This window comes from Elgaria multicarinata, chromosome 17, assembly GCF_023053635.1.
Source record: "Elgaria multicarinata webbii isolate HBS135686 ecotype San Diego chromosome 17, rElgMul1.1.pri, whole genome shotgun sequence".
Lineage (NCBI taxonomy): Eukaryota > Metazoa > Chordata > Lepidosauria > Squamata > Anguidae > Elgaria > Elgaria multicarinata.
In genome coordinates, this window is record NC_086187.1 from 12,295,243 (window position 1) to 12,356,190 (window position 60,948).

A 60,948-nucleotide genomic window follows, 5' to 3' on the forward strand; every position below is an offset into this window, starting at 1 on the left:
GAATTTGCTTTCTCATCCAAAGAAAAGGATGATCCAAATCATCCAAATTTGGAGTAGGTTTTGCATTCCTGCAATGTGCACACAGGTGGGGCTTTGGGGCGGGAGAGAGTGCGTGTGGGGAAAACCAGCACGCTGACGCATAATTACTCCAGGTGTGAGTCTCTTCTTGGTCCTGGAAATAGCAGGGAACACGTTTTGGTGCAAATGCACCTGCAGAATTAGACAGCAATTTAAAACAGAGCCGAGGTTTGCTGTCCTGAGAACTTCAGAAGCTTTTGCTGGAGGAGCGGTAAATGGGATCCTCCCAAATTTCTGGAGGTCATGAGTTCTCGCCCTTCCTTTAATGCCAAGGGGTCAGGAATCATCCCCATTCCTTGTCCGGGTTTGGAACCCGTGTACGGATTGACCCTGCCCTTGTGTTCAGAACCGCGGAGGTGGCAACGGGGAAACCGCATTGATGGGGATCTCGTCGCGGTAGTAGTGATTAGCTTTCGACTGTTCTGGGATTTCTTGGAGCCTAGAGCTACGGACCATCAGCTGTATGATTTCTGAAGTGTGTCACCGTTCAGCGTTTGCCCTGGGATTTCCTGCAATAAAGACGTCACAGTGATTTGGGTGTCCTGTGTCAGTTTGCCAGAACGTGTGCTGGCCTTGAGGGACCGGGAAACCTGACGCCTCCATGGCACCAGTGCTCCCACCTTCTTTGTGTCTTCCTAGGTTAGAACAGCTGGGATTCAATGCCCTCCTGCAGCTTATGATCGGGGTGCCCCTAGAGATGGTCCATGGCGTCCTTCGCATCAGCTTTCTCTACCTCGCAGGAGTTCTGGCAGGTGAGTGGACAAGCCTCTCGAACCAAGGTGACTTTTGCCGCTCTCCAGCCTCCATTGTTTAAACAGCTTATTACATTTCTCCAAGGAGCAAAGGCAGACTTGCAGAGTGCCTTTTCCAAACTGGTCCTCCGTTCCTCGAAGTCTGCTGACAGAGCTTTTCGACACAAGGCGGTATCTACTTTTGGCTTCGTTGCAGACTCGAGAGCCATGATCTACATGAAGCGTGTTTCTTTTCCTGCTTTCCTGCTACATAACCTCTAGGTGGCACTGTGGTATAGCAGAAGAGCACATTTACACATGTGGAAATAGTGTTTTCTATTGCTTTCACAAACAATACTGCATTTCAGCTGCTCTAAAAGAACTCGCAAAAGTGCTGTTTAAAAACAGAAGCGAAACGGGTGGGTCACGACATTGTCTAAAGAACCCTTAGACAACAATAAGGAATGCTGAGTGTACAAGAATGCCTCATATAGAAAAGGTGTGTGTGTGTGTGTGTGTGTGTGTGTGTGTGTGTGTGTGTGTGTGAGAGAGAGAGAGAGAGAGAGAGAGAGAGAGAGAGAGAGAGAGAGAGAGAACACGAACACCTGCCTTGGCTAGGGATTCTTCCAAAGACACCTCTTTTAGTGGTGCATTATAGTGCCCAATGGGGAGCACATGAAGCAGCTCCAGGATTTTTTACATATTCTCACTCTGGGCTAACTTAATCCAGAATAACGATTGGCCCTTCTGTTGTCCTTGTAAATACCTACTCCGGAACCTCTGCGATGTTTGCAAATTTCCTTCCACCTCTTAAGTCTGGATGAATGTGTCAAGAACATTGGAAGCTGCCTTTATGCTGAATCAGGACTAAACTCTGCGTTTTTACGTTATTTAAAACAGCCAGTGGAGGCTGGTGGCTCCGATGTCAGTGGGGCAGTGAATCTGCTCTGGATTGCAGTAAAAACTCTAGAGGAGCTATCCATGGTATAATGCATCTTGGATCGCTCCTTTAGAGTTCTGGAATGTGCTTCCAGTTTGTAACAGGACCCCACATCGCTTTCCTGCTGAAAATCCCACTTCTCCATCTCCCCTGCTATCTGCCCTCATGGGTGTACCTAGCTCAATCTTGTTTACTCTGTTAGTAGGTCTCCGAGGTCCCAGACTGAGCCTGGCCTTCCTCAGCCTTGCTGGCTGAGCTCTCCTTAATGGGAGGATGCTGGGAATTCAGTCTAAGACCTTTTGCATGCAAAGCATGCCCTTTCCCCTGAAGAACGTATTACACTCTATGCGGGACTTCTGCCAAAAATGGCATCCCCTTGTCAAATTCTTGCCCTGCAACATTTGGTGTGTTAAGTTGCGATGCCATCATGCTGTGTGTGTCATTGTCTCTGCCAGTGACAGCCCATGTATGAATTGGGAGGGGCTGGGAAGCACTTAGGTTAATGACATCAACCTATAGGTAAGTGTGCCCACATGTTAGGGAGATGTAGGCCTTAGCTAGACCTAAGGATTATCCAGGCAAATAGAGGGGTCATCCCTGCCTGCTCCTGGGATCCTCTGTGTGTCATTTGGCTGCACAGGGATGGTCCCGGGACGATCCAGGGATATAGGCCTGGTCTAGCCATCGCCGGAATGAAGAGAACTCAACACGGGGATGCCGTTTTTGATGGCAGCCTCGTGTTCAGTGAAACACTCTTCTTTCTTTCTTTCTTTCTTTCTTTCTTTCTTTCTTTCTTTCTTACTTACTTACATTTATATTTCATCTTTTCATCTAAGGAGCCCAAGGCAGGGCACATGATCCTTCTCCTCCTCTCCGTTTTACCCTCACAACAGCCCTGTGAGGTAGGTTCGGCTGAGACTTAATGACTTGTTCAAAGTCACCCAGTGAGCTTTAAGGCTGAGTGAGGACTTGAACTTGGATCTCTTCAGTCAGAGGGCTCATCTACACCAAGCAGGATATTCCACTATGAAAGCGGTATATATCCTGCTTGGTGTAGATGTGTCATGGGCCCCAGCAGTTGTCAGTGCACTTCCGCTATAAAACAGTAGCGTAGATCCTGCAGTGCACTTCAATACCTCTGTAAAGCCGTCGTGTGGCTCCTGCCTTTTATATACTTCTTTCATAGTGGAATATCCTGCTTGGTGTAGATGAGCCCTTAGTCTACAAATGTAAACCCCTGCTTTGGCCAGAAGGCTCATTTGCATGACAAATGTACCTTCTCCATTCTGGGCTTCCGCAAGAACAAAGATTAGACCATTTTAACAGCTATAGCTGCAGAGAGAGGGTCAAAGGCGATGTTTTAAACGATGGTGGACACGGTCAAAAACCAACGGTTTGGATCATCTGTGTGTGCACATGGCAGGAAGGCCACCCTTGCACACCAGGGGCAAAATGTTGTTCCTTTACGCCTTTGTATTTATCAGGCACCTTTCCTTTAAAAACTCAAGATGACCTGCAAGGTCATTGCAGAATTATTATTTTTTTTAATAAAGGGAATGGTATCATAAAAATAGATTGCAAGAAGGACACACACACACGATGGCATTCATTTTTCTTGGACACCCTGTCGCTGTTGGATTGGGGGTGGGCGGAACTGTTTAGCCCTGGCAAATGCATTCATTCCTCCCCCCCCCCCGCTGCTGCCCCTTGTGTGGTTAGCCAGGGATGCCCCCAGGTGATCTGAGCATTCCCCTGCTGCGCCTTTCTCCAAACCAAGAGTCTGTGTCATTAAGAGAGAGGGAGAGAAGAGAAAGAGAGATGCAGGCGTTTTATAAACTCACGTGCCTTTTTATGGTGCCTATTAAACATTACCGGTCTTGTCAATTTCATTTTTATTTTGGTCCATTTCCTCCGCCATCAAGAGCCCTCTCTGAACTGCGACCAGATCTTTGGGGGCTTCTAAATCCCTGCTTTCCTTTTGCCCCCTCCCTTCGAAATCTATGCTGCCTACACACATACACCCTCCTCACCCAGAAGCTTTCTGCTCTCTCTGCTGGAGAGCTCAGTGTGACCGTGGTGGAGTCCCACGTGGTCCCAAGCCAGGACTGCTGGGGGAAGGGGCAGCTTCAAAATAGGATGGTGCTTTGGAGAACGCTTGCTGGCGAGGGTATTTTTATTTTATTTTATTTTTTGCCAACCCCCCTCGGCAATTAGAGCAGCTGCTGGGATTACTCACCCATCAATGTTTTTGGAGAGGCAGAGAGAGAGAAAGAGATGGAGAGCAAATATTTTCTCGTCAAATCGTGTCTCTCCTCTTGGTAGCTGCTGTCTCAGCAAAGCAGAGAGAGAAAGAGAACAAAAATAGAAATCTACTGTCCCTCACTTGCTGGCATCTGGGCTGGTTTTCTAAGGCCCATTCAGGATCTGCCACTAACCCCAGCATCAACATTTTGAATTGATTACTGTGCATAACCATCTTGCCAGGACCAGAGTATCTTTCCAGGATCAGGGGCAGCAAGCCTATGCACACCAGTCGCTGGGGAACATGGGCAGGGGGGTGCTGTTGGACCCAGGTCCTGCTTGTGGGTCCCTGGCCAACAGCTGGCTGGCCATTGTGTGAACAGAATGCTGAATTAGATGGACCCTTGGTCTGATCCAGCATCAGGGCTCTTCTGATGTTCTTATATACGCCCACTTAATATTTATTTCTTATTAGGGCTGCAACATTTAGTTAACTAATAATTCAATTGATTTCCTGCCCCACAAGTTGGTTAAAAAGGTGCCCTCTGATGTTTTATATCGGGGAGAAAGATCTCCCCGATGAGGCTCGCCTGGCGCCAACAGGTCAAGACTTTTCTCTTCTCCCAGGCATTTAACACCATTCAACAACGCGAAGTTTGTTTTTTAACGGACCCCAGAACTGTTGTTTTTAAATGGATGCTGTTGTTTTTATACTGTTGTTTTTATGTTTTTAACTTTTGTAAACCGCCCAGAGAGCTTCGGCTATGGGGCGGTATATAAACGTAACAAATATATTGATTTTAAACATGCAAACGGTAACATATCCAACATCTGATCAGATGGGTACCACGTTCTGCCTCTGTTGCAAAGTGTACATCCTGTATCAGTTTAAAAACCTCTGGTCTCATCATGTTTCTATATTTCTTTCTGTCCCACCTGCCTTTCCATAAATGATGGTTGTTGTCAGGGCTTTCAGTCTGTCCTTATTTTCATCCACACATCGCAAAGAGGTGTTGTCTTTCCTGCCCCATTTTTGGATTGTCTGTTTTTCCATCGGACTAATCGCCTCTAACTTCTGCCACCATAGATCTATTGGTATTTCTGAGCTTTCCCTTCAGAATCTTGGTGTTTCCGCCGGTGAGGCCTGATAATTTAAAAAGAAAGTAACTATGAATTATCCTTTAAGTACATGGGAACATAGGTAGTTATACTAATGTTCTCCAAGGTTTCCGGCAGGCATTTTACCTGTCCTATGTGGGGATAGAACCTAGGATCTTCTGCAGGCAAAGGAGATGCTCTCAGCCACTGAACTGTAGCTCCTCCACGTTGCTTTATAGATCTGTGTTGGGCAGGCTCTTTCTTAGATGAGGCAGTCTGCCACCTCCCTCGCAGGGAAGACCTGCTCTGAGATTATGCCCACGGTGACATTTGCGTGCATCATTTAAAAATAAAAGATTCCCCCCCACACACACACTTTTGACATTGGTGTCATTCAGATGCAAATGTATGCAGATGATATAACCGATTACGACTCATGCAATTAGCTTGCGAAGATTTCACCGTTCGCGTGGCGGCAGGCCGGTTTATTATTTATAGCCTGGCTCTTTGGGACAAAGCACAGGTGAGGTTTAGTGCAAATTTTGGCATTGTATGAATCTTGGGGGGGGGGGGGGTTGGAGCAGGGGGGGGGGAGCCTGTAAATAGTAGCCACTAAAGCCTCGGATTGGTACTGTACTGAGCTTTTAAAGCTCAGCTAAAAACGTTTCTTTTTTCTAAAGCTTTTAAAACTTGATTTTGATCTGACTTTTATACTGTGAGTTTTACTCTACCCTGTGCCTGTTTGGTGCATTCTCTTCCCCTTCTTATTGTTTTATTATGATTCTATTAGAACGTAAGCCTATGCGGCAGGGTTTTGCTATTTTATTGTTTTACTCTGTACAGCACCATGTACACTGATGGTGCTATATAAATAAATAAATAAATAAATAAATAAATAAATAAATAATAATAATGTAGCTTGTTGAGAGGGGGGGTAAACAGTGTACCCCTGCGTGGTGCTCTTGGCAAAAATCCCTCCCGCCCGGAGAGTTTCGGTTTGGCACAGGAGAGAAATTTCCATTTCATGTCAAAGGGAGTGTCCTTCCCGTGCTAAATATCAGCTTCAGTGGGGCGTTTTTTTGTCAGGGTCAAGGTTTGGGAGGAAAAGATTGAACCATCCCATCCCTCCCCACTCCAAGTCCTCATTGGGGCCCCCTAGTACAGGGATATAGAATGTCAGGACCCATTTTGCCTTTGACACCGCCCTTTTGCCCTCTCTGCCTTCAGCTCCGCCCACCACTGGAATTACGCCCTCCTCTGATAGCTTCACCGAAATAGAATTTGACTCTTGGGCTCAAAGAGACTCGGCGGCTTTGCTCTAACGAGGGCTATTTGCAGTTGTGGGCGCTGGGGAGAAGATCCGTGCAACGCCAACCTGTAACGTGACAAATGTGTGGTTTGGCTCTTCCACGGAGCTCCTAATGGCTTCCAATTCAAGAAACTGTCCCAAGGACGAACCTGCTTAGCTTCAGCATTGCAGTCACTTCGGGGGCTACCAAACCATCCCAGGCAAATGCAGCTTGTCAGGTGGAGTAAGGTGGAGTAGTCCAGCATCCTCTTTTCCTGCAGTGGCCATCCGGATGCCCACTGGGAAGCTCACAGCCTAAAGAGAAAGTCTCCTTCATTCGGATCGCCATACATTTCTATGCACATCTAGCCAGTGCGTAGGCAATGCGGTGTAGTGGCTAGAGTGTTGGCCTGAGATTCGGGAGATCCGGGTTCAAATCTCCACTCGGCCTTGAAGCTCACTGGGGGATACAGGTTGCTGACTCTCAAGCCTTACCCTACCTCACAGGGTTGTTGTTGTGAGGGTAAAATGGAGAGAAGGAGGAGGAGGAGGAGGACCACGTGAGCCGACTTGGATTCCTTACAAGAGGAAAAGGCTAGAATATAAACGGCATAATAATATTTTTTTAAAAAAATGATGAATGCACTTCTACCCTGCCTTGTGGCCAAATAGGTCCTTGCAGGAACTCAGCAGCAAACAAGTTAGTGCAGCCTCAAATAAAACAAAGAACCCAAGAAAGAATTAGTTAAAATTTAGGACTAAAATCTACAATTAAAGAGCGAGGCCTCTTTTTTTGTCAGCCTTCTAGGAGTCATGTTCCACAATGCAGGGGCCATGAGTGAAAAGGCCCTGTTCTTTGGTCCTCTCCTGTTTCCTTGTTTTCTTTTCCTTCAGCAAGAGCAAATGCCTGGAGCAAGGCCTCCGAGGAGGATTTTAGGGATGGGGTGGGGTGGGGTGGGGTGGTCCATACAGAAGAAGGCCATCCTTCAAGAAGAAACGGAGACCCTCTTGGGGACATGGCAGGCAAGGGTGTGTGGGCATGTCAGAGGAAGAGGCTTACGCTTGTAATTCTTCTATGGAGGGTGATCCAAACAGCATGGCCCCGGCAGCATTCAAATGTAAGTGTTAAGTTGCTGAGAAGATGAAAATCCCTTGTGTTTGCTCTCTCTCTCTCTCTCTCTCTCTCTCTCTCTCTTTCTCTCCACTTCTATCTTGCAGGTTCTCTGACCGTCTCCATCACAGACATGAGGGCGCCTCTGGTTGGAGGTTCAGGAGGAGTCTATGCGCTCTGCTCGGCGCACCTGGCCAACGTAGTCATGGTGAGAGCTGCAGGAGAACCGCTCAGCGCGGAGCCGTGGAGGCTAGAAGCTCCGGTGTCAGTGGGGCAGTGAATCCGCTCCAGGTTTCAGCCAGAACTCTAAGGAATTTAAACCATTCAAAGTATAAAACAACAGTATAAAACCATAATATAAAATACAATATAAAATCAGCAGCAGTGCAGAAATACAATTTTAAAACAGCAAAGTTAAAATTAATTTATAGACTGTTAAAAGGCTGAGAGAATAAAAAGGTCTTCACCTGGCATCTAAAAGAATATAGTGTAAGGCGCCAAGCGAACCTCCTTAGGGAGCTCATTCCACCGCCGGGGTGCCACAGCAGAGAAGGCCCTCAGCCACCTGCCTCACTACCTTTGGCAGGGGCTCGCAGAGAAGGACCCCTGAGGATGACCTTAGGGTCCGGGCAGGTACATATGGGAGGAGGCGTTCCTTCAGATAGCCTGGCTCCAAGCCATTTAGGGCTTTAAATGTTAATACCAGCACTTTGAATCAGGCCCGGACCTGGACTGGCAGCCAATGAAGTTGTAGAAGGACTGGCATGATGTGGTCTCATCGGCCAGTCCCTGTTAGTAACCATGCTGCCCTGTTTTGTACCAGTTGAAGTTTCTTCACCGTTTTCAAAGGCAGCCCCACGTATAACGCGTTGCAGTAATCCATTTTATTTATTTATTGTACTTCTATTCATTTCTATACTGCCCAACAGCCAAATCTCTCTTTGATAAAAAATAACTCTTGTCTTGTCTCTCCATCTGTAGAACTGGGCAGGAATGCGTTGTCCGTATAAGCTGCTCCGTATGGTATTGGCGCTGGTGTGCAGTAAGTATATTTCTTCCTTCTTCTTTTTTTCTCCTTGACTTGCGAAGCGCGGCTCAGAATAGCCTTTGATCAAACTTTCTCAGAGACACATCATGCAAGCTTCCTCTAAGTGAAGAACTTACTAAGGGCTCACAGCCCGGCAGGGCCGCAGTGACCGGGGGTGGTGGCTGGAGTTATTCTTCCTCTTCACCCTGGCAGCCTGCTAATTCACCTGTCTCACTTGCCCAGTACTAGCTACTCTGACTGGCAGGCTCGCCTTCAGCCCCTTTACCCAGCACCCCGGCAGGACCACTGGTGTTGATGCCTGGCCTGGGTTTCCCACAGCAGGATGTGGGCACCTGCGGTTCCGTTTCTCATTTTTCCCCAATTGGGGCCGGCGTCATGACTAGGCATGGTTGGGCATTTGCCAAGGGCCCGCATCTAAATAGGGGCCCGCTGACAAAAGCCACCTGGACTTGCTTCTTCTCTTCACCCTTGCAACCTGCTTGTTCGCCTGCCTTTTGCTCCGGCCCAGGTGAAGGTGATGGTGAAAATACGGAGCAGGAGGTGCCGCGGCCTCCTTGCTCCCTGGCTCTCTGCCTGGCAAGCGAGTGGGAGCCATGATGAGGAAGAGGAGGGGGAGCACGAGCAGCCGGAGACAATGGCCGTGAGAAGGCAGGCTCACCGAGGGAGGGGGGCCATTGAGGGTGTCTTGACGATGGGCCCTCCGAAGCCTCAAGCCGGCCCTGGCCATGCAATAGGCTTATCCGCCCACCGGTTTGTCCAATCCTCTTTTTCAGTGGCATTGAGGGCCATTTTGGGGGTAGAAAGGCAAGATAAAAGAGCCAGTTTGGTGCAATGGTTCTGGTGTTGGACTGAGACCTGGGATATTATTATTATTATTATTAATAATAATAATAATAATAATAATAATAATAATAATAATAATAATAATAATAATATACCACCCCATAGCCAAAGCTCTCTGGGCGGTTTACAACAATTAAAAACAGTGAACATTAAAAACAAATATAAAAATTTTAAACCATCAAAAGCATAAAAACAACAATATCCATTTAAAACTATTCCGGGGTCAGTTAAAAGCTCAGCATCTGTTGTTAACTGCCTGGGAGAAGAGAAAAGTCTTGACCTGGTGCTGAAAAGATAACAATATTGGCGCCAGGTGAGCCTTTTCGGGCGAGCCTCGTCAGGGAGATCATTCCATAATTGAGGGGCCACCACCGAAAAGGCCCTCTCCCTTGTTGCCATCCTCCAAGCTTCCCTTGCAGTAGGCACTTGGAAGAGGACCTTAGATGTTGAGCGTAGTGTTCGGGTAGGTTATTATTATTATTATTATTATTATTATTATTATTATTATTATTTATTTATTTATTTATTTATATAGCACCATCAGTGTACATGGTGCTGTACAGAGTAAAACAGTAAATAGCAAGGCCCTGCCGCATAGGCTTACAATCTAATAAAATCATAGTAAAACAATAAGGAGGGGAAGAGAATGCCAACAGGCACAGGGTAGGGTAAGCAGGCACAGGGTAGGGTAAAACTAACAGTATAAAGTCTGCACAACATCAAGTTTTAAAAGCTTTAGGAAAAAGAAAAGTTTTTAGTTGAGCTTTAAAAGCTGCGATTGAACTTGTAGTTCTCAAATGTTCATGTCGGGAGAGGCGTCCTGTCAGGTATGGTGGTCCCAAGCCGTGTAAGTGTTCTGGTTCGGGTTCCCCTGAAGCCCATTGGGTGACCTTGGGCCAGCCACTGACTCTCAGCCTAACCTACTTCGCAGGGTCGTCGTGAGGATATAATGGAGAAGAGGAGGCTCATGTAAGCCTCCTTGGGTTACCTTGCAAGAGGATAAATAGGCCGGATACAAATGAAATAAATAATTAAATAAATAGAAAGTAATTAATTAAATAAATCACACACCTGATCCAGTGGCTATCACCACATCATGTGGCACCAGCTGCCTCAACAAATACTTTCATTTGTGTGTTCTGGAAAAAAAAAGTATGACGTGGATGGAGGGGTCCAACATTGGCCGAGGAAATGCGGGGTGTGTGTGTGTGTGCTTGGCCATTCACCTGTCTCCGCCAGTCCCCACTGGGACCTCTCCCCATCAGGCCATTCCTCCCAGTACCACCACCACCACCACTGGGCTTCCTTCCAGTCTCAACTTCCTTTGCTACCTTTGCTGTCAGTTGACCAGCCATAAGATGTGGTTCCCAGTTCCCCGGTCTTGGCTATTCGATCGTCCCACGTGCTCCGTTTCATAAGAAAACCTGGCCGATGGGGCGGGACGGGTTCCTGGCAGCACCAGAAAAAAAGAGGGAAGGAGCAGTCGCCGCCGAGGCTGGGTGGACTGAGGATCCTCCAGAGGACTAGAAGCTTGAGGTTCAGACCATTTCTCTGCCTTTTCCCCTTGCAGTGAGTTCTGAGGTGGGCCGGGCCGTTTGGCTACGCTTCTCTCCGCCCTTGCCTTCCTCGGGCCCCCAGCCCAGCTTCATGGCCCACCTGGCAGGGGCGATCGTGGGCATCAGCATGGGCCTTACTATTCTGCGCAGCTACGAAGAGAACCTCCAGGACCAGTGCGGCTGGTGGGTGGTGCTCCTCTCCTACGCCACCTTCTTGGTCTTCGCCGTCTTCTGGAACATCTTCGCCTACGACCTCCTGGGGGCTCAGATCCCGCCCCCCCCTTAGCCGCCCGCCCGGCCCCAGTTCTCTGCAATGCCAACCCTGGAAGTGCCAAAAATTGCAGGCGTCACTGGGGGGGCGGGGGCGGGCGGGGGAGGCGGGCCGGCCTGGCGCACGACGGGCGCAGAAGCCCCACGCCCCGTGCAGCGTCTCCCGGATGCCGTTTCAGCCGGATGCCAAAAGAACCCGAAACACCCCGGACCCGGACTAAGGCTCCTGCGGAGAGGCAGGACGCAACGGGGACAGCCGGTGACCTGGGAGCGAACGAACTGCCGCGCCTCGCCTTTCCCTGGAATCCTCCCTACGCCAGACACCCACCCCCCCACCTGCAGAACGGGTGCTCGGATCCTTTTTGAAACAAAGAAAGAAAGAAATCCTTAGCAAGTGTGTACTCCGCTATTCCCTTGTAGGCATGAGGGGGTTATGATTTTTGCGGGGAGGGTGGGTTGCTACCTCTTTGGCCTCTCCTGTCCTTTTCAGAGTTCTGTACCACAGTCTCCCAACCACCCCTGAGGGTCTCCCGTCCAAGCACTGGGCAGGTCCAGTGACTGAGGAGCTGCATCAGATGCCTTCAGGTTATTCCTTGCCCCCTCAGGCTGGGACGGTTGTGGTTTGTGTTCCTTTGGTACTTTTGTTGTCTTTTTGAAACCTCTTTGGTCCTTATGTCCCAACGTCGGCTCGGTTTCTGTGCACTCCCGGAGGCAGCTAACTAGGAGATGGTGGTGGCCGTGTCTTTTGACCTGGAAGTGTTTCTCCCTAATCCCTGACATGGGTTGAGGCCTGGTTGGGGTCCCTCTCTAGGGAAGGAAGGAGGAAAGCCGCCTGATCTTAGAGACATGATCTTTCCCTAGCGCCGTAGCAGAGCACATGCTATGGGTGCAAAGGGTCCCAGGTTCAAATCCCGGCACCTCCAGGGAAGGCTCAAAAAGACCCTGCTGCTGCTAGTCAGCATAGAGTCCATTACTGGGCTAGCTGGACCTACGGTCTGAGTCAGTATAAGGCAGCTCCCTGTGTTTGCTCAGGATCCCAGATGAAACTCCAGGTCCAAAGATCTTCACAACATCCGCGAGGTTCAGGTGCTTACTTTCCCTGCCTCTCCTTTCCACTGCCTTGCCGCTGTAGGAATCTCCCCACGGTGCCCATCAAAAGCCCCTTGTTTGCTCCCGATGGAACAGTGACTGAGCAATCAGTCCTGTGCGTGTTTGCGCTTCAGAAGCTGCTTTCTAGAGCAGAGTTTGGCCTGGTTCAGGGATAGTTGGCTTCTGGATTCTCAAGAGGGTTTTGCGTGGAGCGAGTTCTGTCCTGCAACTCATGGTCCGGAAGAGGTGGGGATTCAGAAGTGTATTTTGCCACGCAAACGGATCCCTTAACAGAGGGCTTGGCTCTAAAGCGACACCATGCACTTAGGAATGTGGGGGGGGAGCGTAGTGGAGGAGTTCCATTCAAGCGTGGCCCGTCTTGTACGACTCGGGGCCATCGTTTACGTTTCCTCGTAAGCGTGAACGTCCTGGATTTCAAAAACGCAGCGAGGCTCCCTGGGCATCCAGATAAATTGGAAAGAGGTGGCCAACTTCTCTCTGGTTAGCTCATCCTTGGCCTGGATCAGACATTTTGGCCAGTGACTCCTGTTCTCCCTCGCCGTCGGCTAGGGCTGGTGGGAACTGTAGGGCCGCAAATGACCCACCCTCGGCCTAGAAGAACTTCATCCCTCCCGTGAGGACTCCTGGCAGTGCTGGGTCTTGCTAGGGCACCTTTTCCCCAACCTCCAGGCAGGGCCGGCGTCAAGAGTAGGCATGATTGGGCTCCTGTCGAGGGCCCACACCCCAGCAGGGACTGACTGCTCCTCCACACTTTGCAGTCTGCTTGTTCACCTGCCTCTCGCTCCGGCCCAGGCATCAGAGGCAGTGAGGAGGAGGAGCAGCAGAAGATGTCACGTCCTACTTGCTCCCTGGGTCTCTGTGTGTCTAGCAAGCATGTGGTGGCAATGAGGAGAAAGAGGAGAAGGAGGAGATGGTGACCATTGCTGTGAGAAGGTAGACTCATTGGGCTTCTTGTCCAAGGGATCTCCAAAACTTGGGAGCCTGCACTGCCTGCAGAGATGTCAGGCTACAACTCCCAGAATCCCCCAGCCTACTGGCTGGGGGATTCTGGAAGTTATAGCCCGACACTTCTGGAGGCCATCATTTTGGAGAAGGCAGTGCTCCTAGGCTGCTGATAGCAAAGCTGTCTCCCTTCTGCCCAGATTGAGACAGAGCTGCCCCAGTTATGTGTGTCTGTGGAGAGGGAGGGTCATTTTGGAAGGACGAAGAATTCTGAGTCCATCGTGCACATCGGGACCCACGGGAGCTCAGCTCCTCGACATGCAGTCCATCAATCACCCTGGGATGTTGCCACGGCAGGCTGTCGGAAAGGTGCGTGGCCACTCCTCTCTCCGAACGGAGATCCTCCCTGTCTTTTGGGGAGGGGAGGCCTACTGGCCAAGAGGGTGAGCATGCCAGAGCCGGAAGTCCTGGGGAAAAGGGAGTGATGGCGCTCGCGAGGACTCAATGCACTACCTGGATCTGAAACGTGTTTACGGGGGTGGGGAGGAAGAGAAACAGGAATAAATATTTTGCACACCATCTGTCTGTCTGTTTTTCCTCGCTTGCTCTTTTCTTCCAAAACGGGCCCAGCCACGTCGGCTAGTCATCCGCCTGACGGGGCGGGATTCGAAAGGTGCCAAGCTGTTCTGGAAACTCCACAAGAGGGGACACACAAAATCCCTGCCCCGGGATTTGGGGACCACAGCGGGGTCTCACCACCAACACAAACTATTTTCCTGAGCAGTGGAATTTTCTCCTGCTTCTCTTCCTCCTCCCCAGTTTAACATCGCGTTACTATGCTCCCTCCTGTCCCATTCTGGATTCAAACTAGAGCGCTCTCATGTGCTTTCTGTCCTCAAGGAGTTCACAAATTCCTGCATCGAGCAGGGGGTTGGACTTGATGGCCTTAAAGGCCCCTTCCAACTCTACTATTCTATGATTCTATGAAATGAAAGAAATCAAAAAAGGTGGAGGTGGTAAAAGAGGCCAACTGAAATAATTATGACAATGTAAATATAACACCTATTTTAAAAACTTTTCTTTAAAGTCTGGCCCTCAGAGGGTTGAGTACCCCTCTCTGGGCCCTGCCCCGAAAGGGTAAATGATGCAAAAGGGAATCCCTCTCTAAGCTCAGTTTGGAGATTCCTTTGCACCACTTCGCACATGCTCTAACTGGGACACTAGCCGTACAGGAAGGAGCCCAACTTGGCCAGGGCTTACAAGAATTCGTTCCTGCAAAAAAACAGCAGAGTGCTGTTCTCCATGCAGGAGAGGCGTGAAGACTGAAGCAGATATAGTCTGTATTTTTAGGCTTTTCTCTGTGAGAAGCAATGAGGTCTAGAAACTTGTTCTTTCTTTAAAAGGGAAAGAATAGAAAAAGCTGGTATGCCTTGTAGACATCCCTAAAAAGGTGGGAAGTTCTAGATACATACTGAATCATTCCCCCACCCCAACCCTGCACTCCCGATAATTATGGCTTGTGTGTCTCCATAACCTTTCAAATATTTCCCCCAGAATTGAGAGTCGTGGCACGAGGACAGGATGATATTTGGAAGGGTCTGGAACGGAGGCATCTGGAGGCGTTTTCGTTGCAAATGCAAAACACAACGGATAAGAAGGCAAAAAAGCCACAGCGCCTTGATGCTCCTTGCAGGTGTTCCTCGGCTGATTTGCGTGGGCGTGTGGCCATACAGCGTGCATCTGCCCGTGTGCATTTTTAAAAGGATGGTTTGTTTTGCCTGTATGTGGGTGAATCCAGTAAGATAACAGGGTTTGTGAAGCGGGCTTTCGGAGACGCAGCCTGGCAGCTAATAATTCCGCCGAGCCAGAGATCCTGGGACTCCATCAGGCGCCCACCTCCCATCCCCGCAATGGGAGGGGGATCCCTTTTGAAACCTCCCCCGTGGCCTCTTAATAGGTAGAGTTCCTCCCCAGGGCCGTCAGCAAATGCTTCTCTTACTAACGCTCCCGGGCACAGGCAGAAGGAGCACGGTGAACGAGCAGACACAGCGCATGGGTGTTAAATGTGTTGGCTGGGAGACAGCATGAGGAGGATGGATCTAGCAGACCATAAGGGCAAAACCTGTTTGGGGCCGAAGACCAAACTCCATTTGGGAGAAGCTTTTCGGGGGCGTATTGCAGAGATGGGGGGGAGACACACACACCCCCAAAAAATCCCATAATATTTTAGCTCCAGGGCCCAATCTAATGCATGTTTAGACAGAAAAAAGTAACACAACTCCCAGGATTCCCCAGCCAGCTTGGCTGGGGAATCCTGGGAGTTCTTTGACTTTTCTCTGTCTAAACATGCATAAGATTGCGCCCTGAAGCATTTCTGTGCATGGAAGCATTAATAAACAGTAATAGATACATTCTAGAAGATAACCCAGCTACCATTGGCTAGTTCTGTTAGCCCCTCCCAACATCTTTTCTTGTGAGTACGGCTGCATTTCTGAGTTTGCCATGCTGGGATGATACATGCTATGTGTAGTAGGCCTTTTTTTTTCTGTCAAACCACCAATTGATTGGCGGTTGAGGGAAAGAGGGTGGGGCCAGGAAAAGTGGGTGTGGCTTTCTGAAGATCACTGGAGGGTTGGATTGGGAGGTTCTGAGTTTCTGCACCGTTGCAACAGATGTTACTTCATGCCTAACTTCGGCCAGAGATCCCCCTGTCCTTTCCAGGCTTCCACCAAACACATGTCACGGATTCATTTCCTGGCCGTGGACAAAGCCACTGTTCCTTAAGTTAATAATAATGACAAGAACAATAGTAATAAATTTGGCAATGGGATTTAAAGTCGCCTCTAGGGGAAGGAGGCATGGACTTCTGGCAGGGCCGGCACGAGCCATTTTGCTGCTTGAGGCGATGGACAAGATGGCGCCCTCTCCCATTCTATGTACAAAAGCTGACTGGACTGGCGGAAGAATCTTCCTCCAGCACGTTGTCATTGGGACAACGTTCTGCACCAAATCTGAAGGCAGCAGGCGAACTTAGGGGGCACAGGCAGGCTGCAAGGCACACAGGCCTTTCCCTGAACACCTTCCGGACACTTCCCAGCCTCTGCCGCCTGAGGTGACTTTGGGTGACCATATGAAAAGGAGGACGGGGCGCCTGTATCTTTAACAGTTGCATAGAAAAGGGCATTTCAGCAGGTGTCATTTGTATATACGGAGGACCTGGTGAAATTCCCTCTTCATCACAACAGTTAAAGCTGCAGGTGCCCTGCCCTCTTTTAAATCTGGTGACTCTAGTATAGCTCCTACACCTTTAACTGTTGTGATGAAGAGGGAATGTCACCAGGTTCTCCATATATACAAACAGTACCTGCTGAAATTCCCTTTTCTGTGCAACTGTTAAAGATACAGGAGCCCTGTTCTCCTTTCCATATGGTCACCCTATTTAACTGTTGTGATGAAGAGGGAATGTCACCAGGTTCTCCATATATACAAACAGTACCTGCTGAAATTCCCTTTTCTGTGCAACTGTTAAAGATACAGGAGCCCTGTCCTCCTTTTCATATGGTCACCCTATTTAACTGTTGTGATGAAGAGGGAATGTCACCAGGTTCTCCATATATACAAACAGTACCTGCTGAAATTCCCTTTTCTGTGCAACTGTTAAAGATACAGGAGCCCTGTCCTCCTTTTCATATGGTCACCCTATTTAACTGTTTTGATGAAGAGGGAATGTCACCAGGTTCTCCATATATACAAATGACACCTGCTGAAATTCCCTTTTCTGTGCAACTGTTAAAGATACAGGAGCCCTGTCCTCCTTTTCATATGGTCACCCTAGGTGACTGCCTCACCCTGCCTAATGGTAGGGCTGGCCCTGCCTTCCAGAGGACCTTCAAGGGCCACACTGGAATCCCCAGAGGGCCAGATTTGGCACCCTTGGCATTGTTACCAGTGGTAAGAGCTCTAAGCTAAACCATGCTGGCCCCGCTCCTCTGACTTCGGCTCCGCCCACCACTGGGATGTGGCCCCCGAGAAAGTCTCTGAAATGGAATTTGACTCTAAAAGAGGTGCAGACAATTCTAGGATAGATGGACCAAAGGGAGTTTGCTTATCCCTGCATTGTCCTCATTCACATTAAGGAGTGTTAGTCCATTAAGTGCTCCTGGCTCTTCTCATTATAGCCTCCATCCTTGGTTCTTCTTCTCCTGGTGTCGCTAGTGCCACGCTTGCTAATATTGCAGCTGTGGCTAAATTAATAAGATGTCTGTTTACGCCTCCAGCCGGAGGGTATCCATGCTAAAACCGCCCCCTGCCTGCCTGCCTGCCTGCTCCCTTGGCTGGCCGAGTCCTCAGTTCAAGAAGACCTCCCATCTTTTGCTCGCAGTCACATTTGACGTAGGCAACGGCTTATGGTCAAGTCCCTTTGAATTAATTTCTCCCCCTTCCTCCCGGCTCTCCCCAGTGAGGCTTCCAAATGTCACTGCATCAAAAGATTTCCAGTCAGGTTAGAATACTGATGGACGAAATACTGCAAAGATTTTTATTTCTTAAATGAAGAGCGGTATGGGAATCATCTGAAATAAATAAGTAAATAAAGATAGCCGAGATCTTAAAAAACACACAAGAACCCAACCCAGGCAATAGACAAATAGTAATAGTAGTGGTAGAAGTGACGAAGTTTTATTTCCGTGAAATTTTGTTTTATTTTGAAATAAAGTTAACAAAATAATGGCAACAAAAAAAGGAAGAAGATACAAAATGATAAATAAACGAAGATCACTAAGAAAACAAAGGAATTCACTAATTGTAATTCTTGGTCTATAACCAATGTGGTTATGGAACATCTACAGTAGAATGGCCTAAGTAGGAGATGAATACCTAATGAAAGAGTAAAAATACAATTTGTACAGTGTATAAAAGGAATATGTGTGTGTATTATTATTATTATTACCGTATTTCTTCGATTCTAAGACACTTTTTCCCCATAAACATCTCTAAAAACGGGGTGCGTCTTAGAATCGCGGGTGCGTTTATTATTTCTTAGAATCAAAGCTTTTTTTCGGTTGGTGGTACTGAAATTAGTGTGCGTCTTACAATCCATGGCGTCTTAGAATTGAAGAAATACGGTATTATTAATCTCGCTTGTGGAGGTTTTTCCAAAAGGACATGATGGGCTTTGCCAAGTCGTGCTGTCTTTTGTTGATACAGGAATTTCCTGACTATTGAACATGCTTTGAGTATGACTGGTTTCTAGATGTTGGTGTGGATGTACTTTGGCGGGCCCAATTTCTGGAGGTTTTCTGTATAGTTCTTTTTTGATTACATGTGTGCCCTGCCTGCCTTTTCCTTGGCTGATGTCTGAGGCAACTAAGAAGCATAAGAAAATCCCACAAAATACAACGGTGACATATTTGTTTACAAAGTACCAAAAGGACTCCCAAATGGTGGGAATGGGACCAGAAAGATGTGCTGTAGCTTACTGGAGTGATGGCAAGTGCTTTATTTATTTTTCCTTATTTATAGGGACATTTCTAGCGTGCCTTTTGTCCCTCACAAAGGCCCCCGAAGGTAGCTGACATCACATCTAGCTTGACCCCTCCTCTACACACTCGCATATCTTCAGCCTTGCCCCTTTGCTTCCAGGTAATAGAGCTATGTGGCAACCATGCGATTTATTTATTTATTTTTCAAGGGCTAACATTGGAACGAGAGACCCAATTATTCATGGTGAAAGTGGCAATCGGGTCACAGTGAGTCAATGACGGGATGCAAACGTTCAGGCAAGGCATTTCGCTGTGGGGCTATTGCGCACGCAGCGCATAATGTGCTGGGAAGTGCTTTAGCGCAAATCCCATGGTTGTGAAAGCGAGGCGCATAAGAACCGCTGCATGGCCCAGTATCCCTTTCAGTACCTTAGCCTTCTCTAAAGCCCCCCAGATGTGCTGCAACTCCCATAATTCTCAGCCCACATGGAATTATGCACGTCGTGGAGATGTTGCTAAATCGCTGTTAACGAACAGCGATTGCTTATAGGGACCCCCCGATCCGCCCCGCGGGCCGATCTGAAAATTTCGGATCGGCACGCTCCGCTCCGCGCCGTTCCGCCCACAGTCCGCTCCTCTTCGCCGCGGAGCTCCGGCTCCAAATCGGAGCTCCGCAGTAGAGGGGAGTGGCGCCAGGTAAGGCCCCTCTCCCTCCTCTCCCTTACCTGCAGAGACCAAGGGGGAGGGGGGCTTTACCTGTGTCCGTCCGTGGTCCCACGGCTTCTTCAATTGAGCCCGTGGCTCAACCAGGAAGTCTGGGCCGTGCGGCCTAGACTTCCTGGCTGAGCCGCGGGCTCAATTGAAGAAGCCGAGGGACCGCGGACGGACGCAGGTAAGGGAGAGGAGGGGGGGGTTACCGGGCCCTGCTGCTGTCGCCGCATGGGCGACAGCGACAGCAGCAGGGCCCGGTAAACCCACTTATCTTTCTTGTGGAGCTCCGGATCGAGGCGAAGGATCCGCCTTCACCTCGATCCGCTCCACAACGCTCCGCCGGCCCCCCAATCCTCTTCACCTCTGCCTTTAGGGTAGGCGAAGCCCCCCGCTCCGCTCCTGCTTCTCCGGTTCGAGGAGAAGCGGAGCACATCCCTAATTGCTTAAATGGAACCTTTGTGTGCTGAAGCAGTGCACTTTTCTTTCTCGTTTTAATATCTAGATTTATTTAGAAAAGTAGAAAACGATCTATTACCACCAAGTTCATAAAATATAGAAAATCTAAGACACATATCGGTCTGCAAATAAAAACGATAAATCCTTACATGCCAACATCTACAATATAATTGAAATACAATAAGCACACTCTAAATAGCTGCCTTGGGATTTTGACTTTATCATCTTACTCCTTTTTACTGTAATTACAGAGACACATTATTTAAACTTTTGTAAACCATCCAGAGAGCTTCAGCTATGAGGTGGTATAGAAATACGAATACTAATACTAATACTAATAATAATAATAATAATAATAATAATATGACAAAAATGTTGAAAAGGAAGAGGAAAAGAGAGAAAAGTATACACCACTGGCCATGGAAGTCAAAGAACTTTGGCAACAGGAAAAGGTCACTATTATTCCATTAGTCACATCAGTCACTGGCATCACATCAAAAAACTATATAGAAAACCTTCAGAAACTGGGCCACCGAAAGGGGAAGGCCAGATTGGCTCTGGGGGCGGGGGTTGGAGGACATGTTCCCGGAAGTCCGGGAACGCATCCTCAGGCCCTTTTTCCTGGTAAATTGAGCCCCAGTCCTGGTTGCCCTGGAGATCTCCATTTTTCCAGACGTCTCCGGGGTTTTCTGGGTCATCTGGTTACCCTAACCAAAATACATCCACACCACCATCCAGAAAGCAGTCATAATTAAAACACGTTCAACTGTCAGGAAATTCCAGAATCTGTAAAAGACAACATGACTTGGCAATGCTTATCATGTCAGTCTAGAAAAACCACGATAAAGAGATGAGAAGAAGAAGAAGAAGAAGAAGAAGAAGAAGAAGAAGAAGAAGAAGAAGAAGAACTCCAGGGGGGTTGTATCAGTGGGCCTCTGCTGGGCTATGGGCCCTTTGCAAATGCTGCCCCACCACGCCTACTCTTGACCCCTGCTCTGATTGAAGGAAATGAGAAATGGGACCTCAGAGGTGCCCACTTCCTGCTGTGGGGAGCCCTGGGCAGGTGGCCAGTGGGTCCTGCCAGGGTGCTGAGATCCCGACAGCTGGCTGAAGGTGCCGGATGCCAACGTTAGGCCTGCCAGTCAGAGTTGCTAGTAGTGGGCTTGATAGATCAATGGTCTGACTCAAGACTCACAGCTTCAGGTGTTCACCTGAGGACCAGCTGGTTCTAGAATTCTGGTGTCTCCAGTTAACGCATGGCAGGAAAGGTCTCTACCTGAGCTCTTGGTACCATCATCAAAACAGCACCAGGATGGGATGGACCAGGGATCCGATTCAATTTCAAGGGACTTTGAGCACGCGCATGACATCCATGGTGTACGGAAATGCAGCTCAGGCCTCCACAGCCTGCTATGAATTAATCTGCTACATCTTTCTCGAGCGACGACGACATTGTTAATTGCTTCTGGGAGTTTCTCTCGTCGAAATGCAGCACCCGTAGCAGGTAGAGAGTGAGACGGGGTGGGGGACGCATCATATCACCATCAAATAATCCTTTACGTTCTTAGCGAGATTAGCATTGGGGGATTTGCCTCCACCGCGTGTGGCTTTTGGCATTTCGCTGTAGCGAACTAATTGCTTGATGTGATTGTGAATAAATTACTTAATGCTGTTCTGTCCCATCCTCCCACCCATCCATTGGGGTCTCTTTTTAAAGCAGTAGGTGAGGAGAAATGTGTTTGGGGGCACGCGGAGGGGGGGTACGGAGGGGGGGCACTGCTTTTAAACGATAGGTTGGAGAAAGAAAGGCCATGTTTAAAAAGTGTAAGAACAATGCACTTTCCACAAATGCATAACAAAGCAGTGGAAATAGAGAAAAGAAATACCCAAAGCAGTCAGCCTGCAGCTGCTTACAGTGCACCTCCAATTGTTTTGACCCACAAGTCCCATCAGCCCCAACCGGCATAGCCAATGGTGAGGGATCATGGGAGTTGTAGGCTGAAACATCTGGAGGGCCGTAAGTTGCCTTGCAGAATGACAAAAGGCCCTCGCCTGGTGTCTAAGCCAGCGTTCCCCAACCGCCTGCCCTCCAAATGTTTTGTTTCAGACTACAGGCCCCCATCAGCCCCAACAGAGCATAGGCAAAGGTCAAGCATGATGGGGATTGTAGTCCAAAACCCTGCCTTCTTTTGTATCTGGTCAAGAGAGCAGGGATCCTGCAACTTTAACTGTTGGGACGAAGAGGGAATTTCACCTGGTGCTGCTTGCATACAAATAACACCTGCTGAAATTCTCTTTTGTATACAACAGTTAAAGATACCGGAGCCCTGTCTTCCATTCCATATGGTCACCCTACTTTAGTAAACCATCCATAGCTGATGTTAACTCTTGGGCCGTGTCACCTGGAGACATGCGATCCTTTATAGAATCATAGAATAGCAGAGTTGGAAGGGGGCTACAATGCCATCGAGTCCAATCCCCTGCTCAATGCAGGAATCCACCCTAAAGCATCCCTGACAGATGGTTGTCCAGCTGCCACTTGAAGGCCTCTAGTGTGGGAGAGCCCACAACCTCCCTAGGTAACTGATTCCATTGTCGTACTGCTCTAACAGTCAGGAAGTTTTTCCTGATGTCCAGGCGGAATCTGGCTTCCTTTAACTTGAGCCCGTTATTCCGTGTCCTGCACTCTGGGAGGATCGAGAAGAGATCCTGGCCCTCCTCTGTGTGACAACCTTTCAAGTATTTGAAGAGTGCTATCATGTCTCCCCTCAATCTTCTCTTCTCCAGGCTAAACATGCCCAGTTCTTTCAGTCTCTCCTCATAGGCCTTTGTTTCCAGACCCCTGATCATCCTGGTTGCCATCCTCTGAAAACGCTCCAGCTTGTCTGCGTCCTTCTTGAATTGTGGAGCCCAGAACTGGACGCAATACTCTAGATGAGGCCTAACCAGGGCCGAATAGAGAGGAACCAGTACCTCACCAGTACCAGATATGCTGGGCCCAATGTCCCATCTACCCGACGGAAGGGACGGCCCAGACCTGGTAGCAAGGAAGGATCAGGATTGGGAGCAAAGCAATAGCCAAAGGGTGGGTGGATCACATTGGTACTAGCTATAAAACTAGGCCATCTGTTCCATTGCTTTCAAACTAGTACAAACCCTGGAATTAACATCTCTCATGCCACCCCACCCCTGCCTGAGCCAGAACCCCCACTGGATCTAACACAGCTGTAGCTGTTGTCGTTGAACCAAAGGCAAGAGCGAAACGCAAGGGAAATGGTCCCAATTTCAGAGGACCGGAGCGTCCTCGATTGTGAGGCTGCAAAAGAGTGCTGACAGCAGAAAAACGCCTGACCTCCGAGCCCCTCGATCCTGGGCTATTGCAGTCAAGGACAGCTTTACCCACCTGATTTAAGCAGAGCAGGATTTCATGTCCTCATATTTAGGACTCAAGGTGTTGCAATGTAGTTTCACAGGAGTGCTCCAGCCAGCCAGCCCCTCCTCCAAGGTGCTCCATTCCATTCTCCAAGTTTTCCAAAAAAACCCACCCCAAACTGATGCTCAGAATTCTGCATTTATTGAGCATGCTCAGTTCTCTTTGTAGTGGGTTTTAGAATTATTATTTTAGAAGGCTATCTATGGCTACTAGTCCTAGGGTGACCCTATGAAAAGGAGGACAGGGCTCCTGTATCTTTAACAGTTGTATTGAAAAGGGAATTTCAGCAGGTGTCATTTGTATATATGGGGAACCTGGTGAAATTCCCTCTTCATCACAACAGTTAAAGCTGCAGGTGCCCTGCCCTCTTTTAAATCTGGTTACTCTAGTATAGCTCCTGCACTTTAACTGTGGTGATGAAGAGGGAATTTCACCAGGTTCTCCATATATACAAATGACACCTGTTGAAATTCCCTTTTCTATGCAACTGTTAAAGATGCAGGAGCCCTGTCCTCCTTTTCATATGGTCACCCTAACTAGTCCTGATGGCTATGTGCTACCTCCAGTAGTTGAGGCAGTAAGCCTGTGTGCACCAGTTGCTGGGGAATATGGGTGGGAGGGTGCTGTTGCACCCGTGCCCTGCTTGTGGGTCCCTGGCCAATGGCTTCTGTGTGAACAGAATGCTGGACTAGATGGACCCTTGCTCTGTTCCAGCAGGGCTCTTCTGATGTTCTTATTTTTGACCCTTTAGGGGATTTTTTAAAGTTTTGTTTCACTCCTGCAAACCTCAGGGTTTCCCTAACCATGCCGATGCATTCCTCTTGTTTCAGCTCCGATTTATCAGCACTCACCACCCGAGTTCAGTATTAGAGGGAGTGATATTTAAGAATGCCTTGTTATAAATGGAATGCTGGCCGTACACAGTTCTTAACTCTGTTTCAGTAGGACGATTCTTATGTAGCCAAGCCAATAGCCAACTGCTTCCTTCCCCAACCTGGTGCCCTCCAGATGTGCCCTCCCACAACTTCCATGTTAATTAAGGGGAGAGCAATTGAAGCTGGTGGCTCCGGCGTCAGTGAGGTGGCGAATCCGGACAAAGAAAAGGAAGGCCTTCTTCTCACAGCGCATAGCTAAACCACGGAATCCGCTACCACAAGATGTGGTGATGGCCACCAATTTGGAGGGCTTTAAAAGTGGGTTGGATAAATTCCTGGAAGGGGCGGCTATCACTGGCTTCTAGCCTTGATGGCAGAGGCAGCAAGTCTGTGTGCACCAGTTGCTGGGGAACATGGGTGGAAGGGTGCTGTTGCACCCATGTCCTGCTTTGTTGGTCCCTGGCCAGCAACTGGTTGGCCACTATGTGAACAGAGTGCTGGACTAGATAGGCCCTTGGTCTGATCCAGCAGGGCTCTTCTTATGAATCCGCTCTAGGTTTCAGTCATAATCCCCACAGGTGCTATCCACGGTGTAGACCTTCAATAGCGCTTTCAGAGCTCTGCGTGAAACCTGGAGTGGAATCTCCACCCCACTGACATCGAAGCCACCAGCCTCCACTGCAGGAGCGAATAAGCACCCCTGGCGTCCCCCCCTCTGGTAGTGACTTCCAAGATTGTTTTTGAGCCTGTTCAGGCTGTGTAAAAAAGACAAGGCGTAAAAGGGGGGATGCGGAAAAATTACTAGAGCAGAAAACTCCGAGCAGCAGAGAGAAAGCCACGGGGCAAATTCCTGGGCCACGGCAGCAAGCTTTTCTAAACCTTGGCACGAAAAAAGGCAAACGTCTGAGTCTAGGCAGAAAAGATACCCAAAGGGGCTCTGATGAAAATTCGGCTGAATGCTCTGGAGGCCCCCTTTGCAACTGCCTGGGAGGGTCCCTTTTATGAACACTCACCATGACATCTACACACATCTACTCAAAGGGAAGCCCCACTGAGTGCAATGGGGCTCACACTGAGGTCGGCAGGGCTAGGGTTTCCATTCCCTCCTCTTTGGCTTGACGTCATTTTGTGCTTCAAGCCAGGAAGGTGGAAGCCTGTCTCCAGTCCCAATTAATTCTGGATCTACAGTTCCATTTTTAACAGTGTTTTTCACAGAACGCTTTTTCATACCTGCTGGACAGGGGAGAGGCTGCGGCTCAGTGGTTAGAGCACTTGCTTTGCATTCAGAAGGTCCCAGGTTCCATCTCCAGCATCCTCCAGGTGGGGCAGGAAAGATTCCTGCCTGAATCCCTGGAGAGGTGCTGACAGCCTGTGTCAACAATACTGGCCTAAATGGAGCCATGGCCTGAGTCCGTAGAACACAGTTTCCAATGCTCCTATCCATTTATTTTTCCAGCCACAGAAACCTTTGCACATCTCACATCCATAAACAGATCACAAGAGGTACCAGAGTTCACTTTAACACAGCCCAAATTAAGAGTGCACCATCTAGAATGGCATATTATTATTATTATTATTATTATTATTATTATTATTATTATTATTATTATTATTTGTTGCATTTCTATACTGCCCAACAGCCAAAGCTCCCTGGGCGGTTCACAAAAACTAAAACAATTCGAAGTATAAAACAAACAGTATAAAAACATGATATAAAATACACATTAAAATGGATTAAAACATACCATACATGATTAAAACATCCTGAAAACAACCTGAAAACATTCTAAAATTTCACTGGATAGGCCTGCCGGAATAGATCAGTCTTTATTGCTTTTTTAAATTCTAAAAGACTGTCAAGTTGACGAATCTCCTCCGGCAGGCCATTCCACAGTCTGGGAGCAGCGGAAGAAAAGGTCCTCTGGGTAACAGTTGTTAATCTAGTTTTGGCTAGCTGAAGTGGATTCTTCCCAGAGGACCTGAGTGTGCGGGGCAGATTGTACGGGAGAAGGCGATCCCGCAGGCAACCTGGACCCAAACCATGTAGGGCTTTAAAGGTAATAACCAACACTTTGTACTTTGTACCAGAAACTAATTGGCAGCCAGTGAAGAGATTTTAAAACTGGTGTAATGTGGTCACCCCTAGGTGTACCGGTGACCAGCCTGGCTGCGATATTTTGGACTAATTGATGTTTCCAGACTAGGCACAAAGGTAGCCTATGTAGAGTGCATTGCAGAAGTCGAGCCTTGAAGTTACCAGCACGTGCACGACCGTCTTTAGGTCTTCCAACTCTAGGAAGGGGCGCAGCTGGCTTATCAGCCAAAGCTGATAGTAGGCACTCCTGGCCGTTGCATCTATCTACTTACGTACATCTAGTTATGTACTGTAGGGCAAGATTAGTACGAAATCGCAATCTGGATCACAAAAATGTGGAGCGCTGGTATTTAATTAAAATTGAGGTGGTTCGGAAGATCACATTTTGAACCATAAAGAAACAGATTGCGATGGAGAGGACCTTATTTGCGATGTACTGGAATAATAAAATTATTCAGAGACATCTTTTCTCTGTTGTAATAAACGTGTGTGTTTGCATGTGTGATCACACACACAGGGACGGTGCTACCATAGAGGCCACTCAGGCGGCCGCCTAGAGCGCCAAGCTAAGAGGGGCACCAGGCACAGCGCAGCACTTACGCACGTTGGCTGTGAGCCGGCCTAGCCCGAGGATTCAGCTGGGCCTGGGCGGGCGCCCACCCAGCCGAAGCAAAGCCAGGGATGCTGGGGTGGGGGTAGGGCGGCTCCACGTTCGGACTTCCAGAACGCGCCCGGAAGAGAGAGAGAGAATGTATGGGTGAATGGGGTGCATGGGGTCTTTGAGTGAATGCATGTGTTCATGTGTGTGTTGTTTGGAGTGAGTGATGCTGAGTGTGTGTGTGCGCATGTGTGTGAGTTGGGGGGGATGATTTGGAGGTGATATTCCTATTAAATAATGCATTTTAGACGCATAGACGTTCCTTTCCAACTTGTTTGCTATAATTGGCATGGCGTATTTCTTGCACTTTAAAATAAGTTTAGCAGTTTCAAGTTTTGTGCTTCTTATTTTTTCCAGGAAACATACGTTCTTAAAAATCAAAGTTGGCATTTTTTGGGGGTGGTGGTGGTGAAAATAGCTCCCCTCGCCTAGGGCGCAAAATAGTCTGGCACCGGCCCTGCACACACAGACACACACACACACACACACACACAGATGATAACATATTTAATCCTTGTTAGTATATTCTCAAACATCTTTGCATGTTGTTAACGAAACGAAACAAATAACCATCATGAAGTGATGTCGGGTTTGGGAAGCAAATTAGAATGAGGTCAAATCGATTTCACCAGTAGAGAGGGTTTACAAGGGATTGCGGGAAGCCACAAAGCCAATCTGACCAATCTCAGACTACTCATAGAAAGCTGAAAGGGGAAGGGGGGGGGGACCTCATTTCGAAAGGAGTATTTTTCACAGTGGTGGTGCTCCTCCTAGTGGTACCTAAGGAGTAAATTGCTCCAGCTGACACAAGTCAGTCCACCAAACCATGCACTGCCTGAGAAGGCAGTTAAAAACATAGGAAAGGTCTTGCTGGATCAGACCGAGGGTCCATCCAGTCCAGCGCTCTGTTCACACAGCAGCCAACCAGTTGATGGCCAGAGACCAACAAGGCAGGACACGGTGCAACAGCACCCTCCCACCCATCTTCCCCAGCAACTGATGCACACAGGCTTGCTGCCTCGGATACTGGAGGTAACAAATAGCCATCAGGGCTAGTAGCCATCGATAGACTTCTCCTCCAGGAATTTATCCAACCACCCCTTTAAAGCCATCCAAATGGGTGGCCATCATTACATTGTGGTAGTGAGTTCCATAGTTTAATTTTGCACTGTGTAAAGAAGTCCTTCCTTTTCTCGGTTCTGAATCTCCCACCCATCAGCTTCAAAGGATGACGATATTGGGTTCTAATATTGTGGGAGAGGGAGAAAAAGGTCTCCCTATCCACCTTCTCCACACCATGAGTAAACTTCTACACCTCTATCAGGTCTCCCCTTAGTCCAAAACCTCTGGAGGGCCCCAGGTTTGGAGAAGGTTGTGCTCTACGAACTAGTGATGGGCAAATGTGCCTCAGGTGAATTTGTCCGTTCCCCCCCCCCCCCAGTATACCTGAATTTACCTGTATTTACTCAAGCAAGAGTTCTCATTTAATATGAAATCTCATTCAACGTGTATGAGCTCTTGACCTTTGAGCTCCATCTCAGCTCCAACTCCATGAAGGATCCATCAACATGCCAGTAAAAATACCTTCTTTCAGGGCACCATCTCTAAACTGAGACGTCCCCATGAAAGGGACCCTGGCTGTGTATGTAACACAATTCTAAGTCTGCCATGTGCTGATGGCCTTGGCAGCCTTCCCAACATACAACCTGAAGCAACAAACAAACATTTGAAAGCAATATAATTCATAAATATAAATTCCCAACATAATATAATATAATTATATTATATTATATCCCAACATAATATAATATAATATAAACATAAATATAATTCCCAAAGCCATAGCCCCATACCTGAGCATCTGCTTCCCCAAACTACTCAATGAATTCCATAGTGGTCCTAAAAAGTTCCATTGGGCTCGGCCATTCTGTTTCGTAGGGACAATTTCCTTACTGGACCCATGTCAGAACTCATGGCTCCGAGGGCTTTGGCCGTAGAATTCCCCGGCTCTTCTAGGGCTGTGTTTATTTTAAAAATATCTGTATGATTGGCACCTGCCTCGTAAAAGGGAACACCTCCTCTGAGGTACGTTTCTATTGTTGCTGCTCCCTTAGCATTGAGATAATTGCAAAGGCAAGGATTTCAGGATTCTCCCAGAGAAGGAAAAGTATGAGAGGGAACATAGGTCAGTGGAAGCATTTTTATGGACACTGTCTCCGCATTGCCCAAATGCTCCAGCTGCATATGCATAGACAAATATGATCTGCACGTTGGCCAGACTCCTGCTTTTCCTAGTACAAGCGCTATTTTCTGGCTCAACTGAGCATATGTTTGGTGCCCAGTCTTGGCCAAGGTACATTAGACCTTGCAAGGTACATTAGCAGATGGGGAGGGCACGTACTTGTGCTGGAGGGTAAACTTTGGCCACCCGTGATAGTGAAAATATGGGAAGGCCACGTTCGGCATCTTTGGGCCTGTGAGAACGGACCCAGCTGTGGATCTTGTTCTGTGTCTTGTTCTATCTGCTTTACATGATGGCGAAAAGATACAGAAGCCCTGCCCTCCTTTTCACCTGGAACACAACCTCATTGGAGGACGTCTAAAATTCCGGATTATCCCAAAACTCCATTCCATTATCAGAACATCCTGCAATGGGAATAAACGAGGCAGAAATGCATTAAGCGTTCATCGGGGGTTATTTTGACAAATGCAAACTCACCTTTCTTGAGATAACCTGACTGCAGGTACAAGGTGGCCCTTTGCGGGTGGGATGCAGGATGCTACCTTTTCCTGTTGGTTCTTTCCTAGAAGTCCCTCCTCTCTCTCTCTCTCTCTCTGCCCACTCACCTCTCGGGCAAGGTACCCTCTGATTACTTCTGGTTTCAGAGGCCGGTTGGGAATTTCATTTTATTTTTAAGGACGGGGAGGATTTGCAGGGGAGGATTGTGGGTGGGTGAAGCTCACCCTACTCAACAACGCCCAACCCCCTGCAAATATCCACAAGGTCAATTTCCCACCCAGCTTGGCTTGTTTGGTTCTGAAGTCTGGATGGGAATTCTTCAAAACAGGTGGGGATGGGGGTGCGTTTGCAGGGGAGAACTGGCGGATGCAGGAAAGTCCGTCCCACCTGTAGATTCTCCCCTGCAAATGCCCTCCAGAATCGATTTTCTGTCCTAACCGAGGTCCCTTCTGGGGCTTGTCTATACGGCTTGGTTACCCTGACCTAAATGCGCATATTTGCATTTCAGGACACATGAATAAAATCGCTGTTGCTGCTGCAGTGTAACGCTCTTTACCTACATTCAAATCAACGAAAAATCGGGTTTATATCTAATGAGGAGCAATCCCGTTGTCGTATAGATGGGGGGCAGGTTTTGGAACCTGGCTGCAGGCAAATATCACTGCAAATGTAGGTAATATGCAGATAGCTTGATGAGTTCACAGATGGGAGTTGCACTAAACAGTCTGTTAGGACTTATGGTCAAGGTTAAAAAAAGAAAGAAAACGATAATAGCTTTGTTCTAAGAAAACAAACACACATAGTCACTTCTACTACTAGAGATAAAAAAAAGTCAAAACTTTATTGCAGAGCAAGAAGAGAGAGATAAGAAAAGGGAGGAGCTTAACCAGATTGGAAGGGAAGCGGTCAAGATATAGGAGCGGAAGAAAGGGCAGAACCAATTAAGCCAATCAAGACAAATAAAGGAAGGTCAATCAGGTTAAATCCTTCCAAACAACCAGCAAGCGTCACCTATTTGCAACAGCAAAAGTATGTGTGTGTGTGTGTGTGTGTGTGTGTGTGTGTGTGTGTGTGTGTGTGTGTACACAGTACTGGAGGCAGGGACTGAGCACCCTGCTTGCTGATTCTCTGCTACAGCCCTCCCCGTAACCGCACAATATCGTGACGAAGGAATGCCGGCCTCGGGAACCTTGCATTTTCCATGAAACTGTGACACTCCGCCTATAACCTACATGCTCAAGGCAGGAAGCCCAACCTGTTTTGAGGGCAACTTACAGTTCCAGAATTTGGGGTGGGGGATGGGGTGGGAAAAGCTGGTCTGTGTGCTGTGTGCTCCCCCCTGCAAGCGGAACAAGAGCAGCGTCAAGAGGGCGGAGCTATGTTGCGCAGCTGCGCTACTCCTAGTTCTGCATGAAGCAGCTGCATCGTTCGGCCAGAAAATGCGGGGCTCTGGAACCGCCAGTGGCACAAAATGTCCCTTGAAAACTCCCGAGACCCAGAATAACAGGCCAGCCTCCGCACGCGGTTCGCCGTCGGTGTTCGTGCATCTGGCAAGGGAGCTCCGTGCTGAAGCCGGGACATCTTGGAAGCCTTCATTCTGTTTTCCGTCTCTTTCTAGGCTCGTCGGTTTGGTCGCCACTGCTTGCTTTCGCTCGCTCCGTGCCCAGAGCCTGCAGTGAGGGCAGCTGCAGCTTTTCGGCTACAGCCCAGGCCCAGAGGCACAGCTCCACACCGTGAGGAGTCCACGTCGTCGCTGCGTCAGCTGGGAAAGGTAGAAAACGAGGAACCGTTAGACCCCGGGCATCAAACTTCTTTTCAGGCCAAGGAGCGAATTCAATTCCTGAGGTGCGCTCAGGCGCCACATTCCAGGACTGGGCAGGGCTGAAGGCCAAGGAGGCGTCACAAAAAGCAAACGGGGTGGAGTCAAAAAAATTCAAAAAAAAAAAAAATTGCCAGCGTATTGTCCTTAAAGCTCTTATTGGCAGTTACTAAGCCTTAGGAGACATGACAGAGGTGTGCAAAATGAAGCCTGGTGCGGAGAATGTAGACAGGGAGACATTTTTCTCCCTCTCCCATTTTACTAGAACCCAATGGGGCCATCCTATGGAGCTGATTGGTGGGAGATTCAGGACAAAGAAAAGGGAGGACGTAAAGAAAAGAGAGGACGTAAAGAAAAAGGAACGTATTTACACATGTGGTGGGAATGTGTATTTGTTCAAAAAATGTGGAAAATGGTGTTTAAAGAGATAAATGATAAAGTGGGAACGGAGACTGAAGAAACACCTACAGCGGCATTGCTATCATTATATGGAGATTTAAAATGTAATAAAGAAACAAAAGAACTGATAACGAATTTGCTGACAGCAGCAAGGTTGATCATATCTAGGAACTGGAAGGTGCAAGGAGATTATCATGTTGAGGATTGGTATAAAGAGATTTGGGATATTGCTAGAAATGATAAATTGACATGTAATATAAAAGTAAGAAGAGGGATAACAAAAACAAATGATTTTGAGGGCATTTGGAAACAGTTTCTAGAATTTGTATTATCAAAGGGGAGGGGGGAAACACCCCCAGAGGAAGCAATGAGATTTTGGAAACATGAATAAGATCCCGTGGTTGGGGGGAGCACTTTTATGTTAAGTATGATTATGTTAAGAGAATTAAGTTAGAATATATGTTATCAAATGTTTGTTTTATATTATTGAGTATTATGTAGCATTGTTTTATTCTGTATTCTGTATTCAGTTCCTAGAATATGTATTATCTAGGGGGAGTGGAAAACCACCTCCAGAAGAATCAATGAGATTTTGGAAACAGGAATAGATCCCGGGGCGGGGGGGGGGGGGTGCACTTTATGTTATGCAATGATGTAAAAATATCAAATTAGAAATGTTATAAGGTTAAACAAGTTATGTATTATGTTTTTTGTTGTCTTATGCTATTGTGATTATTGTAGTATTGTATTAGTATATTGTTAATCAATAAAAAAAAATTTAAAAAGGGAAAAAAAGAAAAGGGAGGACTTCTTCACACAGCACATGGTTAAACTATGGAACTCACTACCACAAGATGTAGTGATAACCACCAATCTGGATGGCTTTAAAAGGGGGTTGGATAAGTTCCTGGAGGAGGCAAAGGCTATCAATGGCTACTAGTCCTGATGGTTGTGTGCTACCTCCAGTATCTGAGGCAGTAAGCCTGTGTGCACCAGTTGCTGGGGAACATGGGTGGGAGGGTGCTGTTGCACCCTGTCCTGCTTTGTTGGTCCCTGGCTGGTTGGCCACTGTGTGAACAGAGTGCTGGACTAGATGGACCCTCGGTCTGATGCAGCCTCAGGGCTCTTCCGATGTTTTTACGTTCTTAAGCAAGGCATGGCATCTCCTGCTCTTCCTGCTCATCACGACTGTTTCTAACAACAAAACAAATAATTTTGTTGTAGAAAAGGAATACAGATGTTTGTGGGTGTATATGTGTGATAGTACAAATAATACAATGGGCACCTGTAACCATGTACATGGCCTGTTGGCTGCCTAACTTTAAACTGTTTTAAAAGAAGAAGAAAGGATGTTGCAGCTACCAGTATCAGCCTTGGCGGGCTCAGCATGGCCATTAAACACACCATGTACATTAATGGTACTATATAAATAAATAAATAATAATAATAATCTATTACACTGTTGTTTTATACTTTGAATGTTTTCAATTTTTGTGAACCGCCCAGAGAGCTCCGGCTATTGGGCGGTATCGAAATGTAATTTATTTATTTATCTATTTATTTATTACATTTTTATACCGCCCAATAGCCAAAGCGCTCTGGGTAGTTCACAAAAATTAAAACCACAATAAAACAACCAACAGCTTAAAAGCACAAATACAAAATACAGTAGAAAAAGCACAACCAGGATAAAAAATCACACAGCAAAAATTGATATAAGATTAAAATACAGAGTTAGAACAGTAAAATTTAAATGTAAGTTAAAATTAAGTGTTAAAATGTAAGTTAAAATTAAATGTAAGTTAAAATTAAATGTAAGTTAAAATGTAAGTTGAAATTAAGTGTTAAAATACTGAGAGAATAAAAAGGTCTTCAGCTGGCGACGAAAGGAGTACAGTGTAGGCGCCAGGCGGACCTCTCTGGGGAATGAATGAATGAATGAATGAATGAATAAATATCTGGGCCCAGCATGACCATTAAACACTGTGTTTCTCTATCTGGGCCCAGCATGGCCATATTGGCCCAGACGGAGATACACGGAGTGTTTAACACTGTCCCCATCACCTACCGCTCTCTGGATGGTAATTTGGGGGCCTACTGGCCTTGAGGGCCCTGGATTTTGCCCCCAAAGTCCGGTCCTAGCTGCACTGCTGCAATCAATAGATAGACGGTGATGGGGGGAATGGGTGCTCCATACAGCTCCTTGCACACTGTCAAGCGTCTCCCTCCTCACCTTTGTTTAGCTTCTCGACACAGCTTCGGATCCGGTCCAAGTAGAGCAGGTAGTGCTTGAGGGTGTACTGGATCGGGGTGAGGCCTGGGATGGATTCCGCTGCTTCGTCGGCCATAAACGGCGCCACTTCGGGGGCTCCAGCAGCTAGAATTGCTGCAAAGGAAGCAAAAGGCATGAAATGGTATGGAGGACAACAGGGAGTGATCATATACATATTGAGTGCCTGACGTCTCTGTGGCACGTCTGATGCTACCAAATTCCTGCACGGAAAAGAAATATGAAGCGCTCCGCTTCTGGCCGAAGCATCAATCCACTTCATTTGGCTAGCTAGCACAAAATACCTACACCAACTTGAGAAATACCTATCAGTACCCATGAAAATGGAACACCGGAAAGCCCTTACACGTTTAAGGTTTGAACAAATGGATACTGTGATGAAATGGGGGAGATTCCACGGCATCTTCCACAGTAGAAGACAGGTTATGTGTTTGTGGAGAGCCAGTTCCAGAGGACGTAACACACTATGTATTTGACTGCCCCTTATATATAGATATAAGGAAAAGTTATTTAGAGCCCTTTTTAAAGAAAGTGAAATACTGGGGTGCTAAGGAAAACCGAGTTATTTATTATATTCAACCAACCCATATGTGATACAAAGGGTTGCACTATTTGCAGTGAAAGCTAACAGATGTAGAGCAAAGTTTGTAGATACTATTGGTGTGTGTTGGTATAAAGATTCAGAGCTATAAATGAAACGTCATTGAGAAGCAATTAAAGGTTTCTGTGTGTCCGCTGTGCTCCTATCTTACTATCCTTTTAGTAATGCATGTTACGTTTTTGATAGCGCTGTAATTTTTAACCATGTGTAATTTTTATCATGTATAGTATAGCAAAATGTCAAGTTTGTATGTGTTGCAATGATCTGTGGATTGAGCAATAAACATATTGATTGATACTTCATTTGTCATGGTTTACTTGGACCCTGCCAAAATCTCATGCAGAGTCCATTTCTCAGCCCAGCAGCTTGACATCTTTTAACTGGCCCTGCTAGAGATTAAATCCGGGGACTCTGGCAAGCAGAGCATGTGTTCCTTTGCTGTGTCTTGGCCTCTTCCCTAGAAATAAATGTGTGTGCTCATGCCCCTAAAAGCTCACAACATGAGAAGCATGGCAAGTCGTTTGCCAGCCCACCATTAAGACTGGTCAGGCACAAGAGGTAGAGCCTTTGCGGTGGTGACCCCTATCCTCTGGAATTCCCTCCTTAGTGATGTATGGTTGGCCCCAACAGCCCCAGCCTTCAAATAAGGGTTTGAAGTAGTCAGAACAAGCTTCAAGGAGAGAACATCAACAAGTTCAAGTTTTGCTGATTCAGGCTTCACCACACCAGGCTAAAATCTTGCATCCTTACCGGGGCTTCTGCTTCCGGATTCTTTATGGTAATAAGCTTGGCTCCTTTACACGGGCGGATATGTGGTTTGACTCAAAGACACCCTTTCTCAGTAAATTCTATGTTTTCTATATGTTGCATTATACAACCACTAGATGGTGCTGCAGATACATCAGATTAATCTTGTTTATCGGGTTATCTCCAATCTTTTTGAAAGTGGAGCAAAAGGGAAAAAGCGCAGGGAGACATCCTAGAGGTTGACAACGTTGCGCAAAGGACCCACAAACCTCCGTGAGTCACTGTAATCAACTAATCTCCGGGGCCTTTCCTACCTGAAGCCGTCGCGGGTCCCACAGCCTTGAGTTTGCTCAGCTCACTGACAGCTGCTGCTACATCGGGGAGGAGCTGGAAGGCTTCCTTGGTACACTTCTCCACTGTCTCATCGGAGTTGGTGGCCACCAGTTGCTGCAACCGAGGACGAAATTTGCCTCTCTGAAGGGAAAAAGGCTCTACCTTCATTCTCATCTGTGCCTACACTGCAGATTTATACACGTCCCGTTTTATTTGTTGGTTTATCCATTTATTACATTTCTATGCTGCCCAATAAACAAAGCTCTCCCTTAATAAGACTTTCACTCTCATTGGCGTGACAGGGTCTTCTCGGTGGCCACTCCCATGCTGCAGAACTCCCTGCCGAGAGAGGCTAGGTTGGTTCCCTCTCTGTTACCACCGGCAGGCAAAGAAAGACCTTTTGATTCAAACAGGTGTTTGGTGTGTAAGCTGGTCTATTGGGGTGGATGCTGTTTTTATTCTGTTATTGTTCTGTTTTTAACTGTCTTAATGCATTGATTTCATCGTTTTAGGGTGCCATCCTATGCATGTTTAGACTGAAAAATGTCCTACATCTTCCATTATTCCCCAGCCAGCCAAAATGCTTCATCACCGTGGCTTGGCGTGTCGTCCGAACAGGGTCTGTGTGTAGGTGACCTGAACTCAGTCTACTGTCTAAGTGCTAACTGTTGACAGGCTGTCCCTTCTTAGGATGCTTTATTTTAAAAAATAGTCAGGGCACCTTCATATAGAGGAACTACAAGTTGGGACCAGGATACCTGAGAGAGCTCTGCCTTCTCCCTTACCAACCTGCCCGGTCACTGAGGTCATCCGAGGGCCTGCTCCTGGTGGTTCCACCTAGATCCATCCTCCGATTGGAGTCCACCAGGGGAAGAGCCTTCAGCGTGGTGGCCCCCCTCCTGTGGAACTCCCTGCCTCTGGAGGTCAGGCAGGCGCCAACCTTGTACTCCTTTCGGCGCCTCCTGAAAACATCTTTATTCCAAGAAGCCTTTCTCTAACATGCAGCCTTGGATTTCTGTTATTGCTTCTTTTAAATTTTGTTTTAACTGTTTTATTCTGTTTTTATTTTCATTTTACCTTGTACACCGCTCCGAAATTTTTCAATGGGGAGCGGTACATAAATATTCTAAATAATAATAATAATAATAATAATTATAATAATAATAATAAAGGACCTTTAAAAAATGGTTTCATCCTGCCTTTACTAATATTGCTGTGCTTGCTCTTTAAACTGCTGCCGTTTTGAGTTTTCCAATTGGATTGTTTTGTATGTATTTATTTCAGAAACAGCTTTATATTCTTTTAATGATGTTTGAAAGCACCTTCAGAGGGCTTTGCTCTGAAACGCAGCGTGTATTTCTTTCTTTCTTATTTATAGTTATTTATTTCTTAAATAATTGGACAGATGAGGTCTGAGGCTGGTCTCCGGCTACCTTTGTGCCTAGTCTGGAAACTTCAACTAGTTCAAAATATCGCAGCCAGGCTGGTCACCGGCGCACCTAGGGGTGACCACATTACACCAGTTTTAAAATCTCTTCACTGGCTGCCAATTAGTTTCCAGGCAAAGTATAAAGTGTTGGTTATCACCTTTAAAGCCCTATATGGTTTGGGTCTAGGCTACCTGCGGGATCGCCTTCTCACGTACAATCCGCCCCACACACTCAGGTCCTCTGTTTTTATGCTCTACATGATTTTAATTTTTGTGAACCGCCCAGAGAGCTTTGGCTATCGGGTGGTATAAAAATGTAATAAATAAACAAAACAGTCTTCCGGATTTTAAGAAAGCCATAAAGACTGATCTCTTCCGGCAGGCCTACCCAGTTGAATTTTAAGATGCCTTTTAATAATGTGCTGCTTTTAATGATGCATTAGTTTTGCATGTTTTAATTCTATGTATTTTATGCTATTTGCATTTGTGTTGTACCTCGCCTTGATCGGGAGGGAGAGGCGAGTATTATTATTATTATTATTAGTCGAGCAAGGATTTGAACCCGGAGCTTCCAGGACCCTAGTCAAGACCCTGCCTTTTTGGACGTTCCCATTTGGACCATGCTACATCTCTTCTGCGTGGCAATCGCCTCTGACAGAGCTACTTACAGAAAGCTTCCATTCCATTAGCTTCACCAGCTCCGGTTTAGTTAAATATTTTACCTTCCGCCCAACCACAGCAGTTGGTAGCTCTTCTTGATACCTATGGAAGGGAAAAGGAGTAAAAATGTACAGTTTTGAACGAAGCGGAGAAGAAGAAGAGGAGGAGGAGGAGGAGGAGAGAGCGACATTTCCCCCTTTATGGAAGAGCCACAAAGTCCTGTGAGAAAGATGGAAAGAATGGGCCATGTTTAAGCCTTGAGAAGGGAAGACAGAGGGTGGGTGGGGATATGGCATCACTTTTCTAGTCCCTAAAAGGGTTATCACACAGAAGAGGATGCAAGGTGGGTGAGCATCCAAGATGACGAACACAAAAAGAGAGCAGTCTCAGGATGCTATCGACGCATTTATTGGAGAAAAGCCCGATGCGTTTCAGCTTCTTGCTTCTGATTCGGTCTTCTTCAAGGGCTTGTAACAACGTCTGCAGAAATTATTTACCACAGATTGTCTGGCACTTAGTCGCCAGAGCTAGTCCATCTGTGGTAAATAATTCCTGCAGACATTGTTACAAGCCCTTGAAGAAGGCCGAATCAGAAGATTCGGATTCGGAATGCCGAAGCATGGTGGCCATTTTGTGTAGAGCTCTAGTGGGAAGAGAGAAAAAGGTCAGTTATTATTATTATTATCATTATTATTATTATTATCATTATCAGCAGGAGAGGCTGTGGATGTGTTGAACCGGTGCCTGGCTGTGACAATGGACTGGATGAGGGTTAATAAACTGAGACTCAATCCAGACAAGACTGAGATGCTGTTAGTAGGTGATTCCACTGGCAGGATGGGGAGTGTTCTACCCGTTCTGGATGGGATTGCACTCACCCTGAAGGAGCAGGTTCGTAGCTTGGGGGTTCTTTCAGACCCATCATTGTCACTTGAGGCTCAGGTGACCTCAGTGGCACGGAGTGCCTTCTACAAGCTCCGGTTGGTGGCCCAGCTACGCCCCTATCTAGACAGGGATAACCTGGCTTCAGTTGTCCATGCTCTGGTAACCTCCAAGTTAGATTACTGCAATGCGCTCTACATAGGGCTGCCTTTGAAGACGGTTCGGAAGCTGCAGCTCGTGCAAAATGCAGCGGCCAGATTGATTTCGGGAACCAGAAGGTTTGACCATATAACACCTGCTCTGGTCCGCTTGCACTGGCTGCCTGTATGTTTCCGAGCCCAATTCAAGGTGCTGGTTTTGACCTATAAAGCCTTACACGGCTTGGGACCACAATACCTGACAGAACGCCTCTCCCGACGTGAATATACCCGGTCGCTACGTTCAACATCTAAGGTCCTCCTCCGGGTGCCTACTCCGAGAGAGGCTCGGAGTGTGGCAAAGAGGGATAGGGCCTTTTCAGTGATGGCCCCCAGACTGTGGAATGATCTCCCTGATGAGGCTCGCCTGGAGCCAACGCTGCTATCCTTTCGGCGCCAGGTTAATTATTATTATTATTATTTATTTATTTATTTATAAATAATGTACATGGTGCTGTACAGAGTAAAACAGTAAATAGCAAGACCCTGCCGCATAGGCTTACATTCTAACAAAACCATAATAAAACAATAAGGAGGGGAAGAGAAAGCAAACAGGCACAGGGTAGGGTAAACAGGCACTGGGTAGGGTAAAACTTTCCTCTTTGCCCAGGCATATGGCGGCACATCCTAATTACCCACATGTTTAGTTTTTAATCGGTTTTTAATTGCTTTATGTGTGTATGTTCTGTGTTTTAGAGTTTTTAAATTGTGTATACTTGTTTTTACCTCAATTTTAGAATTTCTTTAAACCGCCCAGAGAGCCCTGGCTATGGGAGCGGTATATAAGTGCAATAAATAAATAAATAAAATGTTATTATTTTACTACCTCCAGGCTCAGAAACAGTGTACCTCTGTATACCAGTTGCCAGGGAGTGTGCTGCTGCATTCAAGTCCTACTTGTGGGTTCCCCACAGGCATCTGGTTGGCCACTGTGTGAGCAGAACACTGGACTAGATAGGCCTTCGGTCTGATCCAGCATGGCTCTGCTTGTGTTCACAAGAAAGGAAGGAGACAAATGTAATAATTTGCTAAAAATCAGGAACTGCGCACACATGACGGACCAACTGTCACAGGGTGCTGCAGGGTCTGTGCTAACCACTGCTGTGATGTTTACCATTTATCCAAGGCAATGAGGTTTTTACGCCGGCCTGCTTTGGCCGCGACGGCCTCCTGGTAAAGGTTCAAAACCGCCCTCCAGTACGTTGGATCATCGCACGCGTAGAGTCCCCCTTTGGGCGCCATGATTGAAGGTTTCCTGAGAACGAAGGCAAAAACTGTGTCAAGAAAGACTTTTGTAAGCTGCCATGAGAGCCTTTTTTGGCTGAATGGCGGCATAAAAATGCTTAAATAAATCAATAAAAACAGAAATGAGGGTCAGAGCAACAGGCCTGGGATGACAATGGGGCATTACGGCAGGGGTGCGCAACCCCTCGGAAGCTGAGGGCTCTTCCTTGGAAAGTGCTCAGGGGGTGCATAAGCGAGACAGTGCAGTATAGTGGCTAGAGTGATGGACTGGGACTCGGGGGACCCAGGTTCTTGTCTCAGCCTGGCCATGAAGCTCACTGGATGACTTTGAGCCAGTCGATGATTCTCAGACTAACCTACCTCACAGGGTCGTAGTGAGGATAAATGGAAGAGGAGGACTGTGTAAGCCACCTTTGGCTCCTTAGTTTTAAGGCAGGATATAAATGCAACAAAAATAAATAAATATTGGGTGTGAGTAGGGCTGGAGCTGGTGGAACCCCGCCATCTCTTTCACCCATTCTTTCACCCTCTCTCTCTCTCTCACACACACACACACACTCACAGCATTCACCCAGCTATTCATTTTCTCTTCCCATTCATTCGGACCCTGTTAAACCATGGTTAGGCGGCTAACCCTTTTGCAGCAAATGGTTAGTAAGCGTGTTTAAACCATAGTTATGGAGCCACCATGATTAGAATTGGTTCACATGCCACACTAAGCTATAAAGTTGAGCTCAAAATGCTTAACCACAGCGGCTTAGCATGTCGTCTGAACAGGGTTTAGCAACAACAAGCCTACAATCCCGGCATGCCCCAACCGGCACTGATTTTTTTTTGGGGGGGGGGTCTAAATACGCACAGGATTGTACCCGCAGCATGCTACCCTCTGCACGTTTAGACCGAAATAAGTCCTGCAACTCTCATCATGCCCCAATCAGCAGTTAGGGGTCTAAATAGGCACAGGATTAAACCCTCTGCATGTTTAGACCGAAATAAGTCCTGCAACTCCCAGCCAGCACGGACTTTTAGGGGTCTAAACATGAACAGGATTGTACCCTGAGCATGCCATCCTATGCATGCTTAGGACCAAAAAAAGGCCTACAATTCCCAGCACGCCCCAACGAGCACACGCACAGGATTGTACCCTCATGAGCACGCCATCCTATGCATGCTTAGGACCAAAAAAAGGCCCTACAATTCCCAGCATGCCCCAACGAGCACACGCACAGGATTGTACCCTCATGTGCATGCATGAGTATGTATGCATCCTATGCATGCTTAGGACCAAAAAAAGGCCCTACAATTCCCAGCACGCCCCAACCAGCACATGCACAGGATTGTACCCTCAGCACGCCACCCTCTGCCCGTTTAGACCAAAAAAGGCCTACAACTCCCAGCATGCCCCAGCTGGGGCATGCTGGGAATTGTAGGCATTCCCCCCCCTTCCCGGTCTCATCCTGCCCTTGGCTAGAGCAGGCAGGCAGCGCGTCCGCCGGCCTACCCGAGAGTAAGGCCTCGTGTCCCCCAACGGGCCTTGCTCGCGAGGAGGAGCCCGCCAGGCCCGCCTCCGCCCTGGGCGATCCCTCCCCTTCCTCCGCCGTCGCCTCCGCCTCCTCCGGCTGCGTCGTGGGTTTGCTGCTGCTGCTGCTGCTGCGGCTGCTGCTGCTGCGGGCGATCGGGGCCCGGGCCGGGCTGTGGCGGTGCGGCGAAGCCGGGGCGATCGGTGCCCGCCGGGCTCCTCCGGGCGGGCCGGCGGCGGCGCTGGCGGCGGCTGCTGCGGCTGCTTCTGCCTGGGCGGCATGAAGGGCAAGGAGGAGAAGGAGAAGGAGAAGGAGGGCGGCGGCGGCGGCGGCGCGGGGTTGCCGGGCGGCGGAGTCGGGCTGGGAGGCGGCGGCGGCGGAGGAGGCGGCGGAGGCCTGGTCGGCGGAGGCCTGGTCGGCGGCAGCCCCGAGAAGAGCCGCAGCGCCCAGGAGTACAAGGAGCAGGGCAACCGGCTCTTCGTGGGGCGCAAGTACCCCGAGGCCGCCGCCTGCTACGGACGCGCCATCGTGAGTGTTGGGGTCGGTGGGTGGGTGGGAGCGAGGAGCGAGCCCCCGAACCTGATCCCCAGGGGAATAGGTGGGGGGGAGGGGAGAACCCGGAGGAAAGAGGGTGCCTCTGAGCACGGGCAGAGTGCGTTGGGGAGACGGGGGTGGGAGGAGCCGGGGTTGCTTTCCTTGGGCAAAGTCTCAGCCCCTGAGCCTGATCCCCGGGGGAATAGGGGGGAGAACCTGGAGGAAAGAGGGTGCCTCTGAGCACGGGCAGAGTGTCTACCCTCTTGAGTGGGGGAGGGCAGGAGGCAAAGTACAGGGTGGCCTGGGCTCACCTGCAACCCCTCCCGCAAACCTGTTTTGGGCTTGGCTTGAAAGTAATTGAAGGGTCAGTGCGAAATGAAAGAATGGCTCCCAGAGCATGGACAGAGTGTGTGCTATCGAGAAGTTGGTCTCAAAGCGGGGAGGTGAGATGGGGGGGGAGTTGGTGGCATAGGAGGAGGAAAGGGTGGCCCTCTGAGCACAGGCAGAGTGCAGGCCTGTGTGATCAAAATGGGGGTGAGGCAAACGGAGAGGTGGCCAGGGCTCCCTCTGAGCCTGGCTTAGTTTCGCCCCCAGCTGTTTTCCGGAGAGGCAAGCCAGGGGGGAATTTGGGCTCTGTCTGGGCCAAGGCTCAGCCCTCTCCCCGCTCACTTTGTTCCAGTGCTCAGTTCTATCCCCCAAAATGTGTGAAGGGGCCTGCGAGGAAAGAGCATCCCTGAGCATGGGCAGAGAGCATGTTGTCTTTGGCATCAGCTCGGGAGGAGTGGAAGATGAGGTGGCCATGAAATGGGGATGAGCAAGTGGCAGAGGCTGGTTGCAAGACGCTGGGTCAGCGGGGAGCGAGAGTGCCTCTGAGCATAGATGGAGTGCATGCCGCCGAACAGCCACAGCCAGCAGGGTCAGTGGGTGGCGAGACGTGGGTGGGAGGGAGGCCAGGAGACCAGCTGGTAGAATGTGGGTTCTGTGTTTGTGGGGCGTGGATTTTGGGGTTGCAGGTGGCGAGTTGGGAGTGGTGGTTCAGCGCTTAAGACAGGAGGCAAGGAATGGGAGGGAGGAAATGCCGGCAGTCCGTGGGTGGGGATGATGGCAGGCGGTGGCCCGTGGCCCGTGCTGGGATATGGGGCACCCGGTTCCGCTGGATGAGAAGAGAAAATTGGGGGGTGTCCCGTGGACAAACGGCTGCTGAGAAAGGTCCTGATGAAGCTGGTCCAATTTTGTGATATATTACACACGTATAAATAAATGATATGCTCACACCCATGATATGTGTGACATGTGTGTGTGTGTAAGACTGAATGCAAAAAAAAGGAGTTCCACCATTATAAAGGGGTAATTCTGGGGGTGGGGGGCTGGTCAGTCTAACACTCATAAAACTGAAAATGTTTCTCCAAACTTGCTGAAACTTACCCGTGCCAGAAAGAAATGTCAGTTATACACACCCTGAACATTTCAGGAAGGTCGGTCAAAGACTGAGGAAGGTAGAGCAGTTAAAAGAAAGAGAAAAGCAAACCCTCCCCGACTCAAAAGTGATTATTTTTAAATATAGGTATTTTGTCACACATACAAGAATATGTTTGTATCCCTCGCTTCCCTTGCGCTCAGGAGTGAGGTCGTAGGCTTGTCCCGTTATGGGAACGAAGGAAGCGGCCTTTTTCCATGTCAAACCCTGGGTCCATCCATCCCAGTTTGGTCAACTTGACTGGGAGCGGTTCTTTGGGGTTTCAGGCAGAGATTCTTGCCCTCCCCGGAGATACCGGGACTCGAACCTGGGATCTTCTGCATTCAAAGCAAGTGCCCTGCCACGGAGCTGCGGCCCTTTGCCATTATCTTAACAACAACCCTGTGAGGTAGCTTAGGCTGAGAGAGGGGGGGGAGCTGGCCCATGTAGAGGTTTGGATCGTGGCCCACATCCGTCGTCGTCATCCGCCCCACATTCCTGCTTGTGCAGCTGGGGTCTGTAACAAGCCCGGGGTCTGGTTAATCGGCAGCGCCACACACCTGGCGTTTCAACCTGCACCGCCCCGGCGATGCGAGGGAGGACGGAGCTGTCCCGGCGAGATAGGATGTGACTCAGCTCTGTGGGGCTAGGAGCGCCGCTTCAAATTATCCAAAGCTACAGACGGGTTTTCCCCGGGCCAGGAGCGTGACGGCAAATCTCAGCTTGATCCCAAGAGGAGGAGGAGGAGGAAGAGGCGTCTGGAGCCGCCTGCCAGCCGGCCAGGGATGGGCGCAAAGAACTCGATCCTTGGCTGTACGGTCAGAGCATCTTCCAGGCGGGGGAGAGATAGCAGGTGGCGTCTAGTTGTCACACCTGCGAGCCCAGGCGGCTTCTAGGGGGGGAGGTTCATTTTCAGAGGCAATATCAATTTTGGGGGGAGAAATAGCCAAAGTGGGCCTTTTTGGGAAACAGGCTGTAGTGGTGATGGTGGGTCGACTCTGACTCCCATCATTCCCAGGTGATGCAGCCAGGGACTGGCTGGACGATGGGACTTGTCACCCAGCACCTTTGGAAGGAGCCGGAGAAAGCTGTACAGGTGGCTATCAAGGCAGACTTGGGCAGTGAAGCCGCCAGTTCGAATCTCGCATGGCGTCGCCTGTGAACTCACTAGGCGTCCGTTTTGCCCTCTGAGCTTCAAGCGCTCTGCCTGCAAGGTGGGGGAAATAATAATAGCGGCCTACATTAAAGGGTTGCCGTAAGGATTGCTGACCTAGAGATTTGTCAACTTGACAGTCTTTTAGAATTTAAAAAAGCAATAAAGACTGATCTATTCCAGCAGGCCTATCCAGTGAAATTTTAGGATGTTTTAAGGATGTTTTAATCATGTATGGTATGCTTTTAATCAGTTTTTAATGTGTATTTTATATCATGTTTTTATAGTGTTTGTTTTATACTTTGAATTATTTTAGTTTTTGTGAACCGCCCAGGGAGCTTTGGCTGTTGGGCGGTATAAGAAATGCAATAAATAAATAAATAATAATAGTGTATGCGGAGCACTTTGGATGTTTAAAAAGCGCAGTGTCAGTGCTGAGTAGCAGCGGCAGTAGTAGTTCTTCCTTTACTTCTCACTGGTAGATAAGTGTCCCCTTCTCAAATACCTCTAGCAAGGGTTTTAAATCTTTGTTGGGCCCATAAAACATCTTTGATTTGTCCTGCTTGTGTTGCCGTACGTGGGGGTGGGCGCAAACGGACAGGCATTGCGTGGCGAAGAATGGGAGTGGTTGGCTGGGTGGGACGTGATGGCAGTTCCAGGCGGTGCTCAAATGAAGGAGGAGTGAGGGGTGGGCAACGTGTGGCCCTCCACTTGTTTTTTTAGGCCTACAACTCCCATCAGGCCTAGCAGCAGAGCCAACGCCGTGGGATGATGAGGTTGTGGGCCAAAACCTCTGCCGGAGTAGAAGTTCGCCACCCTTGCTTTTAGCTGTCTAGTTAGGCCCCGATTCGTTCACCCGGGGCACGTATTTAAAGACGGAGGTTACAACAGCTGGGATTGTTTAGCTTGGAAAAAAGGAGGCTAAGGGGAGATATGATAGAGGCGTATAAGATGATGCGTGGTGCTGGAGCTTGAGCACCTCAAGGATGCCATGAGCTAAACCGCGAAGGGACACCCAAGACGGGAAGGTCATGGTAGAGAGGTCAGATTAAATACGATCCCTGGGGAAGGTAATGGCAACCCACCCCAGTATTCTTGCTGTGAAAACTAAATGGATCCTCCGTAGTAACCTATGGCTGCGAGAGCTGGACCATAAGGAAAGCTGAGCGAAGGAAGATAGATGCTTTTGAACTGGGGTGTTGGAGGAAAATTCTGAGAGTGCCGTGGACTGCAAGAAGATCAAACCAGTCCATACTCCAGGAAATAAAGCTAGACTGCTCACTTGAGGGAATGGTATTAAAGGCAAAACTGAAGTACTTTGGCCACATAATGAGAAGACAGGATACCCTGGAGAAGAGGCTGATGTTAGGGAAAGTGGAAGGCAAAAGGAAGAGGGGCCGACCGAGGGCAAGATGGATGGATGATATTCTGGAGGTGACAGACTTGACCTTGGGGGAGCTGGGGGTGGCGACAGCCGACAGAAAGCTCTGGCGTGGGCTGGTCCATGAAGTCACGAAGAGTCGGAAGCGACTGAACGAATAAACAACAAAAGACATTTTTCTCCCTCTCTCAAAATACTAGAACTCAGTGGGGTCATCTCATGAAGCTGATTGGTGGGAGATTCAGGACAAATAAAAGGAAGGACTATGGAACTCACTACCACAAGATGTAGTGACGGCCACCAATTTGGATGGCTTTAAAAGGGGGATTGGATAAATTCCTGGAGGCGAAGGCTATCAATGGCTACTAGCCCTGCTGGTTGTGTGCTATCTCTAGTATTCAAGCAGTAAGGCTCTGTGCACCAGTTGCTGGGGAACATGGGTGGGTGGGTGCTGTGGCATCATGTCCTGCTTTGTTGGTCCCTGGTGGGAAAAGGGATGTGGGATCTTTGGTGTGATCTACCTGGACTCTCTCATCTTTTAAAAAAATATCCACCAGGGATACCCAAAAGAAAATAGGCGAGATGCTGTTCATGCAGCCCATCAGTTGCAGGGTTAATGATGTGTAACAGGGATGGCTAGCTAGTAGGCCGCAGGAGGGTTCACAGCCCTGATAATGATTATTTTTGGCCCCCAGAGGCCCCGCTTGAATTTGAATCGCGTTACGGTCAAATGTTCAGCTGCCACTTTCCCTCCAAAGGCAAATAAAAGCATCCCGGAGCCCTAAGAAGTAGCGATCTTGCCTGCTGTAACGCTCCATCTCGCTTCGGGGTTGTCAATGTAGCGTCGCGGCTGCTGCCCATAACCACAAAGCTCTTTATTGCTAAAGGCTGCCAATTTCATTACTGAGCCAGACCAGCAAATTACACTTCTGGGGTCCGGATCGCCGTCCGGACGCTCCTGAATCGGACGGAAGCTTATTTATTCATTACAAAGGTGTGGAACCTCTTCCAGCCTGAAATCCATTTCGGACCCGCGTTCCGGTGGTGGGTGGGGCTAAAAGCCAAAGGGGCGGGGCCGGAGGCAAAAGGGGCGGGACAAGCCCCCAAAACGTCAGCCTGTTTTAGCTCAAAGCTCTTTACTGCCTCAGGAGAGGCGATTCCACCTTTACGAATGAGGAAAACAGCTGCACAAAAAAAGCCGGAAAACAGCAAACGCTCAAGGGTTGGGGAAAGGGGACGTGGCCAACTGGAAAACCTCAGAAAGCCAGACTGGGACCTCAGGAGGTTCTTCTGCGCTCCTGATTTATTCTGTGATTTCTGTTCCACCCATTCGTCAGAGCTCTCTGGGAGTTGCTGCTTCCCCACCCACCCCCGATCTCTAATTATGTGGGATTCCAAGGGCCGGTTCTCTCAGCTTTGCCTCTTAGAAATTAGGAGGTTTCCTTTTCTTCTCAATGTACCTGTAGGATCTTGCCCTCTGGGGTTCCCCCCCCCCCCATTTCCTGCTAGACCTAGAATAATCTCTTGCGCAGGCCTCCCTTTTCGGCTGACTGCAGCCGTTTCTCCTGACTCATCAAGCTAGTTGTATTGCAAAGAGGTAGCTTTTCCTGCAACCTAGATTCTGTTTGTAGATTCCCTTGTTAAGCTGCCACCTCCTCTGAGGTGGTGGCCGGCTGGGGCCAAACCACGCTTTCCAGAAAGCCCTCCTGCCAAGGGTCCTCTGTCCCTCTGAATTTCCTGTCCTCAGGAGGACGTTCGTTGGCCACGTCTCATCTGTCCGCATGTTGATTTTGTCGCTCCTTGCAGGCTCTTCATAAGGTCGACTTAGCATTTGAGCTTTGTAATTTAAGGCTACACCAGTTAGTAGCCCGCGAAAAAAGTGTCACTGGGTCATTTCTCCTGGTGGAGAACTATGGTCTGATTGGAGTCTACCAGGAGAAGAGCCTTCAGCGTGGTGGCCCCCTTGCTATGGAATTCCCTGCCTTTGGAAGTCAGGCAGGGGCCAACTTTGTATTCCTTCTGGCGCCTCCTGAAAATGTTGTTCCAGGAAGCCTTTCCTTAACGAGTAGCCACGGTTTTATTTCCACTTTGTTTCTTTTAAAATGTATCTTTAATGTGTTTTTAATCTGCTTTTATTCTTTTATGGGGAGTGGTATATACATATTGCAAATAAAAATAAATAAATAAATTTCCCACGCAGTTTGAGTGACATCCATAGGCTAACTGGTGGTGCTGGGGGATCCTTTCTCTTTGAGTTTGTAGCATTCTCTACCTGGTCCTTGGAGGTAATTTTTTATTCACCATAGGCGATCAAGAGAGTTGCTGTTTAGAAGCCTGATATGGGCCATAGAGTTGGAGTGTAATTACACTTCTCAAAACCTACTTCTTCCTTTGTCTTACCTTCAGTGGCCCCGTTCAGAAGACACCTTAAACCACAGCTTTAACCACGGTGGTTAAGCCAGAAAGCCAGGCTGTGTGCAGAAGGCACCTTAAATTGTGGCTTTAACCACAATAAGGCTTTCTGGTTTAACTACCATGGTTAAAGCCGTGGTTTAAGGTGTCTTCTGAATGGGGCCACTCAAAGTAAAGTTCGACTAACAGCACTTTTGCCTCCTCTTCTGCTGTTAGTTTTTCCTCCCCTCCTCTCCTGCTTTGATAATTTTCCTTGTAAGTTTAAGGATGCTGTGTTACTCTGCAAGTCAACATGTACATCAATGACACTGTATAAATGATGATAAATAATCCATTGCTCAAATTTGAGGTACTGGGCTTATGCATCCCAAAAGTCCTGTTTTTAACTTGGGAGCCCTTCTCTGTTTCTAATTTGTTCGTAAGTAATGCACTTTGCCCATGCAAACGACACTTTCTAACATGATTGATGAAGAGCTCTGTGCAATTCAGAAGCTTGCTTTATTTTTAAACTGCAGGCCGGTCCAATACGGGAGACCAGCAAGGCTAATCTCCTCTCCTCTCCCGGCCTGTCGTCGTTTTTGCCCTTTCTCTGATCTTCCTGCTTGCCAAAGCACCAAATCTTTTAATCACGTCTTTGCTTAGCTCAGCCAAGGCAGCTCCATAAAGGTCTGGTCAGCCTTAACGCCGGCCAGTGTAGAACTGCTCTGCAATCCCCAGAGATTCCTTATGCTAAACTTTGCAGGGTTGCTTTTAAAAAATAATACTGGGCAATGTCTTCAGAAGATTGCAAGGACGCAATTGGTGTCTCATTGGCTTGACTTGGGCTCCTTAAGGCAAGATTGCAACTTGGCATTTCTTTAGCGCAGGGCTGTACAGGCATGCTTTTTTGACAAGAACACCCAAATACTCTCCAGGAGACTGGTGGAGAAGACAGGCCCTTAGAAGGAACGCTGGGGAGCATGTGCATTTGTTTTGAGCACTAGGCCTCACGTTACTCCTTAGAGGGTGGGCAACAGGAGAGGCCCGTTGGCTACCTGGACATCTTCAAGACCACGGACAACAGTGCCCCATGCTTGATGGGACCTTGGTATGATGATGATGATGATGATGATGATGATGATGATGATGATGATAATAATAATAATAATATCTGCGAACCGTGACGTCGATCTCAGTTTTTAAATCTTAGAATCATAGAATAGCAGAGTTGGAAGGGGCCTACAAGGCCATCGAGTCCAACCCCCTGCTCAATGCAGGAATCCACCCTAAAGCATCCCTGACAGATGGCTGTCCAGCTGCCTCTTGAAGGTCTCTAGTGTGGGAGAGCCCACCACCTCCCTAGGTAACTGATTCCATTGTCGTACTGCTCTAACAGTCAGGAAGTTTTTCCTGATGTCCAGCTGGAATCTGGCTTCCTTTAACTTGAGCCCGTTATTCCGTGTCCTGCACTCTGGGAGGATCGAGAAGAGATCCTGGCCCTCCTCTGTGTGACAACCGTTTAAGTATTTGAAGAGTGCTATCATATCTTCTCCAGGCTAAACATGCCCAGTTCTTTCAGTCTCTCTTCATAGGGCTTTGTTTCCAGACCCCTGATCATCCTGGTTGCCCTCCTCTGAACATGCTCCAGCTTGTCTGCATCCTTCTTGAATTGTGGAGCCCAGAACTGGACGCAATACCCTAGATGAGGCCTAACCAGGGCCGAATAGAGAGGAACCAGTACCTCACGTGATTTGGAAGCTATACTTCTATTAATGCAGCCCAAAATAGCATTGGCCTTTCTTGCAGCCCTATCGCACTGTTGGCTCACATTCAGCTTGCGATCTACAACAATTCCAAGATCCTTCTCGTTTGTAGTATTGCCGAGCCAAGTATCCCCCATCTTGTAACTGTGCCTTATTTGAGAACGTTTCTTATTTGAAAACGTTTCTTTTCTCAAAAGCTTATAATCCATAGTGTGACGATACTAATTTTTATTTTATTTTTGTTTTATTGTCCCTGAAAGGTTGGCCTTTCCCCTCCCTGTTCGTTTGTTACTGTGATTTTAGAATGTAAGCCATAGGGCAGGGTGTTTTGTATTCTGTTTTATTTCGTTCTGTACAGCACCATGAAAATTGATGGCGCTATGTAAATAATAATAATAATAAATTTATTTCTTACCCGCCTCTCTCTCCTTTGGGGCTCTTCTTAGATGAATCTACGGATGCTTCTCCCACAATCCATTTGTTCGCCTTTACGGTTGACATGGGACTCTTCAGCCTTTTGCTGTACCAGCTGAATTTGTCTCTGCCGCTTTTAGTCACACATTGCTCAGGTCTTCATTGTTAAGAGCTCCTGAATAGGCGTGCTTGTTTTGTAAATCAAAAATGCAGAGTCGGACCACATAGGCAGTGACTGAGTTCACACAACATGCTAACACACGCTCGGTGGCTGAAGGTGGGTTGTTTGGAACCATGGGTTGTGGAACCATGGGTTAGTTAACATCTTGTCTGAACCCAAGACATTCTCTGCGGTGTGGCTCGTTAACCATGCAGTATGGCTTATTTTTCTCGAACAAGCCACCTTGAGAACCCATGGTTTGTTGTTGGCTTGTTCAGGGTGGTTAACAAACTGGCCTGCGGAAAATGTCCTGGGTTCAGACAACGAGCTAACCCACTGTTCAACAAACTACCCATGGTTGAGCAACAACCCACACTCAACCACTGTGTGTGAACGGCCCCTTTGAGGTGCCCGAAGACCTGCCATTTTACTGTGGCAAGATGATCACAGCTCCCCGTCTGGAAACCGTCTCATGGAATTAACGAATTCGGGGACCAGGAATTGGATTTGAGTCTTGGAACTGAACAGAGCTCAGTCAGTCCACACACAAACCCATTCCTGGTTTTCTATCCCCCCCTCCCCCCGCCCTTTTATTAATTTCAGCGGGGTGGAACAGGATAGGGGAGGAGGAGACTTCTTCTTGTTTTTATTTTATTTCTTTATAAAGTTAATGAGAGTCGCCTTTTGGCCTGAGCAGGGCACCCTAGGCGACTTAGAATTGGAACCTGCAACAATTCACAAGACGTTTTAAAAGCGTAAAACCTTTTAAAGAAAATTAAACTTATTTTTAAAGTTAAAAAAAAAAAAGATTGCCACTATGAAGAAATCCTCGCTGATCCGCTTCAAATTTCCCAGAGATCTATCATTAGGGTGTGAAATACCTTCCCCCCCACCCCCCGGAGGGCCCTCTCGGCCTCCTGAGAGCCCTCTGACGCTGCTCTTTTTCTTTCAGAACCGGAATCCCTTAGTGGCAGTCTACTACACCAACCGCGCCTTATGTTACCTGAAGATGCAGCAGCACGACAAGGCCCTGGCCGACTGTAAGCACGCCTTGGAGCTGGACAGCCAGTCGGTCAAGGCGCACTTCTTCCTGGGGCAGTGCCAGATGGAGATGGAGAACTACGACGAGGCCATCGCCAACCTTCAGAGAGGTGAGCTTGGGGTGCCGCTGCCTGCTGGTTACCACTGCTAGGCCAGCCAATCATTTGTTTATTTATTTATTTATTGCATTTCTATCCCACCTTTTTTCCTCCAAGGAACCCAAGGTGGCGTACCTAATCCTCCTCCTCTCCACTTTATCCTCATAACAACAACCCTGTGAGGTAGGCTGGGTGAGAGTCTGGGACTGGCCCAAAGTCACCCAGTGGGTTTCCATGGCCGAGTGGGGACTAGAACCCGGATCTCCCGACTCCCAGTCTAACACTCTAGCCACTACACCACACTGGCGAATAATAATAATAATAATAATAATAATAATAATAATAATAATAATAATAATCCAGGCAGGGAACAACATTAAATACAACAATACAATACATAAAACTGGTTAAAAGAACATATAAATCCAATACAGTATTAAAATAACAAACAGGACATCTTAAAATTCTTAGGTTTAAAATTCACCTGGGTATGCCTGCTGCAAGAGGCTAGTCTTTGTGGCTGTCTAAAACTCAGAGAGAGCTTTAAGCTGACGAACCTCCTCCGGCAGGCCATTCCGCAGTCAGGGCGGCAGAAGGTAAGGTCCTCTGGGTAACAGTTGTCAGCCTAGTTTTGGCTGGCTGGAGTAAGTTCTCCCCAACTTTTACGTATGAGCGGTAAAGCAGCAGTTTCTGCAGCTGAAACTCTCCCCACGGCCTGAGTTCGATCCCAGCGGAAGCTGGTTCTCAGGCAGCCGGCTCGGGTCGACTCAGCCTTCCATCCTCCCGAGGTCGGTAAACTGAGTACCCAGTTAGCTGGGGGAAAGATAATAACGGCCGGGGAAGGCAACGGCAAACCACCCCGCTATAAGGCCTGCCAAGAAAACGTCAGCGAAAGCAGGCGTCCCTCTAGGAGTCAGCAATGACTCAAGTGCTTTGCACGAGAGGTTCCTTTCCTTTCCTTCCTGAAGCACCAGAGCGTGCCTCTTTTTACAGCTTTGGCTCTGCCATGGGCCAGGTCCCCCTCTTGTCCTTTGCAGCGGGCTCTGCATCCCCGCCAGGCCCACGTCGTACTCTCCCTATCGCCACGGGTGGTCCGGTCCTCCCCTTCGGGGCTCGACCCGCGGCAACACTCCCGGGGGCGGGGAGTGCCCCTAAGGGAACTGGCTCGGGTTCAAGTCACAACACTAGCTAGCCTGGGGCAGTCCTGCCTGTGCCTTCTGGCCGTCTCAACCTTTGAATTTCTGCCTCCGTTGGCGTGTGGCTCTTTCTGTTTCATCGACTTCAGCAGCCCATCTGCAGCGGGACTTCAGCAGCCCGTCCCAAACCATAAGAACATCAGAAGCGCCCTGATGCTGGATCAGACCAAGGGTCCATCCAGCCCAGCACTCTGTTCACACAGTGGCCAAAATCTGTTGACCAGGGACCAACAAAGCAGGACATGGTGCAACAGCACCCTCCCACCCATGTTCCCCAGCCACTAGCATATACAGGCTTACTGCCTCTGATACTTGGCAGCCTTTAGCAGTAAAGAGCTTTGTGGTTATGGGCAGCAGCTGCGGCGCTACATTGACAATCCCGAAGCGAGATGGAGCATTACAGCAAGCAAGATCGCTACTTCTTAGGGCTCCGGGATGCTTTTATTTGCCTCTGGAGGGAAAGTGGCAGCTGAACATTTGACTGTAACGCGATTCAAATTCAAGCGGGGCCTCTGGGGGCCAAAAATAATCACAATCAGGGCTGTGATCCCTCCTGCGGCCTACTAGCTAGCCATCCCTGTTACACATCATTATCCCTACAACTGATGGGCTGCATGAACAGCATCACGCCTATTTTCTTTTGGGGATCCCTGGTGGATATTTTTTTAAAAGACGAGAGAGTCCAGGTAGATCCCACCAAAGATCCCACATCCCTTTTCCCACCAGGGACCAACAAAGCAGGACATGATGCAACAGCACCCACCCACCCATGTTCCCCAGCAACTGGTGCACAGAGGCTTACTGCTTGAATACTAGAGATAGCACACAACCCTCAGGGCTAGTAGCCATTGACAGCTTTCTCCTCCAGGAATTTATCCAATCCCCCTTTTAAAGCCATCCAGATTGGTGGCTGTCACTACATCTTGTGGTCGTGAGTTCCATAGTCCTTCCTTTTATTTGTCCTGAATCTCCCACCCATCAGCTTCATGAGATGACCCCACTGAGTTCTAGTATTTTGAGAGAGGGAGAAAAATGTCTTTTGTTGTTTATTCGTTCAGTCGCTTCCGACTCTTCGTGACTCCATGGACCAGCCCACGCCAGAGCTTTCTGTCGGCTGTCGCCACCCCCAGCTTCCCCAAGGTCAAGTCTGTCACCTCCAGAATATCATCCATCCAAATTGGTGGCCATCACTACATCTTGTGGTCGTGAATTCCATAAGTCCTTCCTTTTATCTGTCCTGGATCTCCCACCCATCAGCTTCATGGGATGACCCCAGGGTCTAGTATTTTGAGAGGGGGAGAAAAGATGTCTGGCGTCTTTTGCTCTCCACATTTGGCGATCATTAGCTTGCTTCCAAGCTGCTTTCAGGATCACTGCCGGCAGTTTAGATAGGAGGGCTTTATAGGCTGAGCCGGCATTTGGGGAATCTTGGCCGAGCCTATGAACAATAAGCTGGGGTGAGTGGATGGCCGCGGAGGGGGCTTCGTGTCCAAGCCAGACCCCCCCTCCTCAAAGTTTGACCGGGTGTTTAATCGGATCCCTTTCATTTGGTGCAGTCTTAGGAGAATTCCTACTCCAGCTCCTTGATTTGATGCCCCTTCTGTCTGTCTGTCTCTCTCTCCCCACTCCCCCCCCCCCCCGGCTTCCCAGCCTACAACTTAGCCAAAGAGCAGCGGCTGAACTTTGGGGACGACATTCCAAGCGCTCTACGGATCGCCAAGAAGAAGCGTTGGAACAACATCGAGGAGAAACGGATCAACCAGGAGAACGAGTTGCACTCCTATCTCACCAAACTCATCAGGGCGGAGAAAGAAAGGTACAAGGGAGAGGATGCCGGACTCACTCGCCGGTCAAGGGATCGAAGCCCCTCCCCTGTTCTTATTTCATTTCATTTCAGTACCACCCAATAGCCAAAGCTCTCTGGGTGGTTCACAAAGAATTAAAACCAGAAGGGACGGCATAACGTGGAGTCTTCAACCGCAATATAAAAATACGACAAGAATCAAAGCGAGCGGCAACGGAGAGATTTAAAGCAGAGGTTTAAAAGAACCGAGCTTCATTTGCATTTGACCTCGTTTGTATTTAACTTCTGTTTTATTTGAAATAGTTCTAGGCCGCCTTTCAGGCTAGGACCCCTCCCAAAGGGGCTTACAACCAAAAAATTCATTTTAATAATAATAAAAAACTGATAAGGTAATCAATCTTATTTAAACCTATTATTATAACCTGTTCACATTTCTGGAGAAAATGGGTAGGGAGACATTCCCCCCCCCCCCCTCATCATAGTAAAAGCCAGTGGGCTCATCACACAGCGCAGAGTGAAATGATGGAACTCACTTCCGCAAGATTATTATTATTATTATTATTATTATTATTATTATTATTATTTATATAGCACCATCAATGTACATGGTGCTGTACAGAGTAAAACAGTAAATAGCAAGACCCTGCCGCATAGGCTTACAGATGTAGTGATGGCCACCATTTTGGATGGCTTTGGAAGGGGGTTGGATAAATTCCTGGAGGAGAGGGCTATCAATGGCTACTAGTCCTAGTGGCTATGTGCTGCCTCCGGTATCAGAGGCAGTATCCCTTTGCACAGCAGTTGCTGGGGAACATGGGTGGGAGGGTGCTGTTGCACTTGTGTCCTGCTTGTGATTTTCCTGTGGGCAGCTGGTTGGCCCCTGTGTAAACAGAATGCCGCACTAGATGGACCCTTGGTCTGATCCAGCATCAGGGCTCTTCTTATGTCCCACACTTGGAAAACTAGGCTAGCTGAGCTACAACCTTCCTCCCTGACACGGAGTTTTCTCTTTGCGGGAAGCACGTTTGCAGGTTGCTTTGCACGTTTTTAAATTCCGTCATTGCTTTTAAATTCCGTCAATGGTACCTTCTCAGACTGGGGGTAGGTAACCAGCAGGGTACTGCAGGGCTGAGTCCTGGGCCCAGTGTGCTCTTCAACGTTTTTATTAATGATTGGATGAAGATGAGGAGGTGCCGGGAAGGCGTATCGGATTTGTAGATGACACAAAATTGGGTGGGAGACGTGATAGCGCTCTTCAAGGACTTGAATGGTTGTCACACAGAGGGCCAGGATCTCCTCTCCATCCTCCCAGAGCGCAGGACACGGAATAACGGGCTCAAGTTAAAGGAAGCCAGATTCCAGCTGGACATCAGGAAAAACTTCCTGACTGTTAGAGCCGTATGACAATGGAACCAAGGACCTAGGGATAGAAGCAGCTGGGACCAATGACCTAGAGGCCTTCAAGAGGCAGCTGGACAGCCATCTGTCAGGGATGCTTGAGGGTGGATTCCTGCACTGAGCAGGGGGTTGGACTCGATGGCCTTGTAGGCCCCTTCCAACTCTGCTGTTCTATGATCCTATGAATCTTCCCCCTCCTTGCCTTGCAGGGAGTTGGACGAATGTCGACGGGCTCAGGAAGACGAGAACGTGGACGAGAACCGAAGCCGGGTGCAGCTGGCCAACATCGAAGCCAAGCACGTGAGGGCTTTTGCAAATCTTTGCCCAACCTTGGCCCATTGATGTTGGGCTGGGGTCTCCCAAGAAGGCGCCCGTGCGGACACTGCTCTTGGCGCCCGCCAGGCCCCCTGCCCCTCCTGACTTTTATTTTATTTCTTAAGGTTTCTCCCCCTCCCCTCCTTATTTAAACTGGGAGGCTGGCACCAGGACCATCTTTGTTTGGGATCAAAGGTTTTTTTTTGGGGGGGGGGCTTTTGGAGCTCTGTCCCCCCCACCTCTGCCTCATACTTGGCCTCCTGTCGGAGTTCCTTTCTTCCCCTCCCCCCCCCAGTTTTGTGAACAGGCAAGCTCTCCCTCCCCACCCTGTGGCTGCCATTTTGTGAGAGCGCCCGCCACACACTCCAAATTCCAAATGTACCCACGGAGCCCAAAAATGATCCAGGAGCTCTGTAGGGCCTTGGTGGTGGTGGCAGCAGGGCGGCTGCTTCGTTTCAGGTTTCGGTGCTTTGTGTCAGCAGCAATAAGGGGGTGGGACCTCCTCCCCTGCCCACCCCCTCTAGCTACGTGGAACCGGATGTAAAGGGCAATGCGTGTGTGTGTGTGTGTGTTGCACTTGCCTGTTGAAAAGGCAGAAGGTTGCTGCCAGCGAAATCGGTAGTGAATTGCTTTACTCACGTCAGGAGTAGCCTAGCATTTGGTCAAGGTATTTGTCCATCCAAGGAAAACTTTTTTGCGAGTTGTCCTTGACTACATTTTATCTTTTTCTCTGATGTTCTATCCATCTGTGGTAGAATCACTCAATTGCCTCTTCTCGTTGACAGCCGCTGTCCTGTAGGGATGTCAAAGGAATCCGTCTCCGGAGGGGTGTGTGAAACTCGTTGAGCATTTAGCCAGTCTCTCTCTCTCTCTCCCCCCCCCCCCCCCCGATCTTCAGCTCACTTTTCCGCAAGCCGGCCGGACTCAATTTACACCCAGCTTGCGGATTTCCTGGATTTTTTATTTTAAAATTTGCGTAAAACACAGCCGTAATTTGTTCAAGTGGCTTTTTTGCAGGGCGGGGCGGGGACGACTATGAAAAAGGTCTTAGATTTCAGGAGCAACCCGCCACGGTGTCTGTATTTTCCTTCCCCGTGCGTGCTGATTGCAAGCTGCTGAATTAGCATATTCACCCTTCCAAGCCGCGAGCGGTCGTGACATACGAACCCGGCAAGGGTGGGCTCGGGTGGTTTACAAGCCACCCTGTAACCCTAAAAGAAGCCACGGTTCTCAGGATGGTTTGTAACTCACCCCAGACGCCCTCCCTGGCCAGGTTCAGACTTGGCAACAACCCAAGCCCCGTGAGGATAATTACACTAATTAGGCCGCTCGCAACCGCCAGGCACGGGGAGGGAAAAGAACCCACCGTGGCTTATTTGTCCTCCGTGATCGTGCAAACCCAGACGGTATCTCGGTGCTTGTTCCTGTTGCCATAAATGGTCACTGCCCGAAACAAAGAGGAAAAACGCCCATCAATGTGTTGTAGCTCTGTAAAACGAGCCCACGAGAGGTAAACCGGTTAGGCTGGTGGGTGGGTATGACCTTGGAGCGTGGCCCGTTGCGGGAAGCTGTGCGAAGGGTTCTGTTTCCCTTTCAGGAAAAGTACCTGGCGGACATGGACGAGCTGTTCTCCCAGGTGGATGAGAAGCGGAAGGTGAGTGCGTGCCCGAGGTGCTGTAACACTTGCGAGCACCGTTCTTGGAAGCGCTTGGGGAGAGGATATTCCAAGGACTGTTTGCTCCCGCCTGCACCGGCACAGATCCTGGGATCGGCTTTCGGCACCCTTCTTCAGGTCACCCTGCTTTTTTTGGGGGGGGGGGGTAAGGCAGGGTCTTTTCAGTGGTGGCACCACGTCTTTGGAAGACGCTCCCCAGGGAAGCTCACTTGGCACCGACGTGGATATCCTTTAGGCGCCAGGTTAAAACCTCTTTATTTGCCCAGACCTTTTAGATGCCTCTCAGACTGATGCCTTTAATCCAGCTTTGGCTCTGGTTTTAATTAGCCATGTCGGCAGGGGATGATGGGGGTTGAAGTCTGCTTTAGCGGCTCAAGTGCCTGGCCTGCTGAAATCTGCTCTCTCCTTCGAGCCAGAAACGGGACATCCCTGATTACCTCTGTGGGAAGATCAGCTTTGAACTGATGCGCGAACCCTGCATCACGCCCAGCGGCATTACCTACGACAGGAAGGACATCGAAGAGCACCTCCAGGTAACGGAGGCGTTCCCGCTGTTGGGATGGGTTGCGCCGATGTGATAGCACCGGGTTCAGAGCAGGACTTCCGGTGCCCTCCAAATGCAGGCGGACGTGACGGGACCTAGGACCGGCTTCCACCCTGCAGTTGTGCAGAATAGGGGACAGCCTTTCCCTTCGTAAGCCCCTCAGGTTTCATTGAAAGGGAAAAACAAGTTCCTAGCCCTTAGGGTTATGAAGGTAGGTATCAGCTGCCTCATGGGAACAGGCCTGAGAAATGTAGGGTGGTGGGTTTTTAGGGGGCGGTTTCAGCGCAGGACGCGACGGGGGCTGTTCCGTTCTTGGTTTGGTTGCTCTCCTCATGCCCTCTTCTGCGTTCTCCTCAGCGCGTTGGCCACTTCGACCCCGTGACCCGAAGCCCGTTGACCCAGGACCAACTGATCCCCAACCTGGCCATGAAAGAGGTGATAGATGCATTCATATCTGAAAATGGCTGGGTAGAAGATTACTGACGACCGAGCAGGGTGCGGGGGAAGAGGCCCGGGCTTGCGGCGTCCCCAGCCCCGGCAAGCGAAGGCACACTACGGACTGCTGCGGACCACTCTCTGAGCTAGCTGTTCCAGCACCATGCCTTATTCACTGTCTGTCTGCGTCTCTCTCTTCCTGCTCTGGCTGCCCGGGCTCCATTAGCCATGCTGCGTTAGGGTCCGCTGGCTCCCTGGCGGGCCGGGGACGCAGAGAGTCTCTTCGGCTCCTCGCGCCGGTCTGCTTCCGGGCCGCTTTCCGATACGGGCAGAAGCGAGGCCTTGGCCCTGTTCTCAAGATGGCGGAGAAGGCCCGGCCACGTTAAAGAAGCAAGGCGAGGCGGGGAGACTACCGCAGGACTTTTTCTGAAGGCCTCACTTCGGCCTAGACGCCCTCCAGAACCCCTATCGGCACGTGAAGGACAAATACTCCGGCACAAATACTCCCCCAACCTTCCACACAGCTCAACACCTTCGTCCCGTAACTTTGCTGCTGTTGTGGGGGGCCTGGCCTGTCTGGTGAGCAAAGAGCCAGAAAGGCCGGGGCACCCCACTCACCCACCCACCCACCCCGGCCCGCCTGCCCGTTCCCTCACCCCAGACCTCCAGCTTGGCTTTGAGCCGTCATTTCTCGCCCGCTCTCTGGTCTGTACGACATTTTTGTTTCCTCCTTTCATTTTCCTGTCTGTCCAGGATAGCAGTTGGGGGGTTTGGGGCCTGTTTTCTTTGTAAATAAATAGCCATTCATTTCAGGAGGGGGGTGGGCGGCGGGCTGGGGGTGGGCAGAGTAGGCACACTGAAATTTCTCTTCGTATGTTGACTGGAATTTGGGCTCGTTCAGGGTAAGCAGTTCACCTATTTGTGTGTGTTTGTAGGAGGAGGTGGGGGGGGGAAACTGAGCCCCCTAACTCCCTTCCGGGTAGTTTTACCCATTAAAACCACTCAGTGAAAGTTCATATTTTTTTTTCTTTTTTTGGCTTGTTTTTAATTAAAACTCCCCAGTTAATAACCACGGTATGCTTCGAAGCCTTTTTTTTTTTTGGCTGTGCGGGTGTTTGCTCTTGAACAGAAATGGCATGCAAGCCACCTTGCTTCTCTGCAGCTTTGGCCGTGCTGGTAAATAAATATCTGAGCAAGATGTACAGTGGAGCCTGGCGATTTCATGGCTGCAGGGGGCTTCCCTTGAAGGTGGCAGGACGACGTCTCTGCTGGCGTGCTAGTATGGTGGGGATGTCCCAATTTTTCACATTTCTTTGTTTCATTATATTTAAACCTACACGCTGCCTTTTCCCTGTTAGGCACAC

The 60,948-nt window shown here is 48.7% G+C and overlaps 3 protein-coding genes across 4 annotated transcripts in view; 2 read left to right on the top strand and 1 right to left on the bottom strand.

Moving 5' to 3' along the window:
• Positions 1 to 11,220, top strand: part of RHBDL1 (rhomboid like 1) — a 20,722-nt gene extending 9,502 nt beyond the window's left edge. For both annotated transcript variants that reach the window (XM_063143167.1, XM_063143169.1), the window contains exons 4-7: positions 718 to 830; positions 7,595 to 7,695; positions 8,469 to 8,529; positions 10,949 to 11,220. In XM_063143167.1, the coding sequence (XP_062999237.1) occupies positions 718 to 830; positions 7,595 to 7,695; positions 8,469 to 8,529; positions 10,949 to 11,220 (547 nt within the window). The remainder of the gene's footprint in view (positions 1 to 717; positions 831 to 7,594; positions 7,696 to 8,468; positions 8,530 to 10,948) is intronic.
• A 19,291-nt stretch (positions 11,221 to 30,511) lies between these two features.
• Positions 30,512 to 40,316, bottom strand: LOC134409965 (uncharacterized). Its single transcript, XM_063142980.1, has 5 exons — positions 40,176 to 40,316; positions 37,991 to 38,084; positions 35,875 to 36,034; positions 34,156 to 34,308; positions 30,512 to 31,466 (listed from the first exon to the last, which is right to left on the bottom strand). The coding sequence occupies exons 1-5, from the start codon at positions 40,301 to 40,303 to the stop codon at positions 31,297 to 31,299; spliced, it is 705 nt and encodes a 234-aa protein (XP_062999050.1). The 5' UTR covers positions 40,304 to 40,316; the 3' UTR covers positions 30,512 to 31,296.
• Positions 40,317 to 41,895: 1,579 nt separating this feature from the next.
• On the top strand, positions 41,896 to 60,656 carry STUB1 (STIP1 homology and U-box containing protein 1). The gene is made up of 7 exons (XM_063142984.1): positions 41,896 to 42,354; positions 52,031 to 52,229; positions 55,064 to 55,229; positions 56,825 to 56,915; positions 58,528 to 58,584; positions 59,022 to 59,138; positions 59,507 to 60,656. The coding sequence occupies exons 1-7, from the start codon at positions 42,106 to 42,108 to the stop codon at positions 59,630 to 59,632; spliced, it is 1,005 nt and encodes a 334-aa protein (XP_062999054.1). The 5' UTR covers positions 41,896 to 42,105; the 3' UTR covers positions 59,633 to 60,656.
• The last annotated feature ends 292 nt before the right edge of the window (positions 60,657 to 60,948 follow it).

Excerpts from the sequence above, each read along its gene's own strand:
- LOC134409965 (XM_063142980.1), bottom strand. The coding sequence starts at position 40,303 with ATGGCGCCCAAAGGGGGACTCTACGCGTGCGATGATCCAACGTACTGG. Across the intron at positions 38,085-40,175 it reads CTCATTGCCTTGGATAAATG|GTATCAAGAAGAGCTACCAA; the intron begins GTAAACATCACA and ends TCCCTTCCATAG. Across the intron at positions 34,309-35,874 it reads GGGACCCGCGACGGCTTCAG|CAATTCTAGCTGCTGGAGCC; the intron begins GTAGGAAAGGCC and ends CTTCCTTTGCAG.
- STUB1 (XM_063142984.1), top strand. The coding sequence starts at position 42,106 with ATGAAGGGCAAGGAGGAGAAGGAGAAGGAGAAGGAGGGCGGCGGCGGC. Across the intron at positions 52,230-55,063 it reads CATCGCCAACCTTCAGAGAG|CCTACAACTTAGCCAAAGAG; the intron begins GTGAGCTTGGGG and ends CCGGCTTCCCAG. Across the intron at positions 55,230-56,824 it reads ATCAGGGCGGAGAAAGAAAG|GGAGTTGGACGAATGTCGAC; the intron begins GTACAAGGGAGA and ends CTTGCCTTGCAG.